The 60948-nt window shown below is 32.4% G+C and overlaps 7 protein-coding genes across 7 annotated transcripts; 2 read left to right on the top strand and 5 right to left on the bottom strand.

Moving 5' to 3' along the window:
* The first annotated feature begins 943 nt into the window (after nt 1-943).
* Nucleotides 944-5578, top strand: LOC110733546 (4,5-DOPA dioxygenase extradiol 1-like). Its single transcript, XM_021913609.1, has 3 exons — nt 944-1368; nt 2361-2731; nt 4591-5578. Exons 1-3 carry the CDS (start codon nt 1099-1101, stop codon nt 4778-4780), a joined length of 831 nt encoding a protein of 276 aa, XP_021769301.1. The 5' UTR covers nt 944-1098; the 3' UTR covers nt 4781-5578.
* A 3457-nt stretch (nt 5579-9035) lies between these two features.
* LOC110733544 (LOB domain-containing protein 15-like) lies at nt 9036-11370 on the top strand. The gene is made up of 3 exons (XM_021913608.1): nt 9036-9231; nt 9414-9684; nt 10537-11370. The coding sequence occupies exons 1-3, from the start codon at nt 9218-9220 to the stop codon at nt 11062-11064; spliced, it is 813 nt and encodes a 270-aa protein (XP_021769300.1). The 5' UTR covers nt 9036-9217; the 3' UTR covers nt 11065-11370.
* A 2408-nt stretch (nt 11371-13778) lies between these two features.
* Nucleotides 13779-15458, bottom strand: LOC110733543 (peroxidase P7-like). Its single transcript, XM_021913607.1, has 4 exons — nt 15177-15458; nt 14795-14986; nt 14529-14694; nt 13779-14394 (listed from the first exon to the last, which is right to left on the bottom strand). The coding sequence occupies exons 1-4, from the start codon at nt 15387-15389 to the stop codon at nt 14003-14005; spliced, it is 963 nt and encodes a 320-aa protein (XP_021769299.1). The 5' UTR covers nt 15390-15458; the 3' UTR covers nt 13779-14002.
* A 3599-nt stretch (nt 15459-19057) lies between these two features.
* LOC110733711 lies at nt 19058-19999 on the bottom strand. The gene is made up of 3 exons (XM_021913797.1): nt 19847-19999; nt 19491-19778; nt 19058-19417 (listed from the first exon to the last, which is right to left on the bottom strand). Exons 1-3 carry the CDS (start codon nt 19997-19999, stop codon nt 19157-19159), a joined length of 702 nt encoding a protein of 233 aa, XP_021769489.1. The 3' UTR covers nt 19058-19156.
* Nucleotides 20000-21494: 1495 nt separating this feature from the next.
* LOC110733542 (peroxidase 4-like) lies at nt 21495-24393 on the bottom strand. The gene is made up of 4 exons (XM_021913606.1): nt 23859-24393; nt 23553-23744; nt 23256-23421; nt 21495-22090 (listed from the first exon to the last, which is right to left on the bottom strand). Exons 1-4 carry the CDS (start codon nt 24072-24074, stop codon nt 21699-21701), a joined length of 966 nt encoding a protein of 321 aa, XP_021769298.1. The 5' UTR covers nt 24075-24393; the 3' UTR covers nt 21495-21698.
* An 8921-nt stretch (nt 24394-33314) lies between these two features.
* Nucleotides 33315-35445, bottom strand: LOC110733541 (peroxidase 4-like). Its single transcript, XM_021913605.1, has 4 exons — nt 35160-35445; nt 34432-34623; nt 34161-34332; nt 33315-33948 (listed from the first exon to the last, which is right to left on the bottom strand). The coding sequence occupies exons 1-4, from the start codon at nt 35358-35360 to the stop codon at nt 33554-33556; spliced, it is 960 nt and encodes a 319-aa protein (XP_021769297.1). The 5' UTR covers nt 35361-35445; the 3' UTR covers nt 33315-33553.
* Nucleotides 35446-46264: 10819 nt separating this feature from the next.
* Nucleotides 46265-53642, bottom strand: LOC110733540 (protein NRT1/ PTR FAMILY 5.1-like). The gene is made up of 4 exons (XM_021913604.1): nt 53284-53642; nt 52940-53157; nt 50843-51402; nt 46265-47302 (listed from the first exon to the last, which is right to left on the bottom strand). Exons 1-4 carry the CDS (start codon nt 53399-53401, stop codon nt 46435-46437), a joined length of 1764 nt encoding a protein of 587 aa, XP_021769296.1. The 5' UTR covers nt 53402-53642; the 3' UTR covers nt 46265-46434.
* Nucleotides 53643-60948: the final 7306 nt, after the last annotated feature.

The following is a 60948-nucleotide window of genomic DNA, read 5'->3' as shown; positions in this document are numbered from 1 at the left end:
AATTTATCTGATTTAAACTCATTAACTCTTTTTTGAATTTATCTATCTAGAAATATTTGAAGATATACCTAAATACCTAATACAGTCTTAATTGTCAAAAATTTCCATTTAATTAAAATGAAAGCCATAGTAGGTTTTAAAACCTTAATTTAATTGAGAAATATATAAACTATCAAATTATTATTATTATTATTATTATTATTATTATTATTATTATTATTATTATTATTATTATTATCATCTTTTGTTGTCGTTAGATCTTATTATTATTGTTGTTTTTTGTTATTGTTATTATTACTTGTATTATTGTCATTATTTTTGTTGTTATTGTAATAATGAGTACATGGAATAAAAGTAAATACTTTGCCAATGATTCGACAAAGTTATTCATATCCGACTTGAAACTCTATCTATCATTGATTAATTAACTTGATTTGACTAGATTCGAGTACCAATGTGATTAATGGTTGCATAATGTACATATTAGATATAATCATTGTAAGCGAATTGGTAATAAAACCAAATGACATAAAATTAAATCCGAACAATTCTTCACTCGGACATGACATGAGTCTAATCCGATTAATGGACCAACTTAACCAAAAGATCGAAAGCCCGTTTGGGCTAGAAGTGTGGATGCAGCATAAGCCCTCCTCATACCCAGCGCTTAATATTCCACTTGAAAGTGGGGGTGGCTGAGATTCGAAGCCGTGACCTTTATATCACGCTGACTCTGATACCATGTTAATGGACCAACTCAAGGCCCAGAAATATATTTTATACTCTATCAAATCCAAACAACCCAATTGTCATCAACATTATTGATAAAATGGTATGGAACATTAAGGAGGGGAAATCAATTGTGCTAAAGATCTTTTTCATGCCATATTTAGCAACATTCAATGCCATGACCCCGATAGGCCCCCCATTGATTCCGCCACTGGACTTCGTGGTGAAAAGCTGGTAGACACCATTGTTATAATACCCTCCTTCGCAACCTAAACAGTTCACCTGCAAATTCACAAGAAATCAGCAGAAGAAGAAAAAAAAAACCCTAGTGAATATTATTTCTTAATTAACTTCTACTTAGAAAAAATCATGAAAATGGTTGTTGAAGAGGGAAAAAATAACGAAATGAAATTCAATGAAACCTTCTTCATAACCCATGGAAACCCAATTTTGACAGTAGAAGACACACATCCCTTAAGGCCATTCTTTGAAACTTGGACTGAAAAAATATTTTCGAAGAAGCCGAAGGCGATACTTGTGATCTCCGGTCACTGGGAAACTGATCATCCTGCTGTTAATGCTGTTCATATCAATGATACTATCTACGATTTTGATGACTATCCTGAAGCCATGTACAAGGTAATAATTTTTTATTTTTTTTTTACAAAAAAAATTACAATATTTACTCTTTTATTATTTATTTTTGTGTTTATTGTAGTGGCCTAGTGGGTACATACATACTGTCAGGCTCAAGATAACAATATATGGTAGGGAAAACTTAGCTTGAATAATTAGCAAATATTCGGAAATTTGAAGATGTGCCATAAAAAAAATAAAAATAAAATTAAAAAAATCATTAGGTTTTTCCATGCATTTTAAGTAATCTTAATATGAAGATGATATTTACTTATATAAATTATCATATTACACAAGGTACTTTCTTTCTTTCTGATGGTATATATATCATTATTATTTCCATGCTTTTCTTTATTAATTTTGCCCTCTTCGGTTTCAAGTTGTAGGGTTGCTATAAAAGGAATATGATCGATTTATTTACCTTATCAAAAGTGGAATAATTAAGCTAAATCAAATACTTCATTTTTTTTAATCTCCTGTGATTTTACCATACATTTCTTAATAATAAAAATAATATGATAGATTATTAATTAACTTAGAGCTGCATCCATCACTATATAGTTAAAAAACATGTTTGCTAATGTTAAATTTTGGGTAAGCCTTGCTTATTATTACTTTTGCATCATTTTGATTTTTTTTTTTTTTTTGGCATTATTCTCAGACCTTAATTTTGAATTAATAAGTCTTTTATGGACACGTATCAAAAAACGTAAATGTTAAAAAAAAAAAATACTACTCCTTATTAGATTTATCTCAATAATTTTAAATAGATTTTTTTAATTTAATTAATTAATATTTAATTATATTAATGGTTCAGCTTGTGCGTTGACAAACATAAAAATCACATAATTTACACTGATGTGTAATGTTGCATCTAAATTGACCTTATTTGTTGGTCTAATCATTAGGCATGCACTTATTTAATCATTGGCAGTTAATGAATCCTTAATTTGTGGTTGGAATAATAACATAATTTTTCATTTGGTAAAATCCAGTTTAAGTATCCGGCTCCCGGGTCTCTAGAATTGGCAAAAGGGGTGCAACAACTACTCAACAAATCCAAGTTCGAAACCGTGCACATTGACCAAAAACGTGGGCTTGATCATGGTGTATGGGTGCCTCTTATGTACATGTATCCGGAGGCCGACATCCCGGTATGTCAGCTCTCCGTTCAGCCGAAAATGGACGGAACATACCACTACAACTTGGGACGTGCGTTAGCGCCTCTAAGAGACGAAGGTATACTCATCATTGGTTCCGGAAGTGCAACACACCCCTTAGACGAAACGCCTCATTATCATGGTGGTGTTGCTCCTTGGGCTGCCGAGTTTGATTCTTGGCTCGACACTGCTCTCACTAATGGAAGGTAAATAACTTCAACCTTTTTTTAACCCCGTTAAATATATTTACTTTATAGTAAAATTTGTATACGACGGTTGTATTGTATATGAATAATAATTAACAGTATATTCCCCAATAAAGAAGTACGACAAACCTAAGTAATGATAACATGTTAGATACATCGTTATCATGTCTTTTGTTTATTTGCTCAACCATAGCAACATGTCACGTAGTGTCATAATATTGGTTGTGGCAAGGGAGATATCATTATCTGTATACTGTACTTATTTTTTGTACAATTTTGGTGTCTAAAAGAAGCCCATCACCTATGTCGGCTATTCTTCCCCAATGATTTGTTGTGTTGGTAGGACATTGAAATATTGAATTGGGAACCCTTTGACATGATATTTGAGCTACTATGACCATGTTTAATAAATGGTGGTGATTGAAATTACAATAATCAATTTATTATTATTGTCAAAAACAAATTAAAGTGATTTATCATTTTTGGATTTTACTTACCTTACATAGTCAATCTGTAAAAGAAAATAATTGGTAATTGGACTTTTCAAAAAAATTTAAAAGTTGCTCTTGGTGACGTGTCTTGTTAATAAATAATAATAATAATAATAATAATAATAATAATAATTTATTGTAGGTTGTATGATTTTTGTTTCTGAGATATAATAATAATAATAATAATAATAATAATAATAATAATAATAATAATAATAATATCCAACGTATGTTTTTGAGAGCCTTTGTAAAATTGTCCACAAGTTGAGATGAATTCAAAACATGAGAGGAGATATCAAGCCTTCATTAATTGCATCATGAACAAAGTGACAATCAACCTCAATGTGCTTTATTCGTTCATGAAAACTGGATTCTTTACTATGTATAGAGCTGACTCACTGTCACAAAATAACTTAATAATAATAATAATAATAATAACAATAATAATAATAATAATAATACAACCTGTTAGGTTAGTCAAATCATTTTTTTTTGTTTAAATTTAAAACTTTAATGAGATAATTATTGTAATAAATGTGAGAAAAGAATAAATGCAATCGATAATTAGAAATGACAAGCACAAATAGATTGATGTAGACCTTATTTTTTGTTGTTTATGCTGATTGTGAAACAATGTCTGAATCGATTTTCCCCTTGTTTATGTCTTCTTTTCCCTCATCTTTAGACATAATCAATGAAAAAATGGAAAAAAAATTCAAAAAAAGTTGACCCCCAATAATAGGAATTTGTTGATATGTAGCAACTAGCAAGTACATTTATTGATAGGGCTTTTTACTTTTTTGGTTGGAGCAAAATGAATGATAGGGTATTAGATTTTGGGTATGATATAAATGGTTGTACTCGTATATACTTATTCCTCCATTTTAAAATGATTATGTTAGATATTATTAGATTTATCTCAATGCATGTCTTGTTTTTAATATCAATTATTTTTTCGATCAAGATATTAGGGCTGAGTAATACTCCGTATATAAATATTGATGGTAATAACTAATAAGTCTTGGCTTAAAGATCGTGTATGTTAATTAGGAAAATCTTTATTGGGACCAATAATGGAGATTTATTTATTAGATGAATAAAAATTACAAATTTCGGAATTTATAACTAAAACAAGTTTAGATCTATGTAACTATTGCTCTGGTACATACTTGTACTGTTCTTATTTTTTATTTTTAACTTTTTATGCATGCAACCCTCATGGTCGCATTGAGGGTTGTATTATGTAGATTTGGAGCTAAATTAGAAAAAAATAAATGAAATATAACATTCTTTACACCAATTTGCATATAAATTATTATGCATTCATAAATCTTTAACGAACTATACAATTTGTTATCTGGTTTTTAGGATTGAAGAAGTGAATACATATGAAACCAAAGCTCCAAACTGGGAATTAGCACATCCGTTCCCGGAGCATTTTTATCCATTGCACGTCGTCGTTGGGGCGGCTGGTGAAAAGTGGAAGGCTGAGCTTATTCATACTAGTTGGGACCATGGTACCCTATGTCATGGCGCTTACAAGTTCACTTCCAGTTAATTTTCATTTTAATTGTACCAGACTACCAGTTGTACCTTGTGTGCATGTAACACAATATTGATCGTACGTTGCGTTGTCATGGTTGTCATCGTTGCTGTTTCATTTTAGTCCCTTGTATTCTTTCCGCAATATATTGTAGCATTGATTGTTACGTTTCAGAGTGAAATTCTACATGTTCACTTATGTATCATGTATTATTGTATACGTAGTTATATTTTGTAATATTGTGCAATCTCCTCAATTTTGTTGTATTTTAATGGCTTGGTATCGTGGATTTATGGTGTGTATATTGACTCGTCTATTGTTTGAGAGTTGATTCAAGTATTGTCGTTTAATTTGTAAGTGTTGTAATTTTTTTTTTTTTTTTTTTATTTTTTTTAAAGAAAATGGACCTGCATGCCTTTAAATTGCATGTGGAATATACGTACTTTGAGAGGATTTAGTTGGACCAACATATTATCGAAAATCATATTTTGTGGTGTTTGTTTGCTAACTCAAGATTTTCTTGTTATCCATAGATTAATAAGTCTTGATAATTTTTTCTTGGTGTAATTTTCATAATTCATATACGACTATACTAGTACTATTGCAAAACAATACTTACAACTTTTTAAAATTATTATTATTTGTATCTTTCTTACATTTTTTTTTTATTTTTTTAATCATAATTATTATCATTTGTATCTTTCTTACTTCGTGATTTATGTACATAGTTAACTATCAAATTATTTTACCATTTATGCATCTTTATTTTTTGGCCATGACTTGCACTCAAAACCCTAGCTAATACTAAGTATATGTACTCCGTATATATAATGATATAATCCTATGTAGTTATTTCGTATAATATTTGATACAGCTTGTTTTGTGTGCGGCCGGCCACACCGTGTGGCCACTTAAAGTAACTTATATAACATTGATTAAGTAACCCCTATTCAACAAAACAGTAACCCTTATGATACGATCGAGTAACCCCTATAATACTAACCGAGTAATTCTATAACAATGACAAGTAACCCCTATAAGTCTATAACACTGATAAAGTAACCCCCATAACACTAGCGAAGTAACCTCTATAGCCGGCTGGCCACACAGTGTGGCCAGCCACATATAAGACGAGTAAGATACCCATGCATACTCCTATAGTCCTATGTCGTAGTCATTTTCCATATACAAGTGTTAAACTCATTTATAATTAGTCATTTTCCATACATTAAAAATTAAACTCTTTAACTAATTAAGCTCAAAACCTAAGAAATTATATTGGGTACGAGAAGATTATGATTAGATGCTGATGCTGGCCCTGCTGTTGAAATCAAAGTCGCCTTACCAATGCAAGAGGTTGTAGATTTGTTCACGTTTTTCCTGATTGTACCAGCGTCAAGCATTTCAGGAAAAGTCTAATCATTAATTAATGATGGGATGATTAATCATGAGTCTAGTTCCTAGTTTAATTAATTAGTTTAGCATTACATTTAGCCTAAATTTTATCATATGTTAAATTCAATGCTGTTACTAAATTTATGTGTAATATTGTCACAATTCACAAAAGAATGAATAGTAATGTAGACGGAATTTGATATTTTGGGTGCTACAAGACTTAAACCAACTTAACTTAAGAAAATGTTCTGTATTTTTACTTGAACAAAAAAAAAATACATTTTGTTAGAAGTTATGTTGAATATTTTCCTTAATATATACAATACTTTTTATATTCCTTTATTTGGAAATTTGGAAAATGATATCTATGGAAGTAGTGAAGTACATAGTATAAGGCAATAAGCACCTTTAGTTTCAATTACTGTTAAGGGAATAGCTCAAGTGGTTAAAGTTTTCTTCTCGATTCCAGATAATTATAGGATCGATCCTCATCACTCGCCTATCTCAACAGAAGTACTTAAAATCGAAAATTGCTTCGATGGATGGAATTGGACTTAGGAGTGTAGGCCTACTCAAAAAGTAAGTGAATGGACTTGTCCTAAAAACGCTGGACTGAGTCAGAGTTAGAATTGGGCCATGTTAGGATAAATTGGGCCTGAAAGTCCAAATTACTCTCTTCAAAGGTTAAGAACAAAGTAGTGGCCCAATTGATGAAACGAGACAGTAAATGAAGAAAGATGATTTTCACGAGAGAAAAAAAAAAAAAAAAAATCAGTAAACATAGGCACAAAATACGGGTCAAACAAGAATTTGATAGTTTGATTTGCTTAAAATGAAAGCAAGATTGTACTTCTCCACGACTTTTAGCTTATTTAATGCCAATGCTAATATAGTTATCACTCGCTCTAAGTATATATTGAAGACTATCGTGTCATATTTTAATTAGTAAGACATGATTCATTTGGTTAGACTCTTACAAAGTACTGTATTATTTTGTATCTTAAAAATTTGAAATTAGGACGTTTTCAGGCTGGTGTACGAGTTCAAAAATTAATCCATGTAACTAGCTTACTAGGTTTAGGTTTTATTTTAAAAGGTAAAGGCCAAAGGGGTATCTTACATTCAAAGATATGCATTTGAGGAATTCTATGTATTTATTCCATGTTCGTGCTTAGTTCATGTACCCAAATATAGAATTGTGTAATAATAGCAATATGTCTAATCTATTATTACTATCAAGGGAGTAAAATTATTTATGATGTATGTATAATGCTTACATTAAACCTAAACATTAAGCATTGATCAGTAATAAATCAATTATGTGAAGATTGCTTAATAGTACGAATAAATCTGGAGTAGGTGTGTAAGGTTGAGAGTTTAGGTGCACTAAAATGTTATAGTTCTTTCTAGCTAATTACTTGTACATCAATTTAATTCAAGTTGAACACTCTTTCTAATTTGTTAATTTATACAAGAATTATCCCCTATTTGGATAAGCAATATAATTGGTTAAACTCGTATGAATATTTACATATAAGTGATATAACATCTAATACTGTCATACATTTGAATGTATACATATTAGATACACCATCTAACAGGCTGATGCATAAAATGCACGCGGCAAAGGTTGCACCCATGTACTTCCAATACAATACAATGTGTAAAAAAGAAATGACAAAAAGGTACACTAACGTACGCGATTAGGTATACATAATCAGTAATTATATAGGGAGATTAATTAAGCCAGCCACATTTCAAAGTAAGGTGGCGGTATCTACACGGGGATGTTGATATTGATACATACAAATATATAAGGAGTATTAATTTCGTTTTCGGAACTAGATCCCAGATTGTGATGATTTTAATGAAGGTGGGTTCTTGATTTTGACAAGAAACTACTACTACTATTAATATTACACGCCACGTATTCTCTTAACAAAGTTACTAATTATGTAACTTTTTTTTATCACACGTATATTACTCCATTAATTGATTGATTGGGCATTCTCAAGAACAGCACGTAATAATTTTTTTTTTTTTTGACACACAGTACGTAATAATAATGTACCAGTAATAAGGTGTTAAGTTGTTTGTGATATTCCGATTTCCAATATGTTTGGGCTCTATAAACGGATGCTTCAAGTAGTATACTTGCTACTATCTCCAATTAGCACGATTGATTGTGAATTGATGTATGTGTTAAATTAGCTTTGTAATTAATTAAGTTCTAAACACTTAACTTAGGAAACTACACTAAGATTTTCGGTAATTTTTCGTGTTAAAAATTATGAAATTTTCCTAATAAAGTTACGTGTAACTTTTGTTTATGTCACATCAAAATATGCCTTAAATTAATCAATTAGTCGCCAGTCTCCTTTCAAGTAAGGATCAGGGGTATTGAATGTCCGTAAATGAACTAATTCATCATTAGTAAACCACGTAAAATTTGTATTATTCTTGTATGTTGATTTTTTTTTTTCATCTATTATAGTAGTTTAAAAAAAGGAAGTAACTAATCAACAAACTAAAGGTTTGTTTTATTCACTCAAATTCTATGCAATATTTCAACTTACCTATACTTATTGTAACTTGTTAAACAAAATATGGTTCATAATTGAAAGAGCCGTTATAGAAACCCTGGGAGCTAGTGTCTCTCATTAATTGCTATTATAAGCTTTCAAACACATCAAATTGATTATGATGTAATATCAATAATATGATAATTAAGATTAATTATTGTTTGCTCACTAATCCTCGTACATCAATCAAAACAGTCAGTTCACCAACAAACACAATTACAATACAAACAAAATTCATCTTAATAAAGCCAAGCTTCTAATAATATCCCTAACTCATGTATAGTAATTAATTGGACTTATATTATATTAAGTTTGGTCCGCTAATATTATCGTTGTTCACTAATGTACTAACTTCAATTGTTAGTAACTTACCTTTTAAGCACTTGTTTCCCTTTCATTTTCCCCTTCAACACCAACTTTCTCTCTCTTATTTCTCTCTCTAAAACCCCACCCTCCATACCTTGAGCATGCCTGAATGTCCAGAGAAAGGTATACAACTAATATACTCACAAATTAATTTCATAATGTTATTAATTCATTTTTGTTACATGTACATATATAATGTACATAAAAACCATATAAATGTATATATACATGCATAAACATAAATAAATTTTGAAGAATGAGGCTATATTTTTATTTAATTAGGGTGTTACCCAACCTTTTGGCAGGGAGAGATTTGATGAGATAGGCAAGAAGATCAAGAGAGATAACGATGCGATTTCAAGAGGAGGAGGAGGAGGAGGAGGAGGAAGGCGGCATTTTCAATTAGGTCCTCCCGGAACACTTAATACGATCACCCCTTGCGCCGCGTGTAAGCTCTTGAGGAGAAGATGTGCTCAAGAATGCCCCTTTTCACCTTACTTCTCACCTCATGAGCCTCAAAAATTTGCCTCCGTTCACAAAGTTTTTGGTGCTAGCAATGTTTCTAAGATGCTCATGGTAATTTATTATTGTACAAACCCTAATTGATTTTCCCTCCTTAATTAAATTTTTGTATCATTGTATGTTAATAATCAAATTAATTTTCTCTTCACAAACCCACCTAGAAAAAGCCAATGATTTTATTTATCATCTTAGCAAGAAGTATATACTTTGTATAGGTTGGTAATGCCTTCCAAAGATTTTTTTTCTTAATTTTTAGTACTTGTTTTTAGGTACATAATGCTAGGGATTTATTTTCATATAATTTATCAAGAATTTGGGGAAAGAAAAACCCTCTCAATTATAATATGATAATTATTATAAATTTAGCTTGCAACTTACTAGTATTAGTCTTGAACTCTAATCAAAGTTCAATTGAATAAGAGCCAAATTTATATGTCAAATTGTTTTTTTATCTATCCTTTAATTTCTAGTTGTGTGCAATGTTTCCCTATAATTTGGCATTTTGTTTTTTTTTTTTTTCGTTAGGAGAGTGGGTCCTTGCGGAGAAAAAAGGAAAAACAATCAACCTAAAAATTATTCATCGATATCAATCTTGACCTAAGCATTGCAAACTATTAACAAATAGTTCGTCTAATCATTCTCTATCTAAAATGAACAATGAAAAAAATTGTAGGAATTATATAATTAATAATTAACACATCAAGAATCAAAGATATCCAATAAATTAAAGTTTATAAATTCATGTAAAATTTAAAACTAGCTATATTATAAATCCAACAAATTAAAGTTTATAAATTAATTAAGATTTAAATCTAAAACATTACCAAAAAAATGTGATAATTTAATTAAAATTCAAAAATAGCTATATTATTATATATTTGATGTTTTTATGATGAATTTATATAGGAAGTACCAGAGAGTCAAAGAGCGGACGCAGCAAACAGTTTGGTGTACGAAGCAAATGTGAGACTTAGAGATCCAGTTTACGGTTGCATGGGTGCTATTTCAGCGTTACAACAACAAGTTCAACTTTTACAAGCTGAACTTAATGCAGTAAGAGCTGAGATTCTTAAGTACAAGTTTAGAGATACAAATAATAATCATAATCATAATCATAACAATAATAATAATATTAGTACTTCTACTAATAACAACAACAATAATAATAATCCTTCACCCTCTTCTCATCATGATCTTTCTTTCTTTTCTTCCGGTGCCCCGGTGTCGGTTTCTATAGCCGTGCCACCACCACTAACACCATCCATTCCACCCCCTTCGCCGCCTCCTCCACCACTACCGCCTCCTCTTCATAGTATTCCACGCGATTCTTCGATTTCTTCTTCCATGTATACACATGAACCATCATCATCATCTAATCCTGATCATGATCATTTTAGCTCCATTTCTAATGAAAACATTTCCTACTTTGGTTAAACATAGATCTTAAGGTAACCAAGATTGATAACTTCATTATTAATTAATTATTATTATTAATTATAATGTAATAAGATGATCAAGGATTATTAAATCCAGGTTCTAGCTTTAAGTTTCTTCATTGGAAATTGAAGCCTAATTTGTTTATGTAGAGTGAAATTGATGTAAAAAAACCCTTAGTGTGGTATAATTATTCTTCCTCATAGAAAGATATTTATGGTTGAGGAATAATTATTTCTTTTTGCATAATTTGTATGTTACACATTGATACAAACATTAAATTTAAATTATGAAAATCACATTGTTTACTACTCCTATTTGAGTGTATGTGCTATATTTGATTTTTTTGGCATATAAGATGTGTAATATACACGTATTTAATCTGTTATACTTTAATCAATTCAAATAGTTGAGGTCTACAATACGAGTTGGTTATATACCTACTTATACAATATTGTACTGATCAATTGAGCGTATCTGATCCATTGCAAAAGGCTTTGTTGATGTGTCTTTGTTACATACAGGTTGATTAAGTACTTTTAAAAATGTTGGGACATGTAAGAAAGAAAATGGATAGTGTAGCTATATTTTGACCTGCTCAAGTTAGTAATAAGATACTTGTATCAATATTCAATGTTATGAAATTCATAATATTTTTGTTTTATATACTTGTACAAAATTCCAATCCATATCTTTATTTAATTTAATAAACTTTTCTTCAATGTCAAAATTAGCAACCCTAACATCGAAAAGTAGCAAGAGCAAAGTAAATAAACTTTATGTACTTAAATTAACAAGTGAGGTTGACTAGTCTAAAGGCATATTCATTTATGTTAGTAACTTGTGTTGTAGAGGCAGATTGAACTTTCAGAGTTGCATTTATTTCTACTTTTCTAATATTAGCTTAATTTCATGAAATTAGGTACCAATGCATGCTATTGCCATGTTTGGAAATTGAAGCTTATGAATTAAACTTTTAGAAAAAAAAAAAAAAACGTTACTTTTGCACGTGTGAGGGATTGTTTCGTGCCATGATTGTTTGTGCATTTTTTATTTTATCAATTTACATTTGATTTTGTTCTCAAAGAGGAGGTCAGCTAAAGCTTTGCTTGTATTTTGGACAATGTTACATTAACTTTCAACGTTGTCAACCCTCCAACTGTCAATACAAGGTTATTACTTATTAATATGCCCAAAATAAAAGAAATTAAAATGTCTATATATATATATATAAAATTTGCATTTTCCATACATTAAAGGTATTTCGATATTATTGTAACACCTAAGAGAAAATATTTATGCAAAAACACAATCCTAATGAAGATGGTGAAAAACTCACATTGTAACTTTAAGGTAGCAAGTTCGTGCTCCATGTATGTCCATGTGCTTAGTAAGGAATTCTCTTATACTCTCAGGCGTTAATTTGTATAACCAAAATGACTCACATCGATCTAGGTATAAGCTTAATGGACTATAGTATTACTAAACACCTCATTATGTCAAAAAAAAAAAAAAAAAACTCATGTCTTACTTAGACCAAATACAAATCATCATTACACATTAGTAATCCAATAGGGTTAGGTCCAATGTCATGGTTGCTTGACATTGTGGTATTCTCATCTCGCTTTCGCGTTATCTTCGTTGAGTTTGCTTGTCTGTCTATAAATATACTCTAAACTATGAAACAAACTTTGTATTCCATTAATGATTTTAAAAAAAGGATTAATATGTTTTGAGAAAAAGCAAAAAGTATAATGTGAAAACATACTTACTAGGCCTCCTTCAATCCACTTAATTATACAATACACCTTCAACGTACCAAACTTTTTCATTAACACGATTAGTTGCTCCTGAGGCCCAATATTATGGGCTCTTGAAGCCCAAATGATAACAGATATTTTCAAAATTAGCCCTTCTATTCTTAGAGAATACTTGACGGAATTGAGGCCCTAACCCAATGTAAGTTGGCCTTTCTAAAACTGAAGACTCCCTCCATTTGATTTTGCACAATTTACCAATTCAACTTTACCATGATTTATTTTTTCTATTTTATTAATGCAATGTTATGTTATTATGAATTACTTGATGTGTTCAAATTTTTATTTTGAATATATTTATTTTTTATACTCTGTACTATTTTTATCTATGGTTAAATTATAAGGATTTGTGTAATGATATACATACTTTTATTTTTTTTAGTTTGCCCTAACTAGTTAACCTAAATTTAGCTCCGACTACATCCGGATCTGACCCGGGTTGCACACCTTGGCTTATGGTGGGTGAGTCTTGCAATAAGAGTTTTTACATGAGGCTCGAACTCAAGACTTCCCTTAAGCGGCATCAAGCTACTTACCACTTCAGCCAACTCTTGTTGGGTGCAATGATATATATATACATTAATTCAAAATGTAACTTGAAAGGGGAAAACTTAAACTAGATGAATATCAAACATTTATTCTAGTACATTTTGGTATGTACTCAGAATTTTGAAATTGCGACTTCAACTGCAAATAAGGTTCATTGCAATATTCATTTTCTCTTCTTCAACAACCAATATAACCTACTCTGCCTGTCTTAAGCTCAGGAGTAATGTTACAGACTTGTTTAATACAAGAAATTTTTTTGAAGAGCAATTTATAAGATTTCACATGACTATATTTATACTACTTGTATAATTTAAATCACGAAAGATGGTTAATTAAGCAAAGATTATTGTATGAAAAGTCCAGATAATGCAATTAACAAAGAAGCATATTGTTACATTTGATATTTTTGAAATTTCAGAAAAACAACTTCTACAATTGTGAAAACAGTATGAAAGCTTCAAACACTTAAATTGTACAAATCTTGCTTAAATAAAGACTAATAAGGCATTTATATAAGCCCCTTTAAATCAAACTACAACAAAATCATATCACCAACTTCCTAATTGATTTAATTAGTTAGTCTTCCTGCAGTTCTTCCTGATCTCACCATTGGATCCAGTAAGCGGCTTAATGTCACCCATTTTGATCATGGCTGCAACGAAATCGGAACTAAATCGCCTAGGGTTGCTGCTGTAAGTTTGGACAAGCGCGTTGGTGGAACCGCCGCTGAACAACTGTTGGTCAGAGTGTAGAAGACCCTTTTGGTTAATGATGTTCTTGTAGTAGTTGTTGTCAAAGGATGTTGGGGTTTGGACATCTAAAGGTGCTAAGTTGTTGTCCCCTGTGTTATTAGTACTTGGACAATTTGCTTGCCTTGTTTTTGCAAATGCCGAATTAATGTTCTTTTCGTTGTAAATACGAGTCCTAAAACTGGTGCATCTTGCTTGTCCAATGGTGTGTCCGCCTACAAAAATATTGCACCATTAGCTAAATAAGTTATGACTAAGTCACGATGGACTGTCACATGATAGTGTGTGAATAGTGTTTTATTAAAAAAAAATGTTGCAATCATTAAAGAATGGAAGAAGTGTGTTGTACCTGATAAAGCGACCATTTCAGAGGAAGAAAGGCCTTGCTTTTGGAAGCTAGAGATAAGTTGGCTAAGGCTAAAAGTTGGTTGTGGGATGTCGTTGTTAGCAGCGGATTGGCTAGCTGTCCTAGCATCCCTTCTGCCTAGCTTTACATTCCAAGTTGGTCCTCCAAGCTACAATAATCAATAACAAAACTAAGATCAAGCAACGGATCACAAAAATGGGCATTATTTAAGTTTCATGATGCAGTTTATCATTATTATGTATACTTACACCAACAACGGAGTCTCTAGCTGTGATTGCTAATATATCAGCACATGAGACAATGCCCGGACAAGCTTTCTCTAACGCTGACTTAATTTGGTCAATGACTTCAAATCCTCTAACTGAGCCATTATTGGGAATTGCCATCTTCTCACCCGTGAAAGTAGATGTGTCGTCTAGTAAAAGTGATCCATCACATCCCTGTTACATTTGTAATGTACACATGTTAAATATAGATTTTAATAATATTAGTATTGTTGTATTGACACATTTCTACAATACATTTATGCTTCCTTGGATTCCCATGAAGTATTTACTATTTATATAATCATGTGTTAACATGTGCATGCAAATGGCATTTGAAATAAGACTATTATGCTATAAAGTTTACATTCACGAAGCAATCGTGGAAGAACAAACGTAGAAGAGAAGCACCCATCCTAGCCTCTTTTCTAATAGCGGATTGTACGACAGATTTGACAGTAGAATCGAGATTGGGACACGATTTCGAGTAGAAGTTCGTGGAGAGTTGGGCATTGGTACTACAAATAGTAACCAAAAGAAGGCAAGCCACAATTGTGAGGGAAGAAGAAGAAGAAGCCATGATATATGATTTTTGAGTTAGCAAATTCACAAGTTAAGCAAATATTGCTAACAAAATAAACTAGGAAGTGTGTTTGAAACAAGCTGAGGAAATGCATGTATTTATAGTAAATCTTGTTCTAGTAAAGTTATCTCAAGGCTACATTAATGTGGGACCCTAATAATTTATTTAGTTTGCAATTGCATGCGATAGTTCTTTGAACGTAGTATAAAGAGAAATAATTGGTTGAAAAATATAAAGGTCAAAACTGTAGTCTAAAAATCAACACGCCATAATTATACAACTGTTTTAAGGACTTTTTTAGGACAAAAAAAAAAAGAGACATATACGGCTTGGTCAATGTATTTTCGGTGTAAAATTGTCAAAAGTTGGGACCTACTTTACTCGCACACCTGCTGAATCTAACCAAACAGAGATTTGGTCGACAAGTAATTCAGAATCAAGGCTTCCACTTCTCGCGGATAAAATTTTAAATACGTAGTATGGAACTTTGACATTGTTTCACTTAATTTGTACACCTTCGATTTTTATTAACGATTTTGTCACTTAATAAACATATTTTATTTATTAGTGTGATAAAATGGGGCTCCATTCTTTCTTTATTTACGATTTAATTAAGAGATTTAAAAACTTCAATTGAAAAAAACTTGAAACCTTAAAATTTTGGCCCTTTACTCTTAATGATGTTTGAATTAATGAATACTTTTGTTTTTATGTCAAAATAATACTCGTATATTATAAATAAATAAAAAATTACATTTCATTATATATTCAAATTTTAGAGTTCTTGAAAAGTTTTGAAGTAGAAACATAGTTAGCGAAGTTAGGTCTAATTTCTCTGAATAAAATGGGCTTATCATGTTCCATGTTCGCCCATTATTTCAACTTTATAAAAGTTATTTGGCTCTATTCTATGCTTTGGATATTGTTAAATTTTCACTTAGCTTGGGAGTGATCTCTAATGTTTTTTTTATTTTTATTTTTTTTTATTTTTTTTAATATAGAGTTAGCTCCTTCGTTATGTTAAATCACTAGCACTATAGTTGACAAGACAATTAGGCTATATGTAAATTTGTAGCTTTGTGAAAAAACAAAATAAGCAAAAGTACTTATTTTTTCAACGACCTAAGGCATTTGTCAAAATTTGATCCAATGAATATAATTGAATTGCTAAATTGTAACAATAACAATCAATAAAATGGCGGTACTAATAGAGACTTTGGATCACTCAATTATATATAGTGAATGTTATCCTTTTGCATCGGCCTCTTTGAGAAAATTCCAAAGTTGAGAATAATATAGATGATCTTAAAAAGCTACAAATGTAAGAGAAAAAGAAAATTCCAAAAGGTGAAAGACTAAAACGTAATACTTCTACTTCATATGTTCCATTCGCCTTCCTGAATATAATGTTAAAGTAGCTCATATTTGACATTTTTAAGCTCATAGATTGTAGAATCTTGACCAACTTTTTATTTCCTTACACTATGATGAGTGTTATGTATTTAATTTAATATTAAAAACTGTTGAATTTTGAGATGATATGAAATAGGTTTGAGCAACCCGAATGAGGAGGAGGAGATCGAGTTTAGTCCACAAACAATGTTAAGGATATCCCATACTTAAACCAATTAGAAATAGTAGGGGTAACTCATCTACCTTATAAAGTGAAATTGTTTCTCCTATTTCTCCAATGTGGGACACTTACAAGTGGACAACAATGGGTTTCAACAAAAATTCTGTTATAAATGAAATTTAAAGTATAAATAAATAAATAATTTTTAAATTTTTAAAATTATATATAGACCGTGAAGAATTATACTTCATTCGTTCTTTTTTTATTGCACCATGAGTGATTTTACGCTTATTAATGCATTAGTTTGCCTATTAATATCTTTAATTACACTTTTGTGAAAAGGAAAATGGTAAATATACCCTTAGAGCTATATATAAGGAGCTAAAAAAGGAAATATTAAGGATAAATTTACATTAATCACACCGATTTGCGAGTAATTTTGTCATGAATTCCCAACTTAATTCCATTTTGTCATGTATAGCCTACACTCCAATCTCTAATTTTGCATATCCTTAAATTAAACCGGTGTCCGAGCTGTGTTCCACCATTTTGCCCTCAAAGTAGACTACTACAATTCAACGTTGTTAGGAATTTGCACCTTATAAGAAAGCAAAGTTGCTAGGAACCACAAGCAATTGGATCGGAGTGGAGGTAGCTAAGGGAGATCATCTACAATTAGGTATTGTCTCATATTTTTAACACCAATACGAATATAAAATACAATAATAATAATAATAATAATAATAATAATAATAAGGAAATTTTCATTTTTACCACCTTCAAATAATGACTTTGTCGAATTTACCACCTCCAAAAAAAAACATTTACTTTACCACCTCATAAAAAAATTAAACATCAGTTTTACCACCTCATCTGAGCTTAGGTGACGGAAAACGCTTGTGGGGCCCAGCATAACGGCTAGTTTTTGATTTTTTCCCAAATTTCTCTCGATTTCCCTTTTATTTAAACCTAGTTCTTCATTTGTACACCAAATTCTTGCAGATTGGAGATTAATTTTTGCGATTTTCTTCACAAATCAGTATTTTTGGGCAACCTTAACAATCCCAAACCCTCTAATTATCAAACAATCAATTGAACTCCTCGACAACAAGCATCAAAAAGGTAAGCCATTGTCGTTAATTCTCTAGCAATTTTCGTGATTTCTGTTGTAATTTTTTGGCAATTCGTTGCGTGATTATGTTGCATTTGCTAAGAGTAATTGAAATTGGGCGTTTTGTGAGGTCAATTAAACCCCAATTTCAATTAAAATACTTAGGGTTCATGTAAGATTAAATTAGATTGGGGGTTTTTGTTATGTGAATTGGCTACTGAAATTAGGGTTATATTATGGTGATTGTGTTCAAATACAATTAATTTCATTCTTGTTCTTACTGAATTTCAGAAGGGAATGTCTTCAGTTAGCATGTCACCCTCAAAGGAGAAAAAATGCCAATGTGGAGTTCCAATGTCTAGGCTGACTGCTTGGACTAGGGAGAACCCAGGACGCAAGTTTAGGACCTGCAAATTCTATGATCCTGTGACTGAGTCAAGGGGGTGTAAAGCTTTTGAGTGGGTGGATCAACCAGATGGAACACCTTGGCAAACAGAGGTGATTAACAACTTGCTGCTGGACAAGAAACTAATGAAGGGAGAGCTGAATGACATGAAGAGGGAAGTTGATGATGTTAGTGGACAAAAGAGGTGCTTGCTCAATGAGATTGACAGCTTGAAGATGAAATGCAAAGCTCTTAGCTCAGACGGGAAGAAGATGATCAAGGAAGTGCATGACAGCAATGCAACAACAAAGAAAATGCTCACAGTACATGCTATTGTTGTGTTTTGTTGTTTTGGTTTGGTACTGGCTATGTATTTTAGATCTTAAGTTCATTTAGGAATGCTTAGAAACAAAAAAAATCCCCAACTTATGTTGTGTTTTGTTGAATTATTATGTGTGGATGTTGGGATGACATTTCTTGTACTACTTTTAACAAAATCAATGAGAAATGGAACTTTTTGGTAGAAACATATCACATTTCGTATTAGTACTTGCAACACAATGTTTTTAATTGTTTTACATTGGCTGAGACAAAAGTTAAGGCACCTTTGTGCAAAATCATTGTTCAACTATCATTGTTCAACTACCAAATAAACTTGGTTGTCTATTACAAAATACTAATGAGTAGACCTAGGGTCACAGTTGATTGAGATCCTTGTCCTTCTTGCTTGTCATTACATGAAGCTTGGACCTGGTCTGTATTTTGACTTTGGGAGGAGTAGTTGTTGGCACTCTTGTGGGCTGACTCAGGCTCCTGTTGCTCCTGGTAACAGGCTGAGTTGGCAAAGGCTCTGTTCTTGTTGCAGGCTGGCTTGACACAGCAGTTGCAGGTGCAACATTACTTGACCCAGCCTGTGCTGTTGTTGGAGTCTGATATTGTGGCAACTTCAGTGCAGCCTGCAATCACAGTATGACAAGACTCAGAAACAAAGCCACTAAATACACTCAAGTCACAAAATACACAAAATACCTGTCTTGTTGCTTTCTCTTCACTTTTCTTTCTCTGTTCCTTAAGCCAAGGAGTCTGCATCTGTGGCCTCCCACCCTTTGGATTTGTTGCAGGTGGGTTAGGCTGTTCTGGTGCTGCTTCAGCCTTGCATGTTTTGGCAAAGTGGCCAAACCCACCACAGTTCTTGCATTGTTTCTTCACCTTTGGCTTCTTGCCCTCAGGTGCTGCAGAAGTGCCCTCCCCTGGTTCAAGCTTTCTCTTTTTTGCCTTAGGTCTTCCTGGCTGCACTTTCAGCATAGGTGGCAAAGGCTGTCGTGAAAGAACAAACGAAGGAGAGAAGCACCCATCCTAGCCTCTTTGCTGATAGCGGAATGTACGACAGATTTCACCGTCGAATCAAGGTTAGGGCAAGAGCTAGAGTAGAAGTTCGGGGTCAATTCACTCAATTGAGCATTTGAGCTCCCAACCAAAACCACAAAAAGGTAAGCTACAACTAATAAGCCCATGGAAGAAGAACAAGATGAAGCCATAATTGTGATTAGAATTAAAGAATTTTTTTTTTTAGCAAAGTTATTACAAGCAAATTAAACAAATATTGCTAACAAACTAGGAAGTGTGGATGAAGCAAACTTAGAGAAAATGCATGATATTTATAGTGGTGTCAAAGGTAAAGCTTTATCAAGGTAATATTATAAGTGGGGCCCTAATGACATGCCTAGTTACATGAGATTATATTTTCAACATACTTAATTAGCGGAAGGATTATATAAGAGTGTACTAGATAGGAAAGTCAAGTACTTGGAATTAATCAAAGGGAAAATTAAACCGACCAAGCCATATTTGTCACATAGCGACCTAGCTCAGGCAGTGGACTAACCAACGAGAGTGGTTAGAACATTAATATAAATGAAAGTTTGAATTTGTCACTAAGATAACAGTCATAAGAAATTTAATATGTTAGGTTTGATGGGTCCATTTTTCCAATTGAATTGGAGTATTGGACGCGGTATGCTATGCATATAAGCATGGAGAAGTGAAGTGGTTAGCCGACGGCATAAATTGATCAAACTAAATTAAAATACTTTTTGTAATGCGAGTATTTAATTTGATCCAAAGTTAAATTAAATGATCCAATTGTTCCTTAATGTTAGACGGACTACAAGGGACTCAAAATGATGAAATAATTGTCAAAAGATAAGGAGTAGCTCATTTTATATTAGATGAATTAATTAGTAAAAATAAATTTGAATATATTCAATTATGTGTAAGTGTAACCCATACATCATCACAATAAAATGAATTTTAAATTTTGTGACAAAAAATCCATTTTTTTATACAAATTATGTATACTTTGTGTTTTGGACTATTCATTTGAATTCAAATTCAATATACTTTCCCTAGATTATATCCTTATGAAAAAAATTCATTAAATTAATATCAGGTGTTGTCAATTTTCACTCAATTATCTCAATGTCCACTTTCATCACACTTTTGTCCAAAGAAGTCAATTACCTGATAGTTAAGTTAGGTTAAGAGTGTCCACAATATTGCTAGTATGGGATGAGAAGACATCAAGAATAGATTAAGATGATTGAAATAAAGCTTTTATTTGATTGCTTTTGAGAAGTCACAACTTTATAAGTAGTATATATGTATGATTGGATGGTTTGTGCAAATGAGCCATAACATCTACGCTAATGACTTAGTCAAAGTCTTCCATGGTGCCTAACCTAAAACCGTACCATCTATGTTCTAGAGAATTATCACCTACACCACCTTAATTAGAGAAGAGTTTTTCTATATACAATAATTTGTACAAACTTGTAAAATACGAAATTAGGTTTTGGTGCAACCTATGCTCTTTAATTTCTTACTAAAGCACTTAGCCACAAATTTTAGGTCAAACAGAGCTTATTCTGGCCTATTTATGATCTATTATATTGTTATGTACATTCAATTATTCAAATGAATGCTTATTGATAAGAATAGTTTATTTGTCTAAACTTTAAAAGGGGCAAACAGAAGGGACATAATAATTAAACTCCAATTCGATTCATAGAACATTTTACAATTACAACAAACTCTTAGAACACAAGTTCAACTGGCAATTGTGACGACAAGATGAAAGCTATAAGCACACCTAGGCTCTTTTGAACCAAATTACCCAACTATAACAAGCATTACATAGTTATATGCTCATATATTACTTACAACCACAAGTTATTTAAACTAGTTAACCTTCCTACAATTTTTCCTAATCTCACCATTGGATCCGGTGAGCGGCTTAATATCACCCATGTTGATCATGGCGGTGACAAAATCGGAGTTAAATTGGCTAGGCTTGCTACTATAAGTTTGGACGAGAGCATTGGTGGAACCACCACTAAACAATTGTTGATCGGAGTGTAGAAGACCCTTTTGGCTAACAAGGTTCTTGTAGTAGTCGTTATCAAAGGAAGTTGGGGTTTGGACATCCAACGGTGCTAAGTTGTTGTCGCCTGAATTACTAGCACTTGGACAATTTCCTTGCCTTGTTTTGGCAAATGATGCGTCAATGTTGCTCTCATTGTATATGCGCGTCCTGAAACTTGTGCACCTTGCTTGTCCAATTGTGTGGGCACCTAATTGATAAAATATGTGAGCAAAAATCATCATCAAGATTGTGACATAATATATAAAGTAAGCAAATGCGACGACAAGTTATGCCCATCATAATTAATTAAATAATAAATTTATCGATGAAGACGTTGTGTATAATAAGAAATTCAAATGACTAAAAGTGCCAATCTATATGTATTGATCCAGTGCCGGTATAAATATTTCATTAATAATATGTAGTATTGATATTTAAGTTAAAACAATTATACATGTCTTTGAACTCCTTATTAATTTTTATTTTTTCAGTCTACCAATAGAAAATTATTCTCCCATTGAATTACGTCAACCTAATATTTGAATTATGAATTAAATTAAATATAAATTTTTTGATGAGAGATCTGGATATATAACACTAATCACTCATTATGTTTGTCATCATACGGTATTTGTTTTAGTATAAGATTAATATTTACTTTGTTTTATTAGAATAAATAATTATTGAATTAATTTCTAAATGGAGTGGACCGTTTAAAGTTCTAAATTCTAATCATAACAAACAACGACAAAATAATTGGTAAACACTATAAATCTAGTCAATATTTTCGTACTCCTTTTACAATTATATACCCGGCGAGTAACATGTTTCTTTCTAGCACAAAAGCACAGTGTCTTTTTCTTTCACTCTTTTTCTTCTCCTTTTCTTTTTCCTTGTAAAATCAACTCCTTTTTGTCTCAATAATTTCACTATTATTGCTCTCCTTTTAAAACCCTAATACGAAGTATATCCTTGTATACATTCGACAACATACCTTTTATTTTCATTCTATCACATACTTTAAAAATACTACTGAACATATAATTATCTCATATCATGCTTTAATATCAATGCAATAACTTACTCCTTATAAAAACTAATGTAGCATATCCTTAAAAAAGAATATAGCGAGGGATCTATGTCCATGTGTACGTACACAATTGAACCAATTGATAATTAAGCTAATAACCTTCCAAAAATTATTAGTTATTATATTGGTTTTCTTACTTTGAGCTTCTATAAATTAATTTATGCATTACTTTAACCAAGGCATGTTAACTTAAGCTATACCAAATAAAATGCAATTTAACTTTTGGAGGGTAAATAAATAAAAAGGTCATAAAACTATAAAAGCATGTAGTTTATATATATACCAGATAAAGCAACCATATCGGTGGTGGAAAGCCCTTGATTTTTGAAACTAGTGATGAGAGCACTAAGGCTTGAGGTTGGTGCTGGGATATTGTTGTTAGCAGCAGATAAGCTAGCCGTTGTAGCATCTCTTCTTCCTAGCTTCACATTCCAAGTTGGTCCTCCAAGCTATAATAACAATATAAAAATTTAAAACAAGAAATTGTGTATTATGATAGATTGATAGTAATAACATTTTTATTAGTTTCATGCATCAACTAGTGTAATGAGTAGTAAATGAATCTTAGCTATTTACTCACAATGACAACGGAATCTCTTGCAGTAATGGTCAAAACATCAGCACATGAGACAACTCCAGGACAAGCTTTCTCAACCGCGGTTTTTATTTGGTCGATTACTTCAAATCCTCTTAGTGAACCACTATTGGGAATAGCGGTTTTCTCACCAGTAAAACTAGAAGTATCATCTAGTAGGACTGATCCATCACATCCCTGTTATGTATCAAAAGAATAAATTAAGAGACTTCAAAACAAAAAGATGTCCGCATGTGTGTTTATTTAAAAATGAAATGAAAGATGTATGATATGATATGACATAAAGTTTACATTGACAAAGCAGTCATGAAAAAATAGACGAAGGAGCGAAGCACCCATCCTAGCCTCTTTGTTGATAGCGGATTGCACAACAGACTTTACGGTAGATAAGAGATTGGGACAAGAGCTAGAGTAGAAGTTCGTCGTAAGTTGAGCATTTGAACTCCCTAAAGAAACCACAAGTAAAGCCACAACTACAAACACAGCTAAGAAAGAAGATGATGCCATAATTTGTATTATTATTCAAAATTAAAGGAAGTTTGTTAGCCAAATGACGAGCAAATTTAGCTAACAAATTAAACTAGGACGTGTGTTGTTGGATTGAAGAAGCTTAAGGAAATTGCATGATATATATAGTGATCTTAATGATAAGATTTCTCAAGGTTATACTTCATATAATAAGAAACCCTACCAATAATGAATAGTCCAATATAAATATGCCTAGTTGCATGTAATTGAAGGTTGGTTTTGAGTTGTGTTCTTAAGTGGTAGGCTAATTTAATGTTTGATCCCCTAAAGATAAGTCAATTATTGGAATTTTGTTATGAATGAAGCTAAGCAACTGTGACCCAAGCAATTTTATTTTTTTGGACATAAAAACAATTGTTGTTTTTAGATGACTTAATAAGCTCATATAAACTGTCACACATCAAACCAGTAGCTGGAATTTACGAGATTTGGTAGACTTTGGAATACAGAAGTTTCATAGTTTAAGATTAAATCGATTATGTATACTCGCTTACTCGTACATTTTTATTTTTATTTTTTTCGAGTTCATTTTAAAATTCTCAAATGAATAAAACTGATAAAATGAGTAAAAAAAAAAAAAAAACCCCCTTACATTGTAAATTTTGTTAAATAATGTTTGGATTAAGTACTCTACATAAACAATTATTGTAGAATAATATATGGCTAAATATAGTATATATTTTTGTGGTTGTTGCACCTCCCCGTAAAATATTTTACAAAATAGTTGCGGTTTTCAGCCCGTATAATACATATTTTTTAACTTAATTATTAATTAGGTTGATTTGAATGTTACTCTTATATTATTACAAGAGACCATATATAGAGCTGTCAATTCGGGTAAATGGGTTGGGTTTTGGTCGGGTAACAGTGGGTCGGGTCAACTCGGATCGGGTCAATTCGGATTAATTCCATAACCTATGCGGGTCGGGTTTGAGTTGGGTCATGCTTGAGTCGGGTCACGTCGGGTCATACTTCCTATCGGGTTTAGGTCGGGTTTCATTCGGGTCGGGTGAACAATAGGTCGGGTTTAATTCGGGTTTTCACGGGTTAGGGTAATTTTCGGGTTCGGGTCAGGTTCGGTTCAAGTCAATAATTTGCAGGTTATAATCAGGTCGGGTCATTTTCAAATCGGGTCATTCTCGAGTTCAAGTCGAGTTCGGTTCAAGTCAATAATTTGCGGGTTATAATCAGGTTGAGTCATTTTCAAGTCGGGTAATTCTCGAATTCAAGTCGGGTTATGTTCAAGTCAATAATTTGCAGGATACAATCATGTCGGGTCATTTCCAAGTCAGGTCATATTCGGGTTCAACTAACTATAAATAGATAATAATTATCATTTTTATCAAGCTAATTATTTCCTTTGACTATAATATATATGACAATATACTAGGGAACTATAGTCTATAATTTAGGAAGATAATTATCTCCTTTAACCATACAACAAATATATACTACATTTAACTCTTAAATTTGAGGATGATGCTCCTTTCTTTTGCTGGCCTGGACCGACTTGGTATCTCTAGATAAAATGCTTTGATCAACAATAATAAGGTGGTCTAAATTGCATTTAAGCTGATTTAAAATCAGGTCAGGAATAATTTGGGTTGATTTTAGGTCGGCGCAATAACAAGTCGTGTTAATTTCAAGTCAAGTTAGAAACAGATCGGGTTGAATTTTTGGGTTGGGTAAGTAATAGGTCTGGTAAAATGAGGGTCGGGTCAATAACAAGTCGGGTTTAATTTGGGTCTGGTCAATAAAAAGTTTGGTTAATTTCAGGTCGGGTTTGTAACAAGTTGGGTTAAATTCGGGTCGGGTTAGGAACAGGTCGAGCTGAATTCAGGTCAGGTTAGTAACAAATCGGGTTAAATTTGGGTTCTGACGGATTAAAACGGGTTTAGGTCAATTTCGTTACAAGTCGGGTTCGGTGCAAATTAATTAAATTGGTTGTTGTAAACCGGTAAATCGGTGCAAATTGTAAACCGGTAAAATGGTCGTTTAAAGGCAAATTGGATGGTTCAACCCACCCAATTGGACTCCCGCAGGTTATTAAGGACCATGATAATCATTATGGCAATTTTTATTCAGGGCGAAAAAAAGTCAAAAATTTCCAAAATTGAAGCCTAATATCCACGCTTGTTGAGAAATTTTGAAAGTTTTGGGGCCTGATGTCGCAAAGTCTTGAAATTTTTGGGCATACATTTAGGGGTCATAAAATGTCGTTTGGAACCATATATGATCATTATATGTCATAGACGCTCATGGTAGGCTTGAGTTAATGAAATCGGTGTAAGTTGTAAACAGGTAAATTTGTCGTTTAAAAGAAAATTTGATGGTTCCACCCACCCAATTGGACTTCCGGAGGGTATTAGGGACCATGGTAAACATTTCAGCAATTTTTATTTACGGGCGAAAAAAGTCAAAAATTTTCAAAATTGAAGGCTAAGATCCATGTTTTCCAGAAATTTTTGAAATTTCGAGGCCCGGTGTCGAAAATCCTTGAAATTGTAGGGTATACATCTCGAGGTCATATAATGCCGTTTGAAAACATATATAATCATTGTATGTTGTCATAAATGTTCATGGTATGCTTGACTTAATGAAATTGGTGCAAATTACAAACCGGTAAATTTGTCGTATAAAGGCAAATTGGATGGTTACACCCACCCAATTGGACTCCCGGAGGATATAATTAGTAACCGTGGTAAACATTTAGGCAATTTTTATTTCCGGGCAAAGAAAGTCAAAAAATTCCAAAATTAAAGGCTAATATCCACGCTTTTTGAGAAATTTTGGAGGTTTCAGAGCCCGGTGTCTAAAAGTCTTGAAATTTTAGGAGATGCATCTCGGGGGTCATATAATTCTGTTTGGAAGCATATATGATCAATATATGTTGTCATAATTGTCCGTGGTAGGCTTGATTTAATGAAATCGGTGCAAGTTGTAAACCGATAAATTGGCCTTTTAAAGGCCAGTTGGATGGTTCCACCCACCCAATTGGACTCCCAGAGGTTATTAAAGACCATGATAAACATTCCCACAATTTTTATTTTCGGGCGAAAAAAAGTAAAAAAAATCCCAAAATTGAAGGCTAATATCCACGCTTTTTGAGAAGTTTTGGAGCTTTCGAGGCCCGGTGTCGAAAAGTCTTGAAAATCTATGGGATACATCTCGAGGTCATATAATGTTGTTTGAAATCATCAATGACCATTTGTCATAAATGTTCGTGGTAGGCTTGAGTTAATGAAATCAATGCAAGTTGTAAACCGGTAAATTGGTCATTTAAAGGCAAATTGGATGGTTCCACCCAATCAATTGGACTCGTGAAGGTATTAAGGACCATGTTAACATTTCGGCTATTTTTATTTCCGGGTGAAAAAAAGTCAAAAAATTCAAAAATAGAAGGCTAATATCCATATTTTTTTAGAAATTTTAGAGGTTTTAGGATTCAGTGTCGAAAAGACTTGAGATTTTAGGGAATACATCTCGGGGTCATATAATGTAATTTGAAACCATATATGGTAATTAATTGTTGTCATAAATGTTCGTGGTCGGCTTGAGTTAATGAAATCGGTGTAAGTTATAAACCGATAAATTGGTCGTTTAAAGGCAAATTGGATGGTTCCACCATTCCACTTGGACTAACGGAGGATATTAGTGACCATGCATGGTAAATATATCCGCAATTTTTATTTTCGGGCGAAAAAAAGTCAAAAAATTCCAAAATTGAAGGCTTATATTCAAGCTTTTTAAGAAATTTATGAGGTTTCGGGGCCCGGTGACGAAAAGTTTTGAGAATTTAGGGGATACATCTCGGGGTTATATAATACTATTTTAAACCATAAATTATAATTATATGTTGTCATAAATGTTAATGGTAGGCTTGAGGTAATGAAATCGGTGCAAGTTGTAAAGCGGTAAATTCCCCATTTAAAGGCAAATTGGATGGTTCCACCCTCCTGATTGGACTTCCGGAGGGTATTTGGGACCATGGTAAACATTTCGGCAATTTTTATTTACAAGCGAAAAAAGTCAAAAAATTCCAAAATTTAAGGTTAATATCCATGTTTTTTGGGAAATTTTGGAGGTTTCGAGGCCTGGTGTCAAAAATCCTTGAGATTTTAGGGAATACATCTCGGGGTCATATAATATCGTTTAGAACCATATATGATCAGTATATGTTGTCATATATGTTCGTGGTAGGCTTGAGTTAATGAAATCTTATATATAATTTAAGAGTCACTCTCACCACGTTGCTCCAAAAGCCAAATCCTAAATCCTCATTCACTCCCGCCTATTTACCTAATCCTTCCATTTCTCCAACAAAAAAATCTATCTAATTTAAATTTAAATTTTAAAAAATAAAATTAACAAACAAATACACATGGCAGTTTCAACGTCTCCCTATATTATATAACCATTTCAGCAACTAACATTCAAAACTATCCCTCACATAATCCAACCCTTCAATTATATGCATTTTTAGTGACTACCCTCCAAACAACTTCTCTAATCATCAAAACGAAAAAATGTGCAACACTCTTTTTGCGTGACTGGCCTCACCAATAATTGCTTGCAAAAGACCAAAGGAACTTATAGAGCACCGATGAAATAACCCCTATAACACTAGCCGAGTAACCCCTATAACATTGAACTAGTAAACTCTATAGCTTTGACAACCCTAAAATAGTTGGTCATATTGCATGGCTACCGACATATAAGAGTAAGACCCTATTCTTTTGAGATTCTAAGCAGAGCAGAGAACATCATATTTTATATATCAAAGCAAAGCAAGTGTCAACAGGCATAACAAGTGTCAGCAGATTATTAATACTCGGTAGAGTATAATTAAGTAGGGTTTAGCAGAGCATACCAAACCACAAGTCTACAACAGACCAGAGCAGCTCAAAAGAATAGGGTCTAAGTTACAACATCAAAAACAACTTCAAGTATTTTAAAAATATATTTTTTCTTATATTATATTCTTCCTCCGTTTCTTTTTAGTTGACACGTTTCATTAGTCGCGTTTGCCCATGCACAAATTAAATTATTAATGTCTTTAATTGCCGATAAGCAAAAATTATAAAAAGTTGATATTATGAAAACATACATTGTGACGAATATAACAAGATCTCACTTGATTATATTTTCACTTACATATAAATCACAAAACATGGTCAAAGGGAAATGTGTGAATAGCGCTAAAGTCAAAACGTGGCAACTAATAAAAAACAGAGGTAGTATTTAATATTTTTCTAATATAATATATATATATATATATATATCCGTGCATTTTGCACGGGCACACTCTAGTAGGTGCAAATTGTACAGTAAATCGGTAAATTGACCGCTTAAAGACAAATTGGATGGTAATTGAACTCCCGGAGGGTATATGGGATCATAAACCTTTCGAAATTTTTTATTTACGAGCGAAAAAAAGTCAAAAAATTCCAAAATTAAAGGCTAATATCCACGCTTTTTGAGAAATTTTGGAGGTTTCGAGGCCAGATATCGAAAAGGCTTGAGATATTAGGAGATAAATCTCGGGTCATGTAATGCCGTTTGGAACCACATATGGTCATTATATGTTGTCATAAATGTTCGTGGTAAGTTTGAGTTAATGAAATCGGTGCAAGATGTAAACCGGTAAATTCGCCGTTTAAAAGCAAATTGGATGGTTTCACCCACCCAATTGGACTCCTAGAGGGTATAAGGGACCATGGTAAAAATTTCGGCAATTTTTATTTACGGGCGAAAAAAGTCGAAAAATTCCAAAATTAAAGGCTAATATCCACGCTTTTTGAGAAATTTTGGAGGTTTCGGGGCCGGTGTCGAACAACCTTGATATTTTTGGGGATACATCTCGGAGTCATATAATATCATTTGGAATCATATATGATCATTATATGTTGTCATAAATGTTTGTAGTAGACTTAAATTAATGAAATCCGTATAAGTTGTAAACCGGTAAATTGTGAAAGTTTGACTTTGTTACATAAAGTGAACATTTACAAGTTACTATTACGAATAGTTGAGCTAATTAGCTAATGAGTTAGTGGCCACTGGCCAGGGTCCACTTTGTCCCACGTAAAGTGTACGTGTTTCTTTATTTATCCGTGCAAAAAGCTTATCCACTTTATTTTTAGATAATAACTAGGGGTGTAAATTACTTAGCGTATGAGTGTCGGTTAGAAGACACATTTTCAATGCATTAACTCACTATTTGATTTTATCACATACTCCGCACTTTATTATTTAACTTAAATTATCCTTTTGAGAATTAAAATTATTTAAATAAATAAAAATTTCTTCAAGAAAAAGTTATTGCATGAAATTAAGTTATTTTTCAAAATTGAAAATTTTTTGTTGAATTTAAATTAATTTTAATAGTTCATTATTTTATATGATTTTTTCAAATTGTTTATTTTTATTTAACTTAACTTATTATTTACAATGCTAAATATTTTTTTTAAGATGAAAACACCATGACATTAATAATATGTTTAAACAATATAATATAGAGAAATAGTTTAAAATCTACTGAAAATAAGTACAAAAATATTATAATGTGTATTTCCATACCCATCTCCTCATTATTATTCATATATAGTCAGGAAATTGATCAAATTGAACAAGTCAATTCCCGTTCAATTCATATTTAAATACATAATTAAGGGATAAAAGAGTGATTAGTTGATAACCTATAAGATTTCAGGTTTCTTAATTGTTATATTTTGACATGACTATTTAAATAGGAATTCTTACAAGTCACTCCTTGCCAAGACGTTTTCTTATAGACAATGCTTTCAAAATAATTTTAAATATTTTGGTTCTTAATTAAAATAAAATTGAAGATAACGAAGTCCATAACAGCAAGTGATAATGTCAAATTTGGACAATATGGTTTTGTCATGTAATTAAGTATTAAGGCAGATAATTACATCTATTAGTCAAGTCCACAAATTAGTAAATGCACCATTGCATGCTGCTCAGCTGCTCCCACCGAAGCATGTAAGACTTGCTCACAAAAGTTTATTTCATGGGCTATCATTTTCACGGAGTCACACCGTGGTGTATTTGGTCACCTTGCACCATTGTGAAGCACTATTTTCGATGCTCTCAAATTTAAATACTCCGGCCGTTCATAAAACTTATTTAAGTATTATCAGTCATTCAGCATATTGGTATAAAATTTACGAAACACTTCATTTATATTTAACCCCTCGAATCCTCGATAAAGGGAGTACATGCATATTTTTGTATACTATCGGCAAAGTAAATTTCTTACTCTATCCTTTGTCATATTGTCTAGATTCCTAAGTTTGTGAAATTTATAATTGTCTCGTGTTTAGGTTTTTAGGTATTTACAGGCATACTAGAGTTGAAAAGCTTAGAATTTTGCTACTCATATTAATGAAATGTGTTAAGAAAAGACGTACAATTATTATTGTGAAAGATAAAGCTAACGATATAGTCATTTGGAAAGGTACCCACTACCCACCTAGCTACAGTATGTATGTATAAGCCAGCAATTCAAATAGATCGGCTAACTAAACAGTGCATGCTTTCAATTGCATAAAACCCTTTTTCGTGGTCAAATGCCCATAGCTACTCCTTACTAATTTGTGTTTAAATTTTAAGACGCTTAATTACTTTTTTTCATAATTAGCTAGCGTTGATGGGTATAAATATGTAACTTAGTTGGTTAAAGCTTATTTAGTATATAATTTGTTCTTTAACTTGTTTTACAAAGAAAACATAGTTGATAGATGTTGATGTACATCTTACATCTCCTTTTAATAGGTGTTTTTTCAATAATATGAGTGGAGCTAACTCAAACTTGTAAAAGAATGTATTGGCCTGGTGCTTAGCTGATCAACTACAATCATACATACTTTCTCGCTCCATATTAACTACAAGTCTCTACAACACTTGATATAAACGATTGTTAAACATTTATAAAAAATCGTATAACTACGGTTTCATACTTACTTGATTAAAGTATTACATAATCATACTTATTAACAAGTACAAAAATTCCATCTGAGTATGTCACGCCATAAAAGCTCGAACAAAAAGGTTTGGTAGAATATTCCATAAATTAATCTTCAAAGAATAACGACATGTGCCTACAATTTACCAACAACTATTGTTAATTGGTCCGATGCCAAGGTTTGATACAGTCATCTACCACTTTAATTCTCCCAACAAACTTTGACTACTTAATTTTATAAATAAAATGAAATTAAATTAAAGGACCAATAATTTCAATAGATACTACTCCTATGATTGTGTCAACTTTAATTACCCAATTTTGATATTTTTGATTGATCCTTTTAAAAGATTTCATCTTCTAGAGATCTTTTTAGTAGTGTACTACAGCTATCTATCTTAAGGAATGTCATAGGAAAATACAAATTACATAACTTACGGAATAATTATGTTAAGCAAAGGTTTAAGCTTATGACTTTAAAATCATATTGAAATTAAACCTTTTTTTATGCTATTTAGGGTTAGTGATCGGATTTTAATTTAAATACTGAACTTGTTTAGTTGAATTAGGAGTTATATGAGATGAGAATTTGTGAGTATCTAGCTAAGTCTACTATTTAACTTACGGGGAATATAGCATCAACTAAATTTCGAGTAGAAATATATTATTTACATTTGATCAATCATATTTCAACCCATTCGAAATTCCACGCTTATTTCTTTTAATATACTTCATAGTTATATACGAATATCATATTGCTACTAACTAATTTTTTTTTTTTTGAAATAATATAATTGAATAATGTATGGTGGGAGTGATAATCTAGTAAATTAAAAAAAAAAATCCTTTTTATGTTATCATGTCACATGTAGATATATTAAGGATTGAGCTAGGCTGCACACTTATTTTTTAATACAAAGAATTAAAAGCATGTCACCTATACTAATGTGATGACTCATCAAGCGGGATTTATAGTTTTTTCATACAACCAATTGTAAATTAACTTTTTAAAAAAATTAAGGAGAATTTCCCAATTAGGATGGATAGAATCGTACATAGCTAGATTAATTAGATCCTTGATTTGAGAGTGAGGGGTAAAATTGTAAATTAGCTAATGGATGAGAGATTTATTTTGAATACAAAGTATTTGGTTTATTTACTCTTATGTTTTCTAAAAATGTACTCTTACAACCTAATTTGCACCCAAAAAAAAAGGTACAACCAATTAATTAAGAAAGAACTTGTAGATAATTTACTTCTTTAAATAAACTTGTATTGTTGACGCTTTATGATAAATGCATCACTAAACATTACAATATCTATGTCTTACGACTCACAGTACAAATTAATTGACGTAAATAAAGCATAATAAAAACTCACAATTCTTAAGGAAAGTAAAAATGCAACATCATCACAAATTAAACTCAAACTTAGCTTATAATTCTTACAATAGCCTTAAGATATATAATTAGTTCACTCTCCTGCAGTTCTTCCTAATTTGTCCTTGTGAACCAGTAAGAATATTGATGTTACCCATCTTAATAATCGAGGCAGTAAAATCGGAGATGAATGCATTTGGATTCGAAGCATAAGTTCGGACAAGCGTATCAGTAGCACCTCCTCCGTTGTACAACTCTTGGTCTGAATGAAGAATTGCTTGTTTGTTAAGAAGGGTCTTGAAATAAGTGTTGTCAAATTTGTTAGGACTTTGAGCATCTAAGGGTGCCAAGTTATTGTCTCCATTTCCATTTTGTTTAGGGCACTTTCCTTGGTTTGATTTTGCAAATGAGGGATCAATGTTCTTGTCTTGGTATATGTGTTGCCTAAAGTTTGTGCACCTTGCTTCTCCAATTGTGTGGGCCCCTGTTATTTTTTTATTTATTTTTTTTATCGATTTTAAACGTAACAGAAAAATTGTATGTCAGATAGAATTCATGGGTAAGTACAAAATTAGTTTTAAAAATATTCCTCTAGGGAAAATTACATGTTTAAAATTAGGTGCTTTTGGTTAAAGTCTTGTTTAATTGAAACATATAATAACGGATTATTGGGTATGAGTATGATGTTGTGCATACCGTACAAGGCAACCAAGTCCCTAGTAGAAAGTCCATGATTTTGGAAGCTAGAAATGAGATTACTGAGGCTAGCATTTGCTGCAGGAATTGTATTGGTGGCGTTGGCCTCGGCGAAATAGGCTGTCAATGAATCTCTTCTACCAAGCTTCACATCCCAATTAGGCCCTCCTAACTACAATATTTCATTAAAAACATATATAATTAATCTATAATTATTTAGATACGACTTTTAGCCCCTTTATAAAAATTTGTAAGAGTAAAGGATGCTTACAATAGCAACGGAATCTCTAGCAGTAATTGCTAAAATATCAGCACAAGAAACTACACCCGGGCAAACTTTTTCAACCGCTGATTTGATTTGATCTATGACTTCAAATCCTCTAGCAGAGTTTCTATTTGGAGCTGCACCTTTTTCACTCTTGAAAGAAGGGGAATCATCTAGCAAATTAGATGCGTCACAACCCTGTTTGTCACAAAACATAAATATTAATACATCTTGTATGACAAAAAAAAAAAAAAAAAAAAAAAAAAAGAGAGAGAGGTATATCCAGTCCAGTATATCAAACGTATGAATTTGGGCTTAACATGTTGTCCAGTTCAGCCCAATTCATGAAACATTTTTTAGGAGAGTGGCCCATTAAAATAGGTAGCTCGGCCCAGAATAATACACGGGCTATAACAACTTGGATTATTTTTGCTCCGGCCCAAATCCATAAAATTTCTAAATAAAATTGTACGAAGTATCATTTTCTTCATTTTTTGCAGATGATCATAACTAGGTGCCCAAAATCACTACATGAAAATAAATTTTAGAAAAATCAATAATAAAATTACACATAATTAAAATAGTATGTGTAAGACTATATGTTAACTTATCATGCAAGATGGAATAGTGCAACTATGCAAAGATGAGAGTTGGAATTGAAGTACATGTATAGAATATGCACTATGCACAATAATAATGAATTGTAACCTAAGGACGAAGGATAAGTTGATTACATGGACAAAGCAATCATGAAAGTGAAGGCGGAGCAATGAGGCACCCATACGAGGCTCTTTGTTGATAGCAGATTGCACCACACCTCTGATAGTCGAAAATAGTTGTGGACAAAAATTATAGTATAGATTAGCATTAGATCTTCCGATACAAAGAGGAAGAAAAACGAACAAGACTAGCAAAAGAGGAGACGGAAAAGCCATTTGTATGTTACTCCGTACTAATCAAGCCACTCAATGCTTAACTAGCAAGTATATAGATGAAAGTGTATATGTTGAGAAGAAGATCACCAATTCAAGGCTATTTATAGTAGAACTTAAGTCCTTGCATGTAAGATTTTAGGTCGAACCCTCTCAAGGTTGGGGCCCTTTCAAGGCACCTAATTCCATGACTTGTAGAAAGTAAAAATGGAACTAAATTTCTACGTTTCCACACAAAGGTATAATATGTTACGATTAGAAAAATCAATTAGAATTTGACGAAAGTAATAAAGGTGATTAATTAGTTATGGTTAATATGCTACGTTGTTCATTGATATGAAAGTATGCTCAACAACTCCATATAATTAAGATGTGATAATACGCGGAGATTATAGTGCTCACCTTTAACAGGATGTGTTACTTTTTGACTTGGTTATATTTCTTTGCATGAGCTCCATGCTTTATCATCTTTCATTCTAGCCAATTTTCATAATGTTAGTTGTGAGCAAGTTATTGGTCGTCATGTTTAGCTTTACTCTAACAAATTGTTTTTGAACGTTGTCAAAACAAAAATTAAATTAAAAAATATATATATGTATTGCTTTAAAAAACTTTTTCTAGTATAACACTTATCCATCATTGAAATTGTATAATTTGCTTTTTTATTTAAATAATCAAAAGCTTGTTAATTTTATTCTTTTTTTTTTTTTTTTTTTTTTTTTTTTTTTTTTTTACCACTTAAGAATATTGTTAAAATTCTTTCAACATGCATGTAAGTCAAGAATATGGATTTTAATAGTTGTTTATGTATAATTTTAAATATTAATGCGTAATGTGTGTTTTGAATACCTTAAATGAAGCAAATAGTACAACTATTGTAGGAAGATAGTCATGATACTAGGACAAATAATTTAATGAAAGATAGCAATATGAAATGAAAGTGTAGATTCAAAAGACTCAAAGTATTTTTACATAATAAGGAATCGTGTAATCAATGTAAACCTAACATGCATTAATTTTAGATTGATTGTGTTACAAAGTACTTTTTTCATCAGCTGATGATAATTGAGTAAGTAAATAATATTTCGTATATGACTAGAACTAATTAATTGCATAAAAACCACTATATATGTTGTCTGATTATTGATAGCCTAAAAACCTAACTACTCTATCTTAGATTTTTTTTTTATTTTTTTTTAGCCTCAATAACAACGAATTGAACACTACTTTCCCTCTTAACTCGATTAGCTAAGAGATTGATGTCATTAATTACGCAATTTTAAATCCGTGACATTTTGGTGTTTATTCTCTCCACACCCTATTTTCTTCTAAAAAAACGAAATTGTTATTAGTGCATCTTTTCTAACTGATAAATTAAATTAAGTGCAGTTGCAAATTGGTCCAAGCCAAACATCAAAATAATATATGGAGTGCATATATTATAAGCAAGACTTGGCATGATCAAGGCGATTGTAGCTATTGATTTTTTTCCCCTACATGCATGTTTGTAGAAATTTCACTAGTTTGGTCATTTCCAAGTCACCTAACTCAAAAACTTATTCCAATCAATAATTCAACACCCAAAAAAGAGTTTTTACGAGTATATTTGAAATATTATGAAGATATTGACTATATTATTTATCTTTGGGGAAAACTAGATGTTGACTATAGTCTATAAAAAATAAAATTTGACACGAAATATATAAGCATCAAACAAGGTTTTCATTTTCAGGATTTGGATAAACGTGGATATTATAATTCACTCTAAAAAGACAATGCAACTTTTGACTTGTTTAATAAATTTGAGTAGCTAACTTTTATTCTTACCCCTTTTCTTGTTGCCAGTAGTGAGCAATTCATTGGACAAGAATTATATTAAGATTAATTAAGATGATTTACTTTATCATTGGCATAACTTTGTTTCTAAGCTAGCATTATTGACGGTAATTGATGAACCTTCGTCAATTATTTGTAATAAACTTGATTGAGAAAATAATTAATTCTTGTTTATTCCCTGCCTTAACACATGGATATATGTTCGAGGTTTTTCAGGTGATTAATAAAATTTACTCTTACTCCATTATTTTGTAGAGGCTATTGCTATTCAAAGTAAAAACTACAAGATCTTAATTTTTTTTTTCTTTAAAGAAACAAAAGGATATTCTTTAAAATTTTCATTCTTACTAGGGTAGTAAAATTATGTAAACTCCTTAAGTAGATCAAACAAGATATGTAAAAAAAAAAAGATACTTAGAGATAGATATTTATTTACGAAATATATCTTTAATGTAGGGGGAAAAAAAAATTCTTATCCTTAATCTAATTCCAAATTGAAGTGTATGAACTATCTTCTTTATCCTTTAATGAATGAAACATTTAAATCTAATTGAAACCAAAAAAAAAAAAAAAAAAAAAAAAAAAAAAAAAGAGAAGAAGAAGAACATGTAGAGGGATATATGTACTAATGTACATGTATGTGACATAATGTGAGTAGTGAATTATTATTTTCTATAAGGCTAGTCAAAGTAATTAATGATGAAAAATTAAAAAACCACTAACAATATCACATGTGATATTGATAGGGAACCAACTCCCTAGTACAATGATCTCTAACGATGTCCATCTTTTCGCATGTCCTAGCTAGAGAATCTTCATTGAAAAATATAATTCCACTGCTATGATTTGTATATAACATTGAAATTTTAATAGAAGTAAGCAAAATAATAATAATTAAAAAAAATCCCCCACAACAATAATCGGGAGGGGACTGAAATCTAACTATCCATAACTGATCTCTGAATCCGAATTAGCCCTAAGGGTGAATCAGGTGGAACAAAGAAAAAATAATAATAATTAAAAAAAAAATCCACATCCTTTTTGCAAAGTAATTGAGCTAATGGCTATTTGATAATATGTAAATCTACACATAGAACAAGTTTACAGTAGTACCCTTATTAAACAAAACTCATCTAATGAATCGACTAGTATGTATAAGGCGACTCGATAGGTTTTCGAGTTGCACTTTATATACAGGTGACATAGAAAATCTTATTTAAACCACCAAATAAGTCGAGTTATAGAGTCGGTATACATATATAGTGCGACTTGTAAACCTATCAAGTCGCCTCATGTATGTTATATTAGGCGACTCGTCATGTGCTTTAATGATTTTTAACCCTAATTTAACAAGTCTTCAATTAGTATGAAGTAACTTTATCGGTTTATTAGTTACACCTTACATACAGGTAATTCTAAAAGTCCAACTTATTAGGGTTTTTTTGTAGTAGTATAAAAAAATTAAAAGAGTTGTTATGATTTGGCAAAAATTACGTACATTCATGCAATATTTTGGTTGTCCTTGATTTATATTAGCATATACTCCATCCATAGCTTACTACTTGTAGCTTTCTAATCATGATTGTTGGAGGAAATAAGTGAGGTTCTTGATCGACTTTGTATTAAGTATACTTTAGCTTCAATAATTAGCAAAAATGCTTGCTAATCAAAGAAATCTAAAATTTCAACGCTAAGTAATAAAGGGCGCCATTAATAACCAATTTATAAAACAGGACTCAAGGTGAAGCTTCCATTCGTATGGTGATCCACCTCAGACAAGCCCATAACTCCATTTACAAGGGTTTGACCTTTTGACGGAGGATTTTTGACTTTTAGAGCTTTAGGTCCCTTCTTAAAACTTGTACTCTCATAACACTTTGACTATTTTTTATTTTTTGTTGTTTACGCAATACGTATTAACATTGTAATTTACTTAATAAATACTCTGTAATTTTTTCAAAAAAAAAAAAAATACTCTGTAATTAAAATTGTGTGTTGATAAGTTAAAAAAATATTGTGTGTTGATAAGTTAAAAAAATCAAATAGATGCGGTCATTATACTCCTTAATAAAAATCATCAAATGTCATAAATTGTTATATATTTGATATAGGATAGAAAACATTAGATAAATTATTTTTTAAATTGTCAATAGTTTTCTATTTGTATTAGTTTTCCTTGTAATACAAGAAAACATTAGCTAGGTTATACAGATTTGGTAGTATCGTATATTTAATTATAACGCGGTTTTCATGGTTTCCTATTTGTATTTTAATAACATCCTCAATATGTAGTTAAAATCATCATTTAATTTCCACTCAAATTTGAAAGACAATCATAGTTGATACTGTATATATATGAAATCTAATCCTATGTGATTGTATATGAAATCTTTATTGCTATCCTCAATATATCCCCAACTTTAATTTTTATATAAAGCCTCTAATCCATAGCTCTAATAATTCATTACAAATTAAATTACTAAAGATTTTCTATACTCTCGTAAATTAAATTTAGTGCATTCTTGTTTATAATGGATTTGAGTATGGAAACTAAAAGGTATAAGTTAGTTGCTCCATATTCTTGGTATCGTAATAAACCACACGATGACTCGCCTTCTTCCTCTAAGAAACTCGACGTTAGGCTAGTCTTCGACGTCTACGAAAGCTTGATATATTATCATACAAACGGTCGACGATTGGTGAGTGTACGTAATATACCAAACAATACATGTTTTAGTTTTAACCCTTTTTGCCCTTCATGTCGAAAAATTATTGCTAAATATCTTTTAGTATATAAGAATAATATGTTTATTGATGGGGTGAATAATGAGTTGAAACTAAAAGAATGTTTTCCGTGAGTCGTTTCCTTCATTGCTCATTAATATTTATACAAATATCCACAGTATAATCTAGGCATAATCCTAGGCAAATATCAAGGAAACTAACTAAAACATATCCTATAAACTAGGAAACAATATATACGTTGACTAAGCTAATAATTTACATAATTATCTTAACACACCCCCGTAGTCAAAGCGGGAGGGCAACGGACGCTGAGACTATCCCGAAAATCTTCAAATAATATACGCGGAAGCCCCTTAGTAAAAATGTCCGCAATTTGATGACGAGTAGGAACATGAAGAACTCGAACATCACCACGCGCAACCTTCTCCCTAACAAACAGTATATCCATTTCAATGTGTTTAGTTCGTTGATGATGCACTGGATTACCCGAGAGATATATTGCGCTTACATTGTCACAATAAACTAAGGTAGCCTTCCTTAGTGGACAATGCAACTCAAGTAACAAATTTCGAAGCCAGCAAGCTTCGGACACCACATTCGCAACTCCCCTATACTCGGCCTCGGCACTTGACTTGGAGAGTGTAGGCTGTCGTTTTGATGACCATGATACCAAATTATCCCCTAGATACACACAATAACCCGACGTTGAACGCCTAGTATCGGGGCACCCTCCCCAATCCGCATCAGTGTAGGAGATGAGAGACAAGGTAGAAGAAGGATATAAGTGTAGCCCATGTTCCTTAGTACCTTGAATATAGCGAATGATTCTCTTGAGGGCGGCCATATGACACGCCTTAGGGTCGTGCATATGCAAGCACACCTGCTGGACTGCGTATGAGATGTCTGGCCTCGTAAACGTGAGGTATTGCAAAGCCCCTGCCAAGCTGCGATAATGAGTCGGGTTAGCATAGGGAGTACCTGTCGAACCCACCTTCGGCTTAGTGTCAACTGGTGTGGCTGATGGCTTGCACGATGTCATACCTGCCCTTTCAATTATTTCCTCTGCATACTTCCGTTGGGATAGAAAAAGACCCCCTTTGTGCCTAGTAACAGAAATGCCAAGAAAATAATTTAAAGGACCCAAATCCTTCATAGCAAATTCAGAAGCAAGGAGAGACATAATAGAGCATCGAAGAGCATGAGATGAAGCTGTCAAAATGATGTCATCCACATACAATAATAGATATGCCGTTTGTGACCCCGATCGATAAATAAACAAAGAATTATCAGACTTGCTATTAATGAAACCAATAGAAGACACATAATCAGCAAACCTTTTATACCATGCCCGGGGTGCTTGCTTAAGGCCATATAAGGACTTATCCAACAAACACACATAATCTGGATTAGTCTTATCACGAAAACCAACCGGCTGATGCATATAAACCGTCTCCTTTAGCTCACCATGTAAAAAAGCATTTTTTACATCAAGTTGATGAATAGGCCAAGCTTTTGACAAAGCTAGACTAAGAACAGTCCGAATAGTTGTCGGTTTGACCACCGGACAAAAAGTCTCTCCACAATCAATGCCCACCTGTTGAGTTTTGCCATCACCTACAAGACGGGCCTTATGCCTCTCAAAAGAACCGTCAGATTTCACCTTATGAGTAAAAATCCACATAGACCGAATGACATTAACATTAGGTGGACGGGGCACCAACTCCCACGTCTTATTTTTAATAAGAGCATTAAATTCATCATCCATAGCCATTTTCCAATTAGGGTCACGTAAAGCATCTATTGGATTACAAGGAATAGGAGATTTTGTAACCTTAGAAACAGTAGCAACATTGCAATATTTTTTATTTGGCTTAAAAATACCATGTCGGCTACGAGTGACCATAGTGGAACGAGGAGTGGGCTGAGGAGGGATGGAGATAATGGGTTGGACAGTTGGTGTGGGTGAGATTGGGGGAGGAGTAGTGTTTGGGCTGTTTTGTAGTTGCGGCCCAGCAGAGGGGGGGGAGGCCGTGAGATGAGAGGGAGATTGTGGAGCTGTGTGGGCTGGGCTTGTTGGAGCAGTCGACCCAGTAGAGAGAGGAGAGGAAGGGGCGGCTTGTTCATGTAAGGGAGGTTGGGCCGAGTTACTAGGCCCAGTAGATGAAGCAGCCTGCATATGGTTAATCAGATACGGGGAAAAACCATCATCCAAAAAATCATAAGAAGTGGTAGAGGGAGTATGCACCTTAGCAAATGGAAACACGGTTTCATCAAATAGCACATGACGACATATGAAAATTTTGTTTGATGAAAGATCATAACATTTATAGCCTCTATGGTTCGGAGGGAAACCTAAAAACACACAAGGAGTGGATCGGGGTTGGAGTTTATTTACTGTGGTGGAGGGGAATAAAGGAAAACATAAACACCCAAAAACTCGTAAGTGAGAATACGAAGGTTCCCTTTGATAAAGAACACTAAGAGGAGACTTGTTGCCTAACAACTTGCTAGGTAAAATGTTATGCAAATAAGTGGCCATTTGTAAAGCATGGTGCCAAAAAGAAGGAGGTAAAGAGGCATGAGAGAGAAGAGTGCGAGTGATATTGTTAAGAGATCTCAATTTTCTTTCGGCTTTACCATTTTGTGGAGACGTATGTGGGCAAGAAAGACGGAAAGACAACCCATTTGACTCACAAAATTCCCAAAAAGAACTATTATCATACTCCCGCCCATTGTCACATTGGATGTTTTTTATAGGACGCTCAAATTGTGTGCGGATGTAGGATTGAAAAGCGAAAAATTTATCATACACATCTGATTTTTTAGCCAAGGGAAAAGTCCACACAAATTTAGTAAAATCGTCCAAAACAAGCATGTAATAACGATGTCCCGAAGAACTCAAAACAGGAGATGTCCAAATATCACTATGTATAATATCAAACGGCAAAGTAGTAGAAGACATAGAAGAATAAAAAGGCAATTTAATGTGTTTCCCTAGAACACAAGAATGACAAATGCTAGAACTAGTAGTCCGATTACACTCAATGCTTTTATTACTACGAAGAGTATGTAAAATACCCGACCCGGGATGACCTAAACGATCATGCCAAAGAGAAGGTGCTAACGCTGCAAAACTCGAAGGGGAAGAATAAGTTGTGGAAGTGGTGTTGGTGAGAGGATAAAGATCACCCGTGCTATTACATCTCATTATTGGCCTCCCCGTCCGATAGTCCTTCACAAAGAAACCATAAGGGTCAAACTCAACAGTCACATTATTATCGGTTGTAAATTTCCGAACTGAAATTAGATTTTTAATGAGTTTGGGAGCATGGAGAACATTGTTGAGGGACAAGGGAGGATTAGGGGAAGAGAGAGTAGTATGACCACAACCGTTAATTGGAATAGTATGGACATTACCAACAACAATACCATGATGATTGCTCAAATTAAAATAAGACGAGATATTACCGTTGGAAGATGTCATATGAGAAGTGGCTCCGGTGTCCATGTACCATGAGGGGTCGGGTTGATTCAACGTCATAGTGTGCATAGCCGCTTCAATGTCGGTTGGAGCGTACTGCTGAGGCTGAGTTGAAGCTGCATAGGCTTGTGGACGAGGACCCAATAGACCAGGCTGCTTTGCTTGTGGGCCTTGAGGACGAGCCCAGCCCAGATTGGGGTATGGGCATGGAGGGGTAGCCCATTGAGGCATCCATCCCCAACCCGGGTACTGTGCCCATTGCGGCTGCTGCCAGGGAGCCGAAGGAGCCTGCCACTGTTGCTGGTGTTGGCCGGAGTTCCCTCGGCCGCCACCTTTGCCACCGGAGTTGCCACCCTTGCCACCGCCGCCTTTTCCACCGGAATGCTTGCGGTTGCCTGAATGTTTCTGCTTATTGCGGCCACGAGAACCCCCAGCATTATCATGACCATCATCAGAATTATCCCGGGACTGAATCACCATGGCTGACGCAGCCCCTGTTGCGGCTTGCTTTGCGAGACCGGCCTCCTCCAGCGTAAGCATCGACCGTGCTTGAGAAAACAGAGGAAGAGGATTGCTCTGGCGAATAAGGGTCGTAACTCCCTTGTAAGCCTCGGTAAGACCCGAAACCAATTGAAGAACCAACCTATTATTGTCCACTGGAGCAGCAACACCGCGCAATCGATCGGAGAGACTCTTGAGATGCTGACAGTAAGCAGAGACGTTTGGAAAATCCTCCATTTTGGTGGTCGAAAATTCCTGTTCAAGGGTCAAAGCACGAGAATGCTGATTATCCTGAAATAAATCACGCAACCTATCCCATGCCTCCATTGCCGTAGCGTCTGGTTCCATGATGGTGAGCAATAGATCGTTGGAGATGGTGGAATAAATCCACGAGAGGACAGCAGCGTCCAGAACAGACCATGTCTCCTTTTCCTCGTCAGTGACAGGGACCTTCGCCTTCTCCTTAGGCGGAGGGATAATATGGTCTAACACCTTGTGAGATCGAGCATGAATTTTAAACAATTCAGCCCAAGTAGAGTACTGTGCGTCCGTCAATTCGAGAACAACAGGGATGTTGTGCTTGATATTGTTGACAGTAAGAGCAGGGTGGAAAGAGGATTTTGATTCCCCCATAGCAGAGAAGAAGAAGAAGAGAAGAAGAGTAATGGCGGAAAGCGAGGGTGCAGCGGAAGATTGATCACCCTAGACTGCTGATACCATAAAAGAATGTTTTCCGTGAGTCGTTTCCTTCATTGCTCATTAATATTTATACAAATATCCACAGTATAATCTAGGCATAATCCTAGGCAAATATCAAGGAAACTAACTAAAACATATCCTATAAACTAGGAAACAATATATACGTTGACTAAGCTAATAATTTACATAATTATCTTAACAGAAACATCTATGCGATGAAGTATGGTGTAAATTGATCGTTATGACGTTACGGGGCAATGATTGATATTTACGAGTATAAGCTTGATTTTTATGCTCTTGATCGAGTTTGCGATGAAGAGGAATTTAGGGCATGGTCCGGAAAGGATTTTTTTGAAGAGGAGATACCAATTATAACGGGGTTAGAAAAGGTAAGCTTTAATGATGATAGCGAGTTTTGGAAAAATTGAAAAACAAAGAGGACGAAGATCTAAAGATCGATAATAATGATACCGCTACTAGTAGTACTGATGTTCATAGTAATGTTGAAATAGTTAAAGCTAAGTCACTTGTGAAGTTGCCTTGCGAGCATGTGTTTCATGAGCCTTGTGTACTTAGATGGCTTCATAAAAAATGTGTTTGCCCTTTTTGCCGATTTGAATTGGAACCCGAGGACACTGATGATGACGAATCCTTTGATTATTTAGGAAGCATTCTTTAATGTACACCGCAGTAGTTTATATTGGTTTTATTGTTATTGTTGTTTACAAAATATCGAAATATGTAAATGAAACCATCTTTATTAATCATATTAATGAAATTGAATTTAATATCAAATTTAGAGTATGTTTACTCCGGTGCCCTAGTTAATACAAACCTTCGTACAAGTTATCGTTTTTAATTAGTATTTTATTTGCACGTGATCCCATACTTTTTTTTTCCAATTGGTGTTTATTATTACAAATTAAATTTAAAATCATATGAGTACAATACTCTTCATGACTTAAAATTTCTAAGTACTCCGTATTTTATACGAGGAACATTCATCAATTGTATCTTCTCGTATACAATAAATTAATTGATTTCATCACTTGTTAAAGGTTACATTACTTGTAAATTTGTAATATAATGCATCTTGGATTATTCTACTATATCTAGACTCTCTCTGTGTTCTTTCATTCAAATATTTTTTTTTATAGTAATGATGAAGTGTTATACGTTGGGCCTATTTTTATTTTTATTTTTTCCTTTTTTTCTTTTTTGTTGAAAGCCAAAAAACAGAGTGGTTGAAGAATCAGAAAAGAGAAAAGAAAAAAAATAAAATAAAAATCAGAAAATTGGCACCTCGTTATGGACCCGTTTTAGGCCCAATTGTAATAGCCGACTATTTGGACAAGAAATGTTAGATATTCAAGAAGAGCACATCACATACCGAATGAAATGGAGTAGATGGATATAGTTAACTGCACAATTGCATTAGATTCAAATTATTGGGCTTAATAATTCGGTAGAAAAAAGATTGAGATATAAATTATAAGAAAGTGGCAAAGCCCAAAAGTGATTGTTTTGATCTAGTTTGTTAATCAAATCGGGTCAAATTCAAGCTACGGAGTAATTCAATTCACATATAATCAGAGTGATATAAAATCAAACATATCAAAGTTAAGATTTTGTCAAATTAAGTTGATAGAGATTAATTAATTTTACCAAGTCTAATATACGGAAAATCTATTCTTAAGTGACATCCAGTGACGAATTCTTATTTATATCATCACTTAGACTAATACACTATAAAGAAAGCTTACAAATTAAAAACTTAACAACCTTCCTAGTTAATTAAATTAACCTAATACATATTTATAATCCTAGTGTAGCATCTACAATCTTCCCTTCCATGTGAGCATAGTTGCCATCCTCTTGCACAATTTTAGGCTCCCTTTTGTACACATAAACACTTGATGCCCATAAAAATGCCCCCATATTCACAATAGCCAACCCAAACAAGAACAAGTAGTAATAGTCCAAGTGACAATCATTCAAATTGTTACCTATCCATCTCTTCCCCCCATTTTTACCTGTCAACTTATCTACCATGGTAATAAGAAAGCTATTCAAGAAATTTCCAACTCCAATCGCGCTAGTAAAAAACGTTGTCCCTAGGCTTTGCATGTCATCCGGGGATTGATCGTAGAAAAACTCAAGCAAACCAATCGAGTTGAACACATCCGCCACACCAATAAGTACATATTGAGGCAATAGCCAAAATATGCTCATTGGAACCCTAGCATTTTTACCTAGTACATGTTCCTCCTTAATTACATGCATTCTTTGCATCTCCACTACGTAGGCGAATGCTATGGCCACAATTTGGATGATGCAACCAATGCCTAGTCGTTGGAGGATGGTGATCCCTCTAGGATTGCCGGTTTTTGCTCGCATAAAGGGCACGAAGTAGCGGTCGTAAAAAGGCACGGTGAGGAGCATTGATAGGGTAACAAAGCTAGTTAGGGAGGCGGCCGGGACTTGGAAGGTACTTCCTATGTGACGGTTTAGGGTAGTTCCTTGTTTAATAAAGAGGGTGTTAATTTGAGCCCAAATTGTGCTAGGTATGAGGAGTACTAGCCATATCATAATCATCCCACATACTTGCTTTGTTTTCTCAACTTGTGCTTCTGTGCATGGTAGCCTCGAGCTACCTTCTTTTATGCTTGCCTTGTCCCAAAACCTACATGAAACAAATGAAAATTAACTACTTATATTATAACACGTAACATTCAGAGTGCTCGACTGCTCGTGCATATATAAATATTATTAACATAGACATCAGCACATACAAGACTTTCCTAGTAAAAACACGTTCAAACTTTATAATTATAAGTCGGTTTATTTTTTCTATTAGTATTGTCAATTAAACGAGTTGTAATTTTAAGTGCCTAAGATAAGCATTATTATTCATTAATTAAATGCATGTACTATAGGTAACATCATTTTATTATGAGGAAGGTAGGAAAGGGCTTATCACAAATAAAAAGAATCATCTCTCCATCATAGAATATAACATCAAGCCAACTCAAGTTGAGGTACGACTGTCACTTTCATGATGTATATATTGATTTGGTCTTTGACATTGATCTGATAAGGTAGTGAAACTCTTCCATCAATCGTGCTACGCATGTATTCTGACTAAGGTATTTGCTTCCCTAGTCGATAAGTAAAGGGATTAAATGAAACAAGACCACTTTAGCATAAAGCCATAAACTAACATTCGTATATATATTTCTCAAATTGTGACATCTAATATATATAGGTATTATGATACGGAGTAACTATTTTTGTATATTCTTGTTTGAAAGGATAAGAAAACCTTTCAAATGATGAGCCCCGCAAAATTTGACTCCTGTATACAAAGATTTCAAATCGAGAGGTTAAGAGTGATACCAGTATTCCATTACTTCAGCTCGCGCGATATACATTTAGGTTTTTAATATAAAAAAATGCATTTTCTTCCCCTCTCATATATTTTTATTTTATGATAAAGAGAAGAAATCTTTTTTAATTAATTAAAAGGAAGTGGACTCTTCATGTTGATACAATAAATCGTTTTCGCATTATTTTTTGAGACAATGATGTTGCATTATTGTTGTTTGTTTTGCAAAAAAACCAAATATCAAATCAAATGAACAAACCTAGCATGTCGACTGAAAATACATTAAACTACAAAGTGGGATTGAGTAGAATAAGAAAACACGAAAAAAAGAAGAAGAAAAAAAAAAGGGAATCATCTGACAATAACAAATTAACAATTTAGAACCAACCTCATATGGAGTACTATATAAAAATAAAAAAAAAAAAAAAAAAAAAGCAAGTAATTAATATTGTACGTAATATTTTGCAATATTTAAAATGGCACATGTATAAATTTACCAGTGGAAATCTAAAAGTAGTAAAAATGTATATAAATGGACCATACTTTAACCACTCATCCAGTCTCACAAAAAGTCACAAAGCTCCTGTTAATGATAAAAGATTCTTCATAGTGGTCAACAGTAGATTTGTATCAATTTGTATTCTTAAATATATATGGTCAATATTTAGCGATGAAAAATTGCAAATAAAACAAGGAAAAAGATATATGCAGCTCTAAGTCTGTATATAATAAGTTAAAAATGGAAAAAATTGACAATAATTAAACATTTATTACACCGATTTACTCATGAATTGTTGATAAATTCCCAACTTAATACTAAAAAAGTAAGTATATTAATTTTACTTAACCACACTTAATTTTATTGAACGAATTGGAATTATTTTTATAGTATATTGTTTTTCTTAAGTTTCAATGAATAGAGCTATACGAAAATGAAAGAGTTGAAAATTAAAAGTAAAAGAAATTTACCAAAAAAAAATATAGACAATCTTTTAAAAAAATGATGAATAAAAAATTATGTATATTAGGTTAAAAATATATATATTAATATATTGAGAGGTTGATGTAGTAGACTAGTTGCGCCACCTCTCCATTTCAAATCCTGTGTAAGAATAAAACCTAATGGAACTCAATTAAGGGATATCTCCCCTCAAATAAACTCAAATCTTTTTTTTTTTAAATATTTTTTTTTCTTAAAAAAAAAGGAGGCTCTTTAAAAAGCAAAATAGTACAATTCACGTTTTTATCACAAATTCAGTAAATGGGTGATTGCCTATAAAATGTGATAGAAGGGAATCTTCAACTCCAAAATCTAGGTATAAATGAGCCTCAACCAATAATCTTGGAAGGAAAGACAAGACTACAACTTGCAAGAGTGCCGTCAATCACAATGCATATTCCTATCATTTTGAGGTCCATCTATATGAATTTAAATGTCAAAAGCTACTACTCGTACTCTATTAGGGCATCTACAAAATCATAAATTGTAGTACAATTGTACTAACTAATTAACCAACTTTTAGTATGTATAGCAATAATATATTAAATAAACGTTCGGGTAAATAGTTGTGTAGGTCCTTTCTTTCGCTTTTTGGTCCACTAAGGATATCATTCGATTCCATAAGGTAATGTAGTTTGAACCTTTAAGATCTACTTAGATTCCGTATGATTTAATTTTTTTTTGACTTACTCAAATGCAATAACTAATTAGTATACTAATTCCCTTTTGGTCATCTTCTATATTAAAGTAAAAATAACCTGACTTAATGGATATGATAAATCTTATACATCGGAATTCCTAAAAAAAAGGTAAATAATCTAATTATACTACTGCGCACTAAAGTCTTATAGTTCTATTATACTCCGTACTCTACACAACTTCGTAATATATAAATAAATAGTTCCATTAAATTGGTTTTTCAAGACAAAACAAAAAAAAAAAAAAAAAAAAAAAAAAAAAAAAGGATCTCAAAGGTAGAAAGAATTTGGACACACATAGTTTGACATTGTAGCACATCTAAAAGCATGATACACATTGAGAAGATTGGATCATAGGACATGCCCCAATAATTTGGGATCAACTATTGTACATTTCTGAGCAGGAATAATGCACATGCATGAATTTATGAATGGATGGCCTAAAAATAATGAAAATGGGCCAACTACTGTGCGCTTTTATCCTTTTTCCTAGGCTTCATAGTAGTAGCACAATCCTAGCAGTACCCGACAAATTGGGCCCATTAACATTTACTCGTAATTTCATCAATGAAAAATCTTGATAAAATGTACGTACTTTTACTATTTCTACAACACATGAATCTCAAACATCAATATTCAATACCAATGTTATAAATGAGCCTCAACAAACCATAGAATCAACAATAATATTCCATCATAAACTGGCTACAGCTTGCAATTGTCCCTCCTCCAACAAAACATGTTTCCCTCACTCTGGGGTATATATGCAATTTAATTTGAAAAGGTCATTTTTTTATTTAGTACAAATGGATTGAAATCTTCTAGATACATTCGGGTGCAAGGTGCAATGTAAGAGTATTTGCGGTTCATTTAATACTTTATATCTTTTTAAAAAAAAAAAATTAAGAAGTATATCTAAAAAAATGAGCAAAAAAATACCATCAAATGAGCAAACGACCACTCTTGTGTACACACCAGATGTATGAACTCATGATGAAAGTCTATTAATATTTTTTTTCATTCTTTTGGATATTGTGAGATATTATTTTAAGGGTTATAAATAATACTCCTAAACAGTGTATAAAGTTACATACGAAATGTAAAAAATGAAAGAATAGACGAATAGTTGAAGTAACTAACCTGAAAATTGAAGGTCCATTATTTTCTAGGGTTTTTCCATCGGTGATGTAGTAAGGTGGTCGAACCACTTGTAGTTGGTTAGGCTCAGTAGGAACCTTAAGTTTCCAATTAGCCATTGAATTAGTAACAACTTTCACGATATCTGTTGCAGGACTCTTTATGTTTTTAGGCTTGTGTCGGTATGTTGGAGTTCCCAAATAGAACACCATCAAAGATAAGATGAGGGCAATGGTAGGTATACCATAACCTAACCCCCAGCCCAAGTTTTCTTGGATATACACAAGCCCTAAAGTGGCAAATAAACCACCTAAGAAGGCACAAAACATCCACCAATTGAAGAAGGAGACTTTGAGCTCTTTCTCACTTGGATCGAAATCATCAAACTGGTCTGCCCCAAATGTCGAAATATTAGGCTTTGTGCCTCCCGCGCCTATGGCAATGATGTAAAGAGAAGCGTAAAATAACACAATTGGAAGTGAAGAGCCAGTGTTGCATGTTCCAGTGGTACATGTTGGTTTGAAGGACTTAATGGAAACAACCATTGTCAAGAGTACCATGCCCTATCAAGTTTCGAAAAGTAAATATATAATATCAACTTGTCCGTATCAAATAAGTAATATATAGAGTACATAACTAAAGAAATTTGCGTTTATTTATCAGGCGTTTTTAAAAATACATAAGATAGAAAATCACACGGTTAAATCCTTTGTAAAATAGTCTCATATTATTGAGGAGTGTGTGCTTCTAATTGCATGAAATTGGTATACTTTAACATCATATATAATTGCATATATAAAACATTCTTCTTTGGCCCACAATTGACTTTGGAGCTAGATTCAATTGAGCAAAAACATTGAATATGTTTATGGTAGAAACTTATCATTACAATAAAATAAGACAAACTTTATATTATTAGTTTGGTACACATTAATGTGAATCACAAACTCCCAATCTAGTGAAGTAGTCATATCCTAAAAGAAAATTCTTAGTGAATATATATAATTAATTATATAAAGCCATATGCTTATTTAATATAATAAAAACCATGACTTATAACCTCTAGATTTCCATGATTAATCATTCTCTACACCAAATTGCCGGGGTTAAAGCAAATTCTTTAGTGCACTCATGCATATTTATGTAAAACTATATGCTTATTTATAATATAATGAAAAAAATTAACTTTAATGTTCTAGATTACCATGATTTTAGTCATTATCAACACCAAAAGAGATATGCATTAAGCATAATAGATTTTCTAAAAAATCCATATTTTAACATTTTAGTCGACTAGTCGTCATAAAATAGACAAAAATACCTAACCCTACCAAGAATCATGAGCTATTTCACTACATTAAGCCTCATTCGTGGAGAGCAATGTTGCAAATCCACATCCATTTAAATCGTGTCCTACGCATTTACTTTGAATAAGACATCCTTTTTTGGACCCACTATTGATTCTAATTAAAACCGTGAAATCTATTGATCAACTAGCTGTGGTGGGGAGTAGAAGACTATGAATGAAATTAACAAATTTTCGATTTATTAGGAAAATATATGAGGCTCAAAATATGAGTATGTAGGATAGTAGGAACATAGACTTGATCATGAAAGAAGTTCAATTTCTTGTTCACTTGTTTTCAATCTTCGGAATTAACTATAAATTCTCAAACAAAAATCAAGGTTCCTATCGTTCCATCCTAAATATGTTAGATTGTTAGGTTAATAGTACAACTTGACATCAAATTGTATTGTGACAACTAATACTTGATGTTGATCGAGATTTTTGCTTTCAGGTGGACATACATAGACCAAGATTTAGAATAATTTATTTAATGTTAAACAAAAAAAAGTAAGAGTTTATTTAAATAATCATAGACTCCTGTAACGTGGGATTGGAGATGAAAAAAATATATATGAACAAAACGGTAGCCATATATATGAAAGGATTAAAGTAAAAGTGTGCATAATTCGAATATAATAAATGGATTATTAAAACGAAAAGTGAGTAGAACTTGTAAAGACAAAATAAGCATACATATTTCACAAAGAAGTGTATGTAGTATGTAACTGCACAAGATTGTATAGAGACTTTACCAGGACATAGATGAGAGAAGAGATGGTGAAAGTCCAAAATCGACCAAGATAAGCGTCGGCGATGTAAGCTCCAAGGATCGGTGTCATCCATACCACTCCATTCCAATTATTCACATTTCTAACCGATGAAATAGTGTCTTCATGAAGTTGGGTAGTCAAATAAACCACCAAGTTTGACGCTATTCCATAAAAGGCCATTCTTTCACATGCTTCATAAGCTACATAAAAGAGTAAAAACAATAAACATGCATATTATTGTAGCAAGTGTTAGTATATATAAATGGCAAATTAAAAGGAGTATGGTAAAAGACATGTTAGTTTCTAATATATATGAAGAAACTTACTAAGAAGAAAAGCACAAGCCTTCCATTTGCCCGTCTTAGAGGCGATCACGGGCCGGCCACGAAGATCCATGGTGCCATCATTGGTGAAGTCCTTAGTGTTGTTGGTTTCCAAATCCATTATTTTGGGTAGAAGAGAATGAAGTTCAAATTTGTATGTAGTTTGCTAAATCACTAGCTAGCTACTTGTTTTTGTTTGCTTTTGGTTGTGAGTGTGCGTTGAGTTTGTAATTTTTAAGAAATGGAATGGAATGGAATGAAAGTAGGTAGTTAGGTGGATAATTCACACAAAATATAAGAGTGGAGGTCGTGGGTGTTAGGCTATAAATAGTATTGGCAAATATCCCTTTTCTTCCCCCCCCCCCCCTTTTTCTTTAATATTAATATTTTAGCATTTGTGTTTTACACAGGACATAACAATAACAATTGTATTTATTTGTGTGTGAAAAAATAAAACAATTGTATTTATTGAAGTTGTAAAGAAATAAATTAATGTTGGCATTTATGGAAAATTATTGAATTTTATCTATAAAAAATTAAAGTACCTTTTTTTTTCTACAACGGATCATATTGGAAGCTAGCTCTCAATTGACTCGACACTACAAGTAAAACAAGAAGAGGGTTTAGCTCTCTTAACTATACTAACATAAGACCTAAATTGGGGATTGTGGGTATCGGTACAATATTCATGGTTTGCTTGACAATACAAAATAGGAAAATGACATATTCGATCATGGGCATGAATCATAAGATGCTCCAAACTTGATCCTTTGATCCTTTACGTACGTAAAAATTGAACATTAAAGACTAAAAAATGACACTTTTTTGTTTTTTATTTTTTTTGAAACAATAAAAAATGACTTTTCAATTTATTGAATGGATACATCTCGTATATTAATTCAGTCCAACTTTGTAAGTTAGATTCATTGGAAGAGAGGAAAAGACCGAAAGACAAACCCAATCGATCTACTTATTTCTAGTTTTAGCAAACACATGTATTATCCTACCCTTCAAGCATTCACCCATTACAATATTTACACAATTTCATTCACTTTATTCTATTTTATCCTTTTTTCTTTTTTACACAAATTACACTTAAACCACTTTATTATTAGATATATTTTTCTCATTGTAAATGAGTATATATTTAAAAAGAAACAGAGAAAGTAATTATGTCGGTTTAGGAAGAAAAATGTACCTACATAGTAAGATTTTTTAAGAGGTGGGCTGTTGCATAGTTTTTTTCTTTTTTTTTTTTTTTTTTTTTTGACAAAAGGGCTGTTGCATAGTTGCATATAGATCTCACGAGGAATTTGGACTTCATAAGTTTGGAAATACACGGCATATAGCCATATATGATATACCCCAACAGTTTGTCATGTCAGTGTTGACATAATTGTCACAACCTCTAATAAAACTTACTAAAATTTGACCAATCCTTTGTGATAAGGTTGTTTGGGGATGTCCATTATATTGTGATCATCATTATCATTCACTTTTTATTTGGGCGGTTCTTCCATTTTACTTCTTCTTCTTGTTGATAATGATAAACTTCATTATCATTATTCTAGAGATGATAAATGGTCCAGCCTAGGTTTGTTTAACTCAATTCATCTTATTTTCAAGTATCTTATATTTGATAATTAGTTTAAATAAGATAAAATAAGTTTAGGACTAATAAATTTATTAGGTAAGACCGTAAGATGGTAAAATAAATAAATTCAAAAATACACATAAAGAAGGCTAGGACGTTCAAATTAAGATAAGGGCCATTAAGATCTAATATATAGTCTAATAAGTTAAGACCCTATATAGTGTTCAGTAATATAAGGTATATACGTGATAAATACAAATACCTTGTAAGTTAAACGAGAACAACTATAATAAACTCACATAAAACCAGTTTAAGTTAGGCAAAGAGAACAACATTTCTTCTTTTAAATGCTAAATAATCAAACAATCATGCAACAATAATGGGTCTAAGGCCCTATTTTTTGAGTTTTTGGGCATAGCAGAGCAGATTTCAAGGGCACATTTGTTTCTAATATACATAATTGGAAAATTTGTCAGAAACAACCTTTTAAAGTGTCCACTTTAATTAAAAACAACCTTTTAATTTTTTTTTTTGCAATTTCAGACCACATTATAATTTTTTTTTTTATCAAAACAACCAAATGCTACTTTCCGGCTTTGACTCTATTTTTCCCGATGTTGACCACTAGTGTGCAACGCACATGAACTTGTATATGGCTTAATACACCAATTTTCTCTTCAATTCACTCGTACTAAAAGAGGGATAAAAGAGAAGCATAATAGGAGTTAATTGAAGGGAAAAGGGGTGTATTAAGCAATATAGAAGGTCACGTGACTCGCACACAATCGAGAAATATAGAGTCAACGCCGAAAAGTAACATTTGGTTATCGGTGAAAATTCCAAACCTAGAGCTGAAAATTAACATTTGGTTGTTTCTGACAAATTTTCATACATAATTTTACCGCACCGCCATAAATCTATAATCCAACAATCGTTTATAGAAATCTTCCTCATATTCGGTGAAAATTCCAAACCCTAACCCCTAAAATTTCTCTCCGATCAACCTATTCTCGGTGAAATTCCAACAAATTCCGATTAAAATCCTAACCCTAAACGGTGTTCATTTCTTCTCCAATTCGTCTAGTTTTTACTCGGATTACATGAAATTATCGATCAAAATCTTCAATTTTTGGGGAAAAATTACCGTTTTAGGCAACAAATCAGTGTTTGACTTGGAAATTCGACGGTTTTGTCGGCGGTGATTCCAGTACATTAGCCGATTTTTCGGTGTTGATGAAGTAGAATTACGAGGAATTCACTTACGGTTAGCGAAATTTATTTCAGAGTTTAGGAATTTTTTGGGTACTTTTTTCTGTTTTGTTGATTTATTGAGTTGAATATTTAAGTTTATTTCCAGAATATTGTCTCAAATTAGTTGCATTTTTGCCTGTTTTGATTTTTGTTGTTGTTTTGTGTTCAGTATAATTATCTGAACTACTCCAATTATGTTATGATTCGGTTTGTAATGCTGTATATGGAAAGGAGGAAGAGGGTATAGTGTGAAGTTTTTATGTTTCAAGTGTTACACAAAAATATTAACATTGTTCTGTAAAAAAAAAAAAAACACTTTTTTTCCCTAAATAAAAAAGTGAACTTTTGAAAAATCTTAATTTTTGGCTGAATTTATTGAATTTTTTTTAGGTTGCTTAGGGGTTTAATTACACTTGTAAGCTCAAATTTCTGTTTTCTCTTACCATTTGGTTTGGTTTACATAGTTTTCTTTGTTGAATGAGGAAGGTGGTAATGGAGGTTAGGTAATTATTAAGTGTTTCTGGCTGGTCTTATTATGAATCTATGTTTGAGGGGAGTATGAGATGCTGGTTTGAGTGAGTTCTAAATGTTTTAATGGTTTTTATGTAGTATTGATTTGTGGGTTTAATTGGCAAGAACGGAGCTGTTGATTTGTGGATGTGATCATGTGAAGTTGATGCATGTTTCTTTGGGTAATTAGTCTATGGTATGTGGATTTAGAATTTTCAATCCTGATTGATCTAATTAGTTTGCTAAGCTGCTCCATTTTATACTATCAAATTTTAAGGACATAAATTAAGGTTTATGTTTTTTAGATAGTCTGATGCTTGTCCGCATGGGTTGTGTAATAGTTGATGCATTGTTGTGAAGGATATAAGTTTGAGTGGGAGTTTCAGATGTTGAATTTTAAGTATTTTGATGGCTTTTTTTCTATTCAGTTTGTTGGTGTATCGTATAGTTGGTCAGAAATGAGGGCTCTCGAATACGTTGATGACTATTTTCTTAGTTGAAAGGATTTGAAATGATGCAAGTGTTAACGTTATTTTTGTATTTGTTTGGATGCTTTTTGTGAGTTATACTATTAGGGTAACTTTAGGTCTGGACAATTTAATTTTAAGAAGGATGTCATATGTATATTAGGGTAATAGCTGATTTTTATTTCTTATTGTGATTGACAAGGGTTGTTCATTTAAGGTTGGAAGGTGTTACTTAGAAGAAAGTGTGATATTGAATCATGGAGAAATTACATTCGTGAAAAGAGTTATTAGGTGAAATGTCAGATGTATTGAAGGATATAAGTTTGAGTGGGAGTTTCAACTATTGAGTTTTAAGTTGTATACCGTATACTTGGTTAGAAATGAGAGTTGTTGAATTGTGGAAGGAAATGGATTAGCAAATGATGAACCGACAAGTTAACGTTGATGCCGTTTGAGTTTATTTCTCTATTGAAAGGATTGAAATGGTGCAAGTGTTAAAAGCCTTTTGTGAGTGATTTTGTTAAGTTTACTTTAGGTTCGAACAATTAAATTTTCCCTTTTGTAAGTTCTATTTGTTAAGTTTACTTTAGATTCGGACAATTAAATTTTTAAAGAGTATGCCAGATTCATTTTGGGCTATTTAAGGTAATGGCTGTAATTATGTCTTATTGGATTGACAAGATTTATATTTATGTCGTTAGACTAGAGTTGTTGATTCGATTATGGTAAATTCTATTAGATCAAAAGCGTAATGAAGACAATATCTTTACATTCCTAAAGAAACTTTTGTTAGGTGTATTGTTTCTAATTCTGATTTCTATTGAATACACTATTTGAAATAAGGTTATTAACTTTTCAAAGCTTTAAATTATCCGAACACTTAGCATTTGAAATAAATTGATTTTTTTTTTTTTTAACAATTTCATCTGTCTAAATATCTGAATTGTTAGAGCTTTTTATGGATTAAAAATTTCCACTCAAATGTGAATTGAGTTTTTGAAATTTGGTACTAGAAAGTGATGAATTAGCTAGATGTGGTACATATTTCTCTGTTAAATAGAATTTGAATTGATGTAATGAATTTGAATAGGTACAAGTGCTAAAGATATATTTATGTATTTGATTTGTGGGTTTAATTGCTAAGAAGCGGAGCTGTTGATTTGAGGATGTGATCATGTTGTTGGAAATTAAAGAGGAAGTCGTGGTGGGTTGGAAAAGTATGAGCTTTATTACATAAATAATTGCTTATATTTGCATGGCAAGTACTAGTATTTACAGTAGTAGTGTATGTCGGTTCTTGCTTCCACCGATATAATACATAGCTTACGACTACTACATCTTTCTACTTCTATCTAGAACATTCTAGGTGATATTTATTTAGGACTTTCTAATTTGCTAGATATCTATCCTAGATTTTTTCTCTAGCATCTTCTACTACATTCATATAAGATATCTATTAGATATTCTAGGTGACATGTATTTAGGACCGTCTAATTTGCTAGTTATTTATCCTTGATTTTTTCTTAAGCATTTTCTAGTACATTCATATAAGATATCTATTAGATATTTCAAGAATTTTTTTGATTAACTTAATACTCCCCCTTAATCAGAATAATCTTGAACACATGTGAAGTTGATATATGGGTCTAGTTTTTGAGGTGTATTAGTCTATTGTACGTGGGTTTATAATTTTAAATTGATCTACTTTAATACAAGTTTGGGATTGTTAAGCTGCTCCGTTTTATACATAAATCAAGTTTTTAATTTTTTTAATTTTTTTTATTAATAATTAAAAAAAAATGTCTAAAGATATAAGTTTGAGTGAGTTTCAAGTATTTATTGGTTTTATATTATTTAATTTGTTGGTAAGATAGAAATGAGAGTTGTTGTATGAGGATGGTAAATGCATTAGGAAATGATGAATGGATAAGATGATGTATGGCTATGGAGTTTATTTCTCTATTGAAAGGATTTTGAAGTGGTGCAAGTGTTAAAGTTTTTTTTATATCTGTTTGATAAATTTCGTTTGGTAATAAAGTTATTTGGTGAAATTTCAGATGCATTGAAAGATATAAGTTTGAGTGGGAGTTTCCGATGCTAAGTTTTAAGTATTTTGATGGTTTTTTTCTATTTGATTTAAGGGTATATAACATACTTGGTTAGAAATGAGAGCTATTGAAGTGAGTAAGGAAATTGATTAGGAAATGATGAATTGACCAGGTTTGATGGCTTTGGAGTTTATTTCTTTATTGAAAGGATTGAAGTGGTGCAGGTGTTAAAGTTATTTTTGCATCTGTTTAGATGCCTTTTGTGAGTTTTATTGTTAAGGTTACTTTAGGTATGAACAAAATAATTTTTATGGAAGAATAGGAGGATGTTAGATGCTACTTAATGTGTTTGGGCTATACCGCTATAGTAGGTTAATTGTTGTGTTTACGTGTTATTGGGCCTTATTCACCGGGGTTTTTGATTTTGAAGAAAGTATGATACTGAATTATGGAGAAATTTCATTGGTGAATCGAGTTATTTGGTGAATTGTGATAGATAGTGAAATGTATATTGAAGTTGTATCTCTATTGAGCGGTATGTTTACATTTTATTATAGTGAGTGTTTTGAGTCTAGGAGCTTTGCAATAGTGTTTTGGACTAATCATGTATTACTATATTCGTGTGTAGATTTTATGCTTGTATTATCCTTAAATCGTGAATCATGTAGTAAAGGAATTGATGCCATAGTGCTTGAGATATCGTTGGCACATAGTTTATGGGCGTGTATTTTTACAACGTTAGAAAGTGGAACTCTTGTAAGGCAAGATTGGATATACTTGTTAGGCTGTATAATTTTTTGATGATTGAAGGAGGTGGCGTTGTTTTTGTTCTTGGTGGTGGTTTTGTTTATGAAGTTGATTTGTGTTTATAGTTTGTGAGGGGTGTTGGTCTTTGTTACTTGCGATTCTTAGAATTATGAGTTCAGATTGTTTGATTTAGTATGATTATATTTCTATGGACAATGTATGATTCTTTTTATCTTAAAGAGGTTAGAAACGTGCCTTGCTTGGGAACAATATCTGTATAATGGTTTAAAGATGTAATTTAAGTATCTTGTTAAGCTCTCATAATTTAAAGATGTAATTTAAGTATCTTTTTATGATATGTTAGATTTATGGGATGAGAGAGCATGATGTTGAATTTAAGTTTTGAGGGGAGTATGAAATGCCGAGTCTTAAGTATTTTGATGATTTCTCTGTAATTGATTTGTGGTATAATCTGGCTTGAGGCAAAACCATTTGATTTGAGGATAGGAAATTGTGTTAAGAAGAAAAGAATAATTATGATGGTACCTCATTAGCCAAAAGAAACTTTTGTTCGGTGTATTAGTCCCATTCCTTATATGACATTTTGGATTAGATAATGAAGAATTGGCTGAATGGTTATTGTCATGTTTTTGTATCTCATGGAAGGATTCTAAAGTGATGTAAGCTTTTTGCAGTGCTGTTCAATATTTGTTAGAAGTGTTAATGTGCTATCATGCTTAAGATTGTTTTTTTAGGCTGTGTTTTGTGATGTTGATACGCAGGTGTAGTTTTTGAGGGTTGTTAGTCTATGTTATGCGAGCATTTTAGAATAGTGAGTTCTGATTGATCTACTTGATATAAGTTAGAGTTTGTTATACTGCTACATGTTACATAATTAAATTTCCTAGGACACAAACTTTGCATTTGTGTTTTTTAATTGGTTTGTGAGATGCATGTCTTGATGTATTGCAGCGATCAATATAAGGTTTGAGGGTTGTTGAATAGAGGATGGGAAATTGTGTTTAGAACAATATTATTACAAGGGATTATT

This window comes from Chenopodium quinoa, unplaced genomic scaffold (assembly GCF_001683475.1).
Source record: "Chenopodium quinoa cultivar QQ74 unplaced genomic scaffold, ASM168347v1, whole genome shotgun sequence".
Classification (NCBI taxonomy): domain Eukaryota; kingdom Viridiplantae; phylum Streptophyta; class Magnoliopsida; order Caryophyllales; family Amaranthaceae; genus Chenopodium; species Chenopodium quinoa.
The sequence above is the reverse complement of the archived record's forward strand: the minus strand, read 5'-3'. Positions and strand labels throughout refer to the sequence as shown.

Excerpts from the sequence above, each read along its gene's own strand:
- LOC110733546 (XM_021913609.1), top strand. The coding sequence starts at position 1,099 with ATGAAAATGGTTGTTGAAGAGGGAAAAAATAACGAAATGAAATTCAAT. Across the intron at positions 1,369-2,360 it reads ATCCTGAAGCCATGTACAAG|TTTAAGTATCCGGCTCCCGG; the intron begins GTAATAATTTTT and ends GGTAAAATCCAG. Across the intron at positions 2,732-4,590 it reads ACTGCTCTCACTAATGGAAG|GATTGAAGAAGTGAATACAT; the intron begins GTAAATAACTTC and ends TCTGGTTTTTAG.
- LOC110733544 (XM_021913608.1), top strand. Across the intron at positions 9,685-10,536 it reads ATGTTTCTAAGATGCTCATG|GAAGTACCAGAGAGTCAAAG; the intron begins GTAATTTATTAT and ends GAATTTATATAG.
- LOC110733543 (XM_021913607.1), bottom strand. The coding sequence starts at position 15,389 with ATGGCTTCTTCTTCTTCTTCCCTCACAATTGTGGCTTGCCTTCTTTTG. Across the intron at positions 14,987-15,176 it reads TCCACGATTGCTTCGTGAAT|GGATGTGATGGATCACTTTT; the intron begins GTAAACTTTATA and ends CAAATGTAACAG. Across the intron at positions 14,695-14,794 it reads CTAGAGACTCCGTTGTTGGT|CTTGGAGGACCAACTTGGAA; the intron begins GTAAGTATACAT and ends TGATTATTGTAG.
- LOC110733711 (XM_021913797.1), bottom strand. The coding sequence starts at position 19,999 with ATGGCTTCATCTTGTTCTTCTTCCATGGGCTTATTAGTTGTAGCTTAC. Across the intron at positions 19,779-19,846 it reads ATTCGACGGTGAAATCTGTC|CCTTTGCCACCTATGCTGAA; the intron begins GTACATTCCGCT and ends CTTTCACGACAG. Across the intron at positions 19,418-19,490 it reads AAGAGAAAGCAACAAGACAG|GCTGCACTGAAGTTGCCACA; the intron begins GTATTTTGTGTA and ends CTGTGATTGCAG.
- LOC110733542 (XM_021913606.1), bottom strand. The coding sequence starts at position 24,074 with ATGGCATCATCTTCTTTCTTAGCTGTGTTTGTAGTTGTGGCTTTACTT. Across the intron at positions 23,745-23,858 it reads TTCATGACTGCTTTGTCAAT|GGATGTGATGGATCAGTCCT; the intron begins GTAAACTTTATG and ends GATACATAACAG. Across the intron at positions 22,091-23,255 it reads CGATATGGTTGCTTTATCTG|GTGCCCACACAATTGGACAA; the intron begins GTATATATATAA and ends TTTATCAATTAG.
- LOC110733541 (XM_021913605.1), bottom strand. The coding sequence starts at position 35,360 with ATGGCTTTTCCGTCTCCTCTTTTGCTAGTCTTGTTCGTTTTTCTTCCT. Across the intron at positions 34,624-35,159 it reads TTCATGATTGCTTTGTCCAT|GGTTGTGACGCATCTAATTT; the intron begins GTAATCAACTTA and ends TGTGACAAACAG. Across the intron at positions 33,949-34,160 it reads GGACTTGGTTGCCTTGTACG|GGGCCCACACAATTGGAGAA; the intron begins GTATGCACAACA and ends AAAAAATAACAG.
- LOC110733540 (XM_021913604.1), bottom strand. The coding sequence starts at position 53,401 with ATGGATTTGGAAACCAACAACACTAAGGACTTCACCAATGATGGCACC. Across the intron at positions 51,403-52,939 it reads CTTCTCTCATCTATGTCCTG|GGCATGGTACTCTTGACAAT; the intron begins GTAAAGTCTCTA and ends GAAACTTGATAG. Across the intron at positions 47,303-50,842 it reads AATGGACCTTCAATTTTCAG|GTTTTGGGACAAGGCAAGCA; the intron begins GTTAGTTACTTC and ends TGTTTCATGTAG.